The sequence below is a fragment of the Ustilago hordei genome, assembly GCF_900519145.1.
Source record: "Ustilago hordei strain Uho2 genome assembly, contig: UHO2_contig_04, whole genome shotgun sequence".
Classification (NCBI taxonomy): Eukaryota; Fungi; Basidiomycota; class Ustilaginomycetes; order Ustilaginales; family Ustilaginaceae; genus Ustilago; species Ustilago hordei.
The window spans coordinates 1175537-1242986 of NW_024545261.1; the positions used below are offsets into that span (position 1 = coordinate 1175537).

The window sequence follows — 67450 nt, forward strand, 5'->3', positions numbered from 1 at the left end:
AGTTGCTTCGTTCTTCCTTAGTACCAGCATCCATCCACTGTCTGTACATACCGTTCATCGTCATCACACGTAATAACCACGTCCTACCATTCAAGTCTGTGTCCCAAGTGACAAGCGACCACACTATTTGCTTCGGACATTACTTTTGTCTGCAGGTTATCCTACTAATGTGTGAGGATCAAAGAATCTAACAAACTTCCAACACGTTGAAGGTGGTGAAGCAAGTTCTGCCGACGAAGTTGAGTCTGTTAGATCCTGCTTTCTTTATTGAAAAGTTTTTTTAAAAGCAAAAACGTCAGAAGATTGACGTGTGGAGAAAAGGCTCTACGCCAACGCCAGACGCGGTTCGCGTCAAGAAGGGTGATTTCGGTGTCTCTCTCTCTCTCTCACCAAAAGACGGAGCTTGTCCAGAAGTGCGCGTTCAAGGCTACGTTTCGCTTAGAGTAGAATGCGGTTGAAGTAAAAACTGCAAGAAGGGCAAGGGCGTCGTGTTGGGCTTTCTCGCGACTGACTGGAAGCGCAGTCTGTGACACGAGCGAAGCAGGCGCTTGACCCTGTCTGAGTCTGTGGTTAGCTTCCTTCTGGTTTGCTACCTTCTTCACCACTATAGACGCCTCAAGATCTCGACCATCCTCGTCTCTATCCTGTACAGCTTAGATATCAGCTTGAGCCTCTCGTACAGGAGCAGGACCGGACTGCACGCCATCTCTCCTCTTAGGATTCGGAAGGACCAACTCATCAAGCGTGACACGCGTTGACTATCCAGCTTTTCACCGCAGCAACAGCCATACAGCCACAATGATGCACGATCTTCCCACGCCAGCTCCATCGTCGGATCCTCTGATGCCTGGCTCCTCGCCTGTCAAAGGTGCAAAGGATGACAAGACTCTCTTCGCAGGCAAAACGGCCGCTGTGTCGCGTCCATTTGCTCCTCTCGACCTTAATGTCGTCGGTAATAGAGTGAAATCATTCCAGGATGCCAGAGAAAAGGCTGGTGCCACTCCTCCTCCTTCCTCGCCTCCCGCCTCTTCTGTGTTCCAATCGTCCCCTATCGCGCCTTGCCAACAGCAGCAGGCACTCGGATTTTCGCCGGTCAAGCAACAGCGCACCTCGCCAGCTTCCAACACCTCTATTCGCAGCATTGTGCTAGAGCAGAATGACACGCCTCTGTCCAGCATCGATCGGCAGCACCGCTCTATCAGTCAACCTCTCGGACTCGTCGCGAACCCAGATGGCGGCCATGTGCCTAACCTCCTCTTTGGGAGCAAGAGCGTCAGTCTGGTCATCGGCCGATCTAAGCCTTCCGGTCAGCCTCACAGTTCCTGCGATCACAATGAATATAGCGCAACAGCCACTGCCGACATTCCTGCGTCGATGCACGGTCTAGGCGCCAGTAAGATCCTTCGTGTCAACCTTGCCAATGATGCTCGTCACGTCTCGCGTGTTCACGCCATTGTCGAATGGATTCCCTTTGTTGCGCGTCCAGCTGCTTCCAAGAAGCAAGGCGTCTCGAGCTTTACCGCTAAAGGCTCTCCCATTGCAGCTCGGATCGCATCTCAGAATGGAGTCAATGGAACCTTCATCGTGCGCATCGTCGGTCAGAATGGTCTCATTGTCGACGGAAAGCGTCGCCGGGAAGGCCAGGTCTTGCGACTTACATCAGGCAAGTCTCTGATCGACTTCTTTGGCGTCAAGTGTCGTTTTGAACATGTTCCTTCCAGCACCGACCTTCCACCTTCGCCTGTCAAGTCTACGCAAGCTCGCGTTCAGGATTGGACGCAAAGAGTCACGTCGCCAGTCAAGAGGGCTACACCAAAGTCTGTTGATCGCTCTGAGATCACACAGGAGGTTGCTGCTAGTTCACCACCTGTCAGCTCGCCTCTTTCCATGCCGAGCTTGATGTCACCGAGCAAGCGTGGCGTTGCATCGCAGAGGAGAATGACCTCAGAGGCCGAAGAGGAAGACCGTGTCACCAGTTCTCCGACACCAGTCAACCGTTGGAGTGGCGGCCTTGTCGCCGGTCCCCTCAACATTCAACAGGTTCGAGCTGGAGACAGCGATCAAGAGATGGGAGGCAAAGGATCGGGTGCCATGGACGATGACGAAGAGGATCAAGATGACGAGAGTGACGACGAAGACTACGTGCCTGTAGACTTTGATACAGCGCGAAAGAGTGTGTTGGTCACTCGCAAGCCAGTCGCTACTCAAACAGCAACTGAGGGTGACTATGACGACAATGACAGCAGCTCGCTCTCTGATCTCGACTCTGGTCTTGTCGATCAGCAGATCGGAGACTCGGCTTTGGCCACACAGCCAATTGCTTCACCTGTTCCAGCACAGCGAAAGCGAACAGTGTTGGCAGGCAGCACCCCTCGCAGCCGCGAATCGTCAGCCAAGCCTGCTCTCGCTGACGCCCTCACCGAGTCGCAAACCAGAATGCCACCTCCCGCAGCCGCCATCGCTAATGTACGCAGCGCAGCTCGGAGATCCGCTAGCAACAGTCCCGCGCCCTCCTCCCCCCTCCCCGGCTCTTCCGTACAAGAGCTTCAATCTCTCGCTCGCAACTGCATCCGCCAACTAGCCCCCACCTACGACCTTCCCGGTCTCCTCGCAGGAGCAGTCGTCTTCCACCGTACCGCTACCATCTCCGCCTCTGAAGCAGTCCGCTCCGTTCTCAGCACCACCCCCGGGCTCATGAAAGGCGAAGCAGGCGAGCATTCCGTCGCATTCTCCCCCTCCAAGCGCAAACTGCCTGGCTCAACCACCCTCCAACACGGCTGCATTGTCGAAGGCTGGCCCACAACCCCTGAAACCAACGAACGATGGACCTCGATCGCACGAAAAGCTTGGCGAGAACATCTCGAAGTAGTCCTCCAATCCTCTCCGATGTTCGGTGTCATTCAGCGCGCAGGAAAGGATGCTTCTGGAAACCCTCTCGAATGCTGGTACTACTACGATAAGGAGAATGACCCTGATAAAGAGAGGGCGGAGAATCTGGGTGTGTTTGCTAAACCAATGAGGAAGGCGCTCAAGGGTCAAAAGCCGATCTTTTGGAAGCAGAGTGGATATGCTTCCCGTCAGACAGACGAGGTTGTGGAGACGAAGAGTTATACACAGACAGTACAGGCTGCAGCGAGTTCAAAGGGGAGGATGGATCAGGAATCGATGGACATTGCTACCGCCTCCATTCCCTCAAGTTGCGTTGGGAATGGGAGGAAGAGAAAGGCGCAGGCTCATGAGGAGACACAAACTGGAGTCAAGGATGAAACTAGTGCAGAGACGCTGGACGAAGAGAGACGGAGGGAGAAGCTGAGGGCAAAGATCGCAAAGAGCGGATTGTGGGACGAGACTCAGCCAGAAGAAAAGGAGGAGCCCACGTGGGATAGGAAGGGTGATCAGGACTATAGGAAGGGTCGCAAGTGAGTCGAGGCCCATCTCACGCTCCATACCGTATTCTGCTACAGATATGAGTGATTCATTCTATGGAAGTGCTCATTCTATGTTCGGTCGCGTTTTGATCTTGAATGCATGCTCTTTTCGAAAGTATATGGTGGGTCAAGATGAAAAGTATACCCTGAGAGCATGTGGCTGACCCTGCGGCTCCGTCTGAAGCCCGAGCAGCCGACCGATGAAGGCACATGCTCAAGTTACTTTAACGTCTTGTGCGTAGTTGTGAAATAAGAGTAGTGGTGGTCCAAAGACGATTTTTCACCAAACAACACATATTTGGCATGGTCGCTTCAACCATCAACACTGATCTTCGGCATCTTCGTGCTCAAGCAATGTCAGACAGCGCAGGCAACATGAACAGGAGCAGACCTTTCGGGATCGGTTCGGACTTCTGCGTGTTGTTCATAGCTGTGAATTGGGTTCGACACGATAACCAACTTACAGCCTCGGCGTTTGGTTGTCCGATTTTGCACGTTTGCGGCGAAAGACCCTTGAAGCCGATTCGGTCAACGGTCGCTTTTGTTTTCTCGCAACTCTGCTGAGCGGAGTCAAGATCGATGGGTATGCCGACATCATGCTCGCCCTCGCCCGACCTTGCCGATTCCGTACCACGGTTGTACCACTTCCCTATCCGCTTTTCTTGCTAGCGGCTGAATAATCCTACGATTCCCATGTCGGTCATACGGCGAGCCATCCCTGCGTGTTATTCGGTATCGTGGACTCCAGGGAAGTGGGCTTTGCGGATCGGCGAATGGTTGCAGTGAAGGTTCAACCAACCATGCTTCGCTGATCCTCCAGACCTCCATGAAGAAAGCACTTGCAGGCGCAAAAAGGGGGTCAAACAAAACCCCAACCATGCGCGATTCCGATTCCGATTCCGATTCCGATCTCGAACAACACCGCGGGGTTCCCAAAAAAAAAAAAAAAGCTTACAGTGGATAAGTTAACCGAATCCTTGTTTCTCACCTTCTCTCTGTTATTGTTCTTGTCTCACCATCCATCACTTCGTTCGGGATGCCAGACTTTCCGCATCTCTGAAGAAAGCCCTCCTTCCGAATCTGTCGGCGAGTCAGCTGCTCTCACCCACCACCCACCATCCTTCTTGCAATTCCTGAGCGCCAAACGCGGTACGAAGGGTATAAAAAGTGACGAAGCCACAACCCCTACTTCGTCTTCCGGTAATTGTTACCTTCTATACTACACCCTGCTTTTCGGACGGATCTTGGACTTTGGGATGGACAAAGAGTAGGTGGCGCCCAAACGACGAGACGCCTATATCTTCCCTCTCTGCCCATACATCTAAACCTACACGTGGAATCATACCTCAAAGGAAAGGTAGGACAAGATGAGCTCGGTCGATCCTGGATCAGTGCCGCCATTGGGCGCTGTCCAACCTCAAGCATCCAGCAGTACAGCCAACACATCACGTAGCTCGCACGATGCGGGGTCCATCACCGTCGGATCTTCTTCCCAAAACGTCTCTAACAACGGACTCACCAATCGCAAATCCAACAGCAAAACATCACACATCAACGACGAAAAGAACTACTCATCTACCGAGACAACTCCCACCATTGCTACATCCTCAAAGGAAACAAAGAGATGTGGCAGTCCAGCAATGTACCCCCTCTTCGACGGCGACCTGCCGTGGTCTCAACGCTCTTGGGCATACCAACTCGTCCCCTTCCGTGGAATGTGGTATGATCTCCGTCGTCGCCAACCCTATCTCGCCTCGGATTGGACCGACGGCTTCGAACCACGCAACTGGTGGACCGTCTTCAACTCTGTCATCCGGATGTACTTTATCAACCTCATGCCTGCCCTCGCTTATATTCTGGATATGAACTACCGCACGGACGGTTCGTACGGGGTGAACGAAGTCATCCTAGCTTCGGCCCTAGCTGCGATCGTGTTCTCCATCTTTTCCGTCCAACCGCTCACTTTTGTAGGCGTGACGGGTTTGATCAATTTGGTCAACTATACGCAGTACAACATCTTCGTTGGATACTATGGGTTCGATAGGATGGAGTACTTGAGGATACAGGCTTGGTCGTTGATCTGGGCGGCAGGATTCCACTTCGTGGTGGCAATCTTTAATGTATGCGATTTCACCCGGTTTATTACTGATATGACTAGCGAGACGTTCGGCTTCTACGTAGGCGTCATCTACATCCAGAAGGGAATCGAACTCTTGATCGAAGAATTCAATCCATTGCCATTGGACAACACAACAGGCTGGCTCTCAGTAACGATCGCAATCCTCTTCACCGTTTCCGTCTACCTCGTTGCCAAAGTGGGAAACTCAACATACCTCCCCTTCCGCATTCGAAACCTGGTAGCGGGGTACGCATTCGCAGCTGGGTGTATATTTTGGACCGGCTTCAGCCATTTCCCGAAAAACTCCTTGGAGAGGGTACCGATAGAAAGATTGCCTATCACAAAAGCGTTTTTCCCATCTTTGGACAGATCATGGTTTATCGACTTTTGGAACATCGAACTGAAGTACGTCTTTGTTGGTGCACCGTTGGGATTTTTGATCATGTTGCTGTTCTACTTTGATCACAACGTTAGCAGTGTCATGTCTCAAGCGAGGAATTATCCTGTGAAGAAACCTGCTGGGTTTCATTGGGATTTCTTTCTGCTCGGAATCACGACGCTCGTTTCTGGGTTTCTTGGTTTGCCGGCGCCGAATGGGTTGGTTCCCCAGGCTCCGGTTCATACCGAGACGCTTTCGGTTTATGCTCAGGTGGAGAAAGACGATCATACAAAACGCATCGCTAACGAGACCTCCTCCAAGAACAAACGCAAGATGAAGACTGTCAAGCAACACCATATAGTAAACGTTCGAGTGGTGGAAAACCGCCTTTCGCACTTCATCATTGGTCTTTTAACACTTGGAACTATGACTCGCCCTCTCTTGGTCGTACTCGGTACAATGCCCCGCGCCGTATTCGCCGGAATCTTCATCCTGGTCGGGTGGGCCTCCATCGAACGCAACAACATAACCATGCGAACTCTTGCCATCTTCCGCGATCGTCATCTCTCTCCCGCCGACGAACCATTGAACTCTATCCGCCGCAGTAAAATCGCCCTCTTCGTCGGAATCCAATGGCTGTTCGCAGCAATGACAATCGCCATCTCCGCTACAATCGCAGGAATCGGGTTCCCAGTGATCATCACACTCTTGATTCCACTCAGATATTGGGTGGTTCCGAAGTGGTTTAGCCCGTTAGAGTTGAAGGTGTTGGATGCGGCAACGGCGGATGCGGATGGTGTTTTGGCGAGTTTGGGTCATGAACCGGAGAGAGTTACGGGGAGGGGAGTGGAGATTGCGTTGGATACGGGGATTGCTGGTGAGCTGTACCCGAGGAAAGGGCTGGATGAGGAGGAGGAGGGGAGGGGGGATAAGTTTGCTTCGGAGGTGAGGGATGAGTATGCGAAGAGGAGTAGAAGGGTGGGTGGGAACGATGAAGAGGCGAACATTGGTGGTGGCGGGGGTGCGGTTCGGAGTGTTGCTGGGGTTGGTGGGCGTGAGACGGCTGATCCGGAGAGGCATGTTGCTGCTGCGTCGGGTGAGGGGATTATTGCTGGGGGGTTGGGGTCCGGTGCTGCAGCTGCTGCTGAGGATGATCGCAAAGAGGAGGCTGAAGAGATCGCTGAGGAGCAAGATGAAGAGCAAGAGGAAGAGGCCGATAAGGGTAAGAGTATCGAGCGAGAAGAGACGCCAGCTGACCCCGCACCTGCTGTTATCGCTGCCCCTGCCCAACCACGAGCATCTTCCAGCTCGCGGTCCGTCGACCAGGTCGGCCAAGCTACACCAACCGGACAGCCAAAGTCGCCAAGGAAACCTCGCTTCGTCTCAATCGAGAACCCACGTAGAGGCGCTGGTTCGCCTCCACCGCCTGTGCAGTGGCGCGATTCTGATGCCTAGTTCTGGACCTCCAGCACATTCGATCTCTGTGTAGTAGCACGCACTCTCGCTTGGATGTACCTGAAGATCAATCATTTACTTGCACACTTTGTGGAATGGCTGAGGACAGTTGAAGCATGCGGTGTCTCGGCTATTGAAGCATGCAAATGCAGCCTTTGCCAAGCCCACACATCCAATCACCAACTTCACTCACTTGGACTTAGTGCATTGTCCAGGCTGACTGCCAAACCTCAAGATGCTGGTCATCAGACAGCCAGTGTTTTCCTCCTTGACCTCTTAGTTACTCCCTTACACTCCTGCCCTATCAGCTCTTAGTACCACACATGCATACAAAGAGGATTGAGGCATATATAAACACTTGATTCACCATGTACTTAGAAATGAATCACTATTGCAATTGATACTTGTGATCACTGACTTTGATGCACCTTCAATTGATCTTGACAATGCTCTTCAACTGATTAAGAGTCTGACTGCTCTTGCCACACAATCCTCAACACCATGCCTTCGCAACCCAACAACCTGCATCCCACCAATGACCCCTCACTTAAGGACTCCTCTGATGACCAGGCTGAAACAATTCCAGCACCTGCAGACCATCAAAGAACTGCCAAACACAATACCAACTCCTCTGACAATTCTGATAGCAATGACAGTGAACCAAACAAACCTCTGCTTGATCTTAATGACATCAACAAAATGAATATCAACACCCTCCAGAACATCATCACACAATCCACCCTGCACAAATGCGCCAAGACCTCCTCATATAAGCTACCCTCCAAGCACTGTGGTTTCCTCCATGAAGTGACCCAACTCAATGATGCACTAAAGGACACCCCCAAACTAACCATGAAGAACTGGCACACCTGGAACCCTTGTTTCCAGGACATATTGGCCTTGTGGTCCCCAGCCCTTAAGCACCTCAACAGCACCACCAAATTAGGTGATAAAAAGTACTGCCAGAAACTGGGTGCAAAACTCCACACAATCATCCAGAGCAACACCAAGCTCATCAGCCAGGATAACATAAACTACTTGTTCATGTGACCTGCAAATACTGAATCATGGAGGACCAACAAATTATATGCCTGACTCAAGAAAGACCTCACCAAGATGGAGCACATTGCTGAATCAACCCTCTGTCAGGGGTCTCGCGCCTGAAACCCAGGTCGGTCTGTCGAGATACTCGGTGACTATCAAACTGTGCAACAGCTATTGTCTCAGTATTGGTCTCAATGAGCTACGTCACTTGGCAACTATCAAGTTGCATGATGATGGTGGGTGGCATTTGTTGTATATACAATTGTAGGTTTCAGCTGACCTCTGTGGACACTCCATTCAGGGGTAGCTCAGCACAATCAATATCAATATGTAGGTTATGATGACACCAAGGTCTGGTGTGAGTGTTGATGATGATGAGGTTGATGGTGTTGGTGATAAGGTTGGTGGCATCAACAAGAGTGTCCAGTGTGTTGACTGATGCTTGGAGTGATCCCCAGACCACAGTGGACTACTGCCTTCAGTTCTATCTTAATCTGGACTGCTGGTTTGCTATGAACTGCCTTCAGATGTCAGGTAGTGGTGATACAACACACACACTACAAGGAGGAGCAACCTTGATAGATTGCTACTATGCTGACTGGAACTAATATATACTTATGCTGAAGTGATAACTAGTTATGGTGTGTGTAGAGTGGATGAGGATCCACTCGACCTTTGATGATGAGAAAGTATGGTTATATACCTCTTCACAGCATCACCAGCAACACTGCTCCTGCTCTCTCTCTCCAGAGAGTACCTTCTTCATTGAGTACTGTACAGGGGGCCCCTCTAGCACCACTCCTGTCCTCCTTGAGCTATCCTGCTTGCTTGGCACCCCTGTGCCTCTTAAGCTGTGTCGACTCCTTCGACACTGCTCCTCCTCCTTGCTATCCTGCTTGTTTGGCACCCCTGTGCCTCCTGAGTGGTGTCGACTCCTTCGACACTGCTCCTCCTCCTCAGGACCTGCTTGCTGGTTTCCTATACACTGCTCCTTCTCCTTTGACTGGTGACGGTTCCTTTGACTCTTGTCTCTCGAGCCCCTGAGTGGTAACTGTCTGCATGCTCCTTGAGCTTGGTCCTCTTTGTGGCTGTGCCTGCTCCTTGAGCTTGGTCCTCTTCTGCATGTGAGTCCATAGGAGTCCATGGTCTCCATGGAGACTGCACTACGACCATGCTCTCTACTGGTATCAACTAGATCTCCGATACCTGTGCTCCTTCCATATGAACCAGTGACCCTCCTGCTTCTTGAGCATTCAGGCCCATGACATATACCATGTGGAAAGGTTTACAAGTTAGTGAAGAGCCTCTATGGTCTCAAACAGTCTGGACAGGAATGGTACAAGGAAATGGACTCACATCTGTGCCACCTAGGGTTCTTCTTGGTACAAGAAACCCCATGCATATACTCCAAAGGGGCAGGTGAAGAGCAGGTAATCATCATAGTATATGTTGACAATATGCTCATTACTGCCCCTCACAGACATCAGATCAACACAGTGAAACAATCAATCATTGACAAATGGAAAATTGAAGACAACAGGCCAGTGAAGGAGTTCCTCAAGATAAAAATCACATGCAATTGAAAAAAATGGACAATTGACTTGGATCAATGGGCATATATCAAAGACATCATCAGTGAATGGATAGGCCCAGACAACAAAACTTGGGTCCCTATGACTACAACACCAGCCAAAGTGGAGGCAGATATCAAAACCCACAATGACCTCAAGTGTGATTACCCAAAGCTAGTAGGAAAACTCCTTTGGGTATCAACCACTGTACACCCCAACATCTGTTATACAGTAAATATGCTTGCAAGACACATGTCAAAACCTACAGAGGAGGTGATGTGAGCAGTGCTATGTGTCATCAAGTATCTAAATCAGACCCAGGATGATGTCCTGTAAATTGGTGGTAACAACCCCAACAATAATGTCATCAAAGCCTACATGGATGTGAATTGGGCTTCTGATCCCAATACCAATTGGAAGAGTACATTGGGCTCAGTCATCAAGATTTTTGGCAGTGTTGTGACCTGGAATTCACATGTCCAAAAATGTGTTGCCAGTTTGGCTGTAGAAGCCAAATACATTGCTGGTTTGGGAGCCACAAGAGAAGCACTCTTCCACAAGCATCTACTCTGCAGCCTTGGATTTGGAGATCACATGCCTATTGTATTCACTGACAACACCAGATGCATTCAGGTAGTGAATGACCCTGCCTTACATTCAAAACTCAAGCATGTTGATACAAAATATCACCTCATCCATGATCATGTACAAGAAGGGGACATCTCCATAAGGTACAATAACACTGATAGCAACATTGCAGATTTCCTCACCAAACCAGTCTCCAAGACCCTCTTGGCACATACACAAAAACAATTGGGAATGATTAATGTTGGATCATAACATAGCTCAGTCAGTGAGGGGGGGGGGGGAGTTGAAGCATGCAGTGTCTTGGCTATTGAAGCATGCAAATGCAGCCTTTGCCAAGCCCACACATCCAATCACCAACTTCACTCACTTGGACTTAGTGCATTGTCCAGGCTGACTGCCAAACCTCAAGATGCTGGTCATCAGACAGCCAGTGTTTTCCTCCTTGACCTCTTAGTTACTCCCTTACACTCCTGCCCTATCAGCTCTTAGTACCACACATGCATACAAAGAGAATCAAGGCATATATAAACACTTGATTCACCATGTACTTAGAAATGAATCACTATCACAATCAATACTTGTGATCACCGACTTTGACGCACCTTCGATTGATCTCGACAACGCTCTTCAACTAGGACTGACACCTGTTCCCGTGTGACAGCTCTGCGTAGAGGATGAGAGAAACGCGGAAGTCGGATTAGAATTTTTGGTGTGGTTCAGAAGAAATACGCACGATGCTTCAGTCCGTTTCAGCTGTTACCTAACGTTTCCTGTACGATACCAAGCACAGCTTCCTTCGCCGCTGCATCTAGAGTAGCTCCCCATCGACAGCAGGAATGAGTCTTGCAAAACTATGTTGCTCGAGCAAGCTACCAGGCTTGGCCGCAAGTCGAGTGGTCAGCCTTGCGCCTCGTACGACCTTGCTCGCCGGTCGAACAACCCCGACCTCCTTCTCCCGCTCAACGTCACATCTACGTCTTACCTCCTCGCATCTCATCCGCAACTTCACCTCGTCGCCCATATTCCTAGCCGCGGAAAGAGCTGCAGCACCACAAGCAGAAGCTCACCCGATCTCTCTCCTCCGCAACATCTCCATAATCGCACACATCGATGCAGGCAAAACAACCCTAACCGAACGCCTCCTCCATCTTACCAACGCCGTCTCCAGCTCCGGTGCTATTCCAGGCGACGTCGACTCCGGATCTACCGTAACTGATTTCCTCGAACAAGAACGACAGAGGGGGATTACAATCCAGAGTGCTGCTGTTGGGCCTGTTTGGTGGCCTTCCCCCTCCCCCACCCCCTCTTCTGCAGGGAAGAAGAAGAGGGATACGGTTGGGATCACATTGGTAGATACACCAGGACATATCGATTTTGGGATTGAAGTCGAGCGAGCACTACGCGTAGTCGATGGAGCAGTAGTAGTGTTGGATGGTGTAGAAGGGGTTGAATCTCAGACGGAGAATGTGTGGGGGCAGGCTGCGAGGTATGATGTGAAATCGAGCATTCTTTTTGTCAATAAGTTGGATAGGATGGGCAGCTCGGTCGCGCAAAGTTTGAGGAGTGTGATTAGGTCTGGTTTGCATCAGAGGCCATTGTTGTTGCAGTTGCCAGTGCCGGTGGAGGGGAGGAATGAACCGGGGATAAGTGGGGTGGTTGATTTGGTTGAGATGCAAGCCCTAACCTTCTCGGGGAAAGCGGGGGAGGTGGCGAATAGGAGAGAGCTGAAGGTGGGGGAAGAGATGTATGAAGAGGCGAAGGAAGCTAGGCATGCACTGGTGGAATGTCTCGCGTCACTGGATGATGTGTTGTTGGAGGAGTTGTTTGGATTGCCGACGGGGAGTGGGGAAGAACCGCACGGTAAGATGCCTGCTAGCTCGCTGAAGCAGGCAATTAGAAGGCAGACGTTAGCGGGCACGATTTTGCCGGTATTGTGCGGGTCAGCAGCAAAGAATATCGGTGTTCAGCCGCTGTTGGATGCTATTGCTGACTACCTCCCTAGTCCTGCCGACAAAAGCGAAGTTGTCGGCACCGTTACTGGTTCCTCCTCAATCATTTCGAAAGACTCCGCAAAAGGGGAGGAAGCAGGCAGCGCCGGAAAAGAAATTTCAGTCTCGCTCAACGACAAACGAACAACAGCCCTAGCCTTCAAAGTCGTACATGACAAACGTCGAGGACCCACCACTTTCATCCGTGTCTATTCCGGCACCCTCCATCGTTCTTCCGTCTTGTTCAACACAACCACCGGTGCTAGAGAACGCCTCTCCCGTGTCCTCTTCCCCTTTGCAGACCAGTATGTCGAAACAGCTACCATACGCGCAGGTCAAATAGGTGTAATCCTCGGCCTAAGAGACACTCGTACTGGCGATACACTCGTTGATATTTCCTCCACCCCCAACTCGCCCTCCAACTCCAAATCCACCACCAGCAAGCCCCTCGATGCGAACGAATCAAAATCTCTCCGACTTAAAAAAGTTCACATACCACCACCAGTTTTCTCCATGTCACTCGAACCCGCATCCAAATCTGACGTCGATTCTGTATCGGAAGCGCTACACCTCCTTATTCGCACAGACCCCTCGTTGCGGCTGGATGAAGCAGGAGCAAGCGCGGGAACAGGTACGGGTCAGACGGTGCTGAGTGGTATGGGAGAATTGCATTTGGAGATCGCAAAGGATAGGTTGGCGAATGAGTTTGGTGTGAATGCTAGGATGGGGGCTGTTAGGGTAAGTTATAGGGAGACACTGGGTGAGGAGGTCGGTGTTTTGGAGGTGAGGGAGACGGTGGAGAGGGAGTTGGCTGGCAAGAAGATTAAGATTGGGGCAGAGATGAGGGTGAGAGCGTTGGGTGAGGAGTTGGGGAGGGTGAACGATGCTGATGCGATTAGTTTTGGTGGGAATGTGATTAATATTTCGTTCGATTCTGGATCCAACCATGACGGTAACAAGGCAGGTAAGGAGGGTAAGGAGGAGAATGATATAGAGGCATACTTAGCCGACAGCCCACGACAGAGCAAGTCCAAATCTTCCAAAGATTCTTCAACCACCTCTTTGGACAGTAGTAGGCCCGGTATGGACCCAACCACTCTAGCCACAATGTTCAAAACCGGCATGGTCGCTGCTCTCTCCCGTGGCCCTCTAACCTCGAACCCCCTCATGGGTCTCGAAATCTCCATCTCCAACATCGACTTGTACGGCCCAGAACTTTCTTCTTCAGCAGCAATCTCCTACCTCCTCTCCCGCCTTCTCCGTACACTTCTCCGAACCAAACCAAAGCTCAACCCCGATACCGGTCTCCCCTCAGGTCCGGCTGCGGCGAGGACGACGTTAATGGAACCGATGATGTCCACTCGCATCATGGTGCCGGAAGTGCACCTTGGGAAGGTGATCAATGATATCACCTCTGAACAGGGGGGATTGGTGCAGGATGTAATTCACGCTGCTTCAAGTTCGGAGGTTAGTAGAGGAGAGACAGGAGGGAAAGAGGAGGTCTATATCCCGAAATCGAGCAACAGGTTCGAATTGCAATCTTCGGCGGCGAGTTCTGGGGCAAAGGGTAAAAGTGATGGGGGCGAGGGAGGAGGAAAGGCGGAGATCCACGCTGTGGTACCATTGGCGAATCTAGTAAGGTATTCGTCAAAGCTAAGAGCACTCGCGGCGGGAAATGCTCAGTTTAGTATGCAGTTACAGGGATTTGCCAAAGTCTCACCTTCTAGGCAGAGTGAAATTCTTCAAGACTTGGGTCGATAGTTGTTGCATTCGCACCCATGGAAATCTTATGAACCATCCTTCTTTCTGCCCGTCAAACCGCATTCTGCGTGCGCAAGAGTGCGCAAGAGTGAAGAATTGAACGGTTGAAGTCTAAGTTATCATGACGATGCGCTGTTTGCTGAGGACGGGGCAATGTCAACACCATTCACCCTAATCCTATCGCCGTTCTCCATCTTCCCAGCATCCCTCTTGTACCCCTCCAACAGGCCCTTGTTGACTTTACTACCTCCGCAGACTTCCACTACGATGTTCAACTTCCTCTCCTTCTTCCCTTTTAGCCCTTTCGATCTCTCCACCAATTGTTTCAGAATCCAAGGATGAAAAACGGGTGTAAGAGCAGAAGCGCAAGACAATTCGACCATTCTTCCATTTGCATCTTGACTCTCGCTAAACTGCCAACAAGCGCTTGCACTGAGTTCATCTGCCACCGTAAGCGTCGTTACTCCTCCCGCGCCAGCATTGCTGTTGTAGTGGATCGCATCGTGTACGGTGGCAAGAGAGCATTTCTTAGTGCCCATACTTGTACACTTACTCGCAATCCTCTCTAGCGCCACTACATCTTTAGGTAGTTCCGCCCCAGGTTCCGAGGGGGATGCATCGAGGGAAAGATTGAAGCTGTTTACTCCAAAGTTCTGCACCGCAACCAAAGTAGGTTTTGTCCCTTTCTGCCTATTGACGCCCTTGATGATCCCACGGAGCAAACCTCCCCCGCCGGTCGAACAGATAATCGCATCAACTTCCCCCTCCCAACCTTGCTCTGCGAACTGATCGTAAATCTCATCCACCAATCCACTATGACCTTCGACCAGCTCGTTTCCGATAAAAGGATGAACATAAACTCCACCTTTCCCTTTCAACTTCTCCGCTAGCCCTCTAGCTCCATTGTCAGCTTGATCCCATGAATCCCCGCCCACAACAACCTCTGCTCCCATCCCTCTCAATTTCTCCACTACATCTGGTTCAGTACTACTCGGAACAAAGATAGTACTTTGTACCCCAGCACGAGAAGCAGCGTATGCGACGGCTAACCCAGCATTGCCCCCGGAAGAAGTTACAAGGCGAGTATTGGATGTACCGTATTGAGCAACGGCAGATTGGCAGATTTTTCCAATTCCACGGATCTTGAATGAGCCCGAGGGTTGGTCGCAATCAAGTTTTAGGTAGATGTTGTGGTCGGTGAGGGAAGAGAGGAAGGAGGAGTGGATAAGGGCAGTCTTGGCGTGGAGTGGAGTGGTAGTGGGTGAAGAAGCCGTTGGGATGTCGCCTGTGGGAGGGAAGACTGTTCCTGGTTCGAATGAGATGGTCATTATTGCTGTATCTATCTATGGAGCCTGGTCTAAGGAGTGAGATGTTGCACGAAGCAGTCAGTAGTAAAGGATTGAGGGAGAGATGGAAGCCGGGCTTGACCTTATATGGTGTTGAGGAAAGCAGCTCAGAAGGAATGGGAGGGGGGGGTGGACGACCACATGCACTTCTGACTACAGGGTGGCTCCCAGGCTAGTCAACTGTTCGGCGAATTTTCTCCAGTCTTCCTCCTTGGCCCCCCGCGTTTTCGTTCAGGGTCTGACCGACCGGCTGTCCACGGTGACGTTTCTTCCCGCGGATACACCAATCATCCGGCTATACACACTCACACCCGAGTCACAATACAATAGCATCACAAAGAACAACATAGAATTGCTATTGCGGGGTCAGAACCTTCTCATCATTCCTAACCTCCTTTTCCCTCCCCTGCTGCTATTGCCGTTCCTCCCGCCGTCATTGGTCAAGTGAGACTCGTCCAGTACGATAGGTGAACCTCGCCACCCCCCACCACTACCCTCGCCTGAGGCGGGCAGAATCCCAAGGATCGAATTGATACTTTGCGAATGAGCTTGTTGGAAACTATTCAGGTCAGCGCGCGGACGGGGAGCTGTTCCATCTTCGCGTGCGAGGGCGACTGAGTCTTCAGGCCGAGCACGGAGACGTACTGCGTCTGTGAAAGAGGGTGGAGCTGGTGGTTGTTGTCGGGAGGGGGGGATTAGAGGTTGTTTCTGTCGTCCACCTAGGGTTGAGGGGCGGTTTGAGGATGCACCGAATCCTTGGCCTGGCCTAGTGGTGCCCTTTCCACCACCACCTGCGCTGCTGCTGAGGGAAGAAGCTCGCTGAAACCCTGAAAAAGCAGGTGGCGGGGAAGCATCCTCGTCAACAGCAGAAGAAAAGCTGCCCAAAGTCGGAGGAACAAGTCCCAGCACCCGCTTAACCTCTTCTGTACTTTGCTGGTTCCCACCACCTGAGCCACGAGCAAACGCATTGACAGGCCGCAAAGCATCATCGCTATACAACCCAAAACCCATCGACGAATTCCATTCCCCCGTCGCGCCACTATGAACCCCAACAGCGGTGTATCCTCCTTGACCACCATAGCTCGCATACGTACCGAAGCCTGTGATCCGAGCCGAATTCATCTGATCTACATCCTTCACTTCTCTCGCTGCTGTCTTTTCCCATTCCGTCACCGCTTTCTTAATCTGATCCTCACTCGGTAATTGCTTTCCTGTAACCTTCGCCAACGTACCAACCGCATTGGCATCGAGCTCGGGCCGAGTGGCACAGAACTTGATCGCCTTTTTCGCATCACAATTCCCTCCATTCTGCTTAGATGCCACGCTAGCAACAAAGTTGCTAAGAATCTTGTCTTGCGTTTCACCACCCATCATACGCGCGGTGGCGTGGGTGAGGTAGAGCAGGCTTTCGGCTCGAGTCATTGCGACGTAGAGGAGTCGACGTTCTTCTGCGATCTCGTCGGGTTTTTGGCATCGGAAGGAAGGGAAACAGCCTTCTTCGATGGCAGGGATGAAGACGACGGGCCATTCGAGGCCTTTGGCTGCGTGACAGGTGGAGAGGGTGACTTTGGGACGTTTCTTCTCGGATTCAGGGTCCTTGTCGGCGTCCATGTCGGTGGCTAGGATCGAGGCTTCGAGGAAGACGCGGAGGGGTGTTTTACGTTCGTCGTCTTCGGCTTTGTCGTCGTTAGAGCCATTGTCGCTGTTCTTGGCAATAGAGTCTGGCTCCTCCAATACTTGGTCGAGCTTTTCGAGTAGAGATGGCTTCTGTACGTTTTCCTTGTTGTCCGACTGATCTGCAATGGGAGAGTCTGGCTCCTCTTTGGCTGTACGGGCTTTCTTGCATGGACTCGTCTTGACTTGAGGTTCGAGCCCCTGACTCTCATCTGAGTCGCACAAATCAATCACCTCCCGTTTTGCAGGTGCGCTCTTTTGCACCGCAGACTTGCCCGAACCCCGCCTGTTGAAAAAAGGATGTGTTGAAGGCGTAGAAGAGCTTCGGCGAGCCTCCTTCTTGGCAGGTGCCGGCTTGATATCCACCTCTTCAAAGTCATCGTCGTCGTCCTCCCCCTCCTCCTCCTCCTCCTCCTCATCATCATCATCATCACTCTCTCCTTGTTTACTCTTGACTTCAGCTGCTCCCTCCTGATTTGACAGCGTATGCGATAGGATCTCCTCGATCGGAACTTTTGGGGCGTTTTCGTCCGGATGCGGTACGTTTTGCGCAACGATAGTCGAGAATGAGATCAGCTCCTGCACGTTGCCCCACCTCGCTTCATGGTCCTGCAGGGATTGCGCTTTTAGATAGTTCTCGTAGTCGATCTTCTCAATCAGCAGCTCGATTAACTTCGAAACGGGTGTGTCTTCCTTTGCTGCCTCCCGAACGGCTTCAACAGCATCGACGAATTCTGTAAGTCCTTTCTTGATGGCCGGTTTGATCCCTGGGTTCTTGCCACCTCTTACAACTCGCTCGACCAGCTCCATCGGCTTGCATCCCTCCGTTTTGGCCATGTTGAGCATGTCATTAACGCTCTTCTCTCCGATACCTCGCTTGGGTACGTTCACCACACGTACGAAAGCAGGCGTGAAACCAGGATTGTCTGCTAAAGCTAGGTAAGCCAGCAAATCTTTGACTTCCATTCGGTCAAAGAACTTGTGTCCGCCCATCATTCTCGACTCGATACCCCTGGCCTGTAGCTCGGCTTCAATGGCTCGAGAAAGATAGTTGAATCGTAGCAGAATGACAACGTCGTTGTAGTTGAGCATGTTGCCCGAATGAGCAATGACGCGCTTGATCTCGGAAGCGATGTATGCAGCTTCGAGTTGTGCTGATCCATGGCATTTGAGCACAACGGGCAGCCCTCGAGGATGCGAAGTGTACAGACCCTTGTCCACACGCGAAACATCTTGCTGAACGACTTTGAGTGCAAGTTCAAGGATTGCGCCTGTACTGCGGTAGTTCTCTTCCAAGCGAGCTTGCTGCGTACCTTTGAACTCTTTGGTCATCTTATCCAGGTTGCCGATCTCTGCACTGCGCCAGCCATAGATACTCTGATCTGGATCGCCGACGATACTGACAGCTTGCGACGATGCTGCGACCAATCGCATGAGCTCGTACTGTGTAATGTTGGTATCTTGAAACTCGTCGACGAGGACATGCCGAATGTTGCGCACGACCTGATTCTGGCGCCGGAAGAGCTGGACTCCGTACACAAGCAGATCATCGAAGTCTAATGCATTCGCCTCGACCAGCTGCGACTGATACATGGTATATATTGTCGCCATGATCTGCTTGAAAGGGGCTGAGCCGGTCAACTGTCTGCCAATAGCAGTCTTGCTAGCTTTGCCCTTTGCCGCTTCGGCATCAGCAAGCTCCTTGTACCTGGCAGGATCGATCTCCTTGGCTTTGGCTTTCGAGATCTCGGATGTGCATTGTTCAGGCTTGATCTGCATATGTTCCTTATCGAGTTCGGGCTTGAGCTCTTTGAGAATAGCTTTGAACATTCGCTTGGCGTCGTCCGAGTCGATGATGGTGAAGTTGTTCGGCAAAGAGATGAGGCGGCCGTACTTGCGCAAGTACCTAGCACAGACCGAGTGGAAGGTGCCAATGACGAGGTTATCGACTCGTTCCTTGCCGATGAGGCAGATGAGTCGCTGTTTCATCTCGTTGGCTGCTTTGTTGGTGAAGGTAACAACGACAATGTCTTCTGGTTTGAGCTGGTTGGTAGGGTCGAGAACGAGCCAGGCAACCCTGGAGGTGAGCACGCGCGTCTTGCCCGAGCCAGGACCTGCTAGGATTTGCAGACATGATGACTGTGGATGTGTTGCGGCGACTAGCTGTGATTTGGAGAGTGCGCCAAGGTAAGCTGGTAGTTTGCTCGCTTCAGTTGATACGGAGCCGGAAGCATGATTGCTGCTGTTGCTCGATTGAGATGGTGTTCTCTTTGTCGAAGAGGCTGAGTCGGTAGCGCTAGGAACCATGGTGGCAAGCTCAGCAATCGTCGACAATCCTCGCAGTCGAAGGGCGACCTCCTCGGGAGATCCGATGAAGCTGAGTCGGCGGTGTTCCGTTTCGAGGACGAGTGTCGTCTCTTTGAGAGATCACCTAGGTGGCGGGACTTGCTGTGACCGCATTGGGCGTGCCTTTATGTTAAGAGCTGTTCGAAAAAGGCGAGGGCCCTTGGACGAGATTGTCGCTTGTAGAAACGTTGTTGATGATGATGATGATGATGATGATGATGAATACCATGTCACAGTCCAATCCTCGAGCAAAGTTGTTTGTATGTGTGCACTTTCACGCCATCCCAGCTTGACTCGCACGGCCGCGCAAGTGAGGATCAGTCGGACGATACAGAAACCGATACAGAAGTGATGTTAGATTGCGGGTCAGCGAGGTGGCTCGCTGGCTCAAAGGCTTCCCGGCCGATCGAGCGCAGAGACGAGCGGGTCATACAGGCGGAACGTAAGGGCGGGAATCGGGCGGGAAAAGAAAGATTGGCAAGGTCGATGTTGAAGCAACACTTGCCGAAATGAGAAGATGATGGTGGGACGGGAAAGGAGTAAGGAGCAAACAATGCCGATTGAGCGGGTTGCGACGCGTGTAATCCAGCTCAGGTGCGCACGCCAAGTCACATGCAACACTTCCCCCACGCGTAACGCCAAGGAGACGTCAGCGCGCAAAGTGTCACTTGAGTGAAATCACATGACCGCGTACTCATGCTCTAACACGACCGCAAACCTCACTCAGCATCGCCACCCGTCAGCACCCACCAACGCCCCTATCTCATCCGACAACGGCACACCCTCATACGTGTCACCTCATCCACATACACCCACATCGACTGACAGTAGAGGCATATATATACTCCTGATATTGCTTTGTACTTAGTTCTCTCCTAATGCTAACGAGTTTCGCCACTTGCTTGACCGCCCCTGATTGTGCTTTTGTGACGCCTGGGTACTCTCTCGCGCGAATACTAGCCGCACGAGAATACTCAATCGGTTTCCACTCGCGCGAATACTCGTCGCGCAGGAAAGTTCGATACCTTGCTGAAAGTTCGATACCTATCTTGCAAATCTTTGCTCAGACGACCTTATACGACCTTGCTTGTACTAATCTAGATCTCCTCTCTCTGCAATCCATCTAGTTACACCATTACACCGCACATACAGCTTGCGCACGTAATAACGTAACAGCTTTCCTCAACAACTTGGTCCCTTTCGCAAGCAGGAGCTTTCAGAGTCAGGCTCATCAAACGACTGCAAGCTCTGATTGTGGCAACGCCTGTCGACATCTTGGCTGAAACTCTCTCGCATGGTGCAATCAAGCTCGAGATATGCTCTTTTAGGGGCAACGAAAGGTGGGTCTTGTGGGTTATTGAAGCTCATTTGCGTGGAAACATGGCGCCACGCGCCAACCCTCATGACTATCCATGGCACGGCCCGAGCTTGGCGGGAGACGACCTCAGACATCCTTGGTCTCCAGCTCGTCGAACCCATGCAGTGCTGAGCATGTGTGAGCATCTCTATCACTGTTGGTGGGCAGATCTCATATTTTCCACCGACCCACTGAAAAGCTGTGCTTTGATCCGCAGAGCGACTTTGATTGATGAGCACGAGCGATGCTCGTTTCTTCCATGACGCTGAAAGCATTTCGATGTCACGGTAGACATATAAGGGAGAGCGCAGTTCCTCCAGTCGGAGCCTGTTGGTCATCTCTTCTCACGCAACGACGGACAGTCTCCTTCAAACAACTCCTCGGACAAGATGGCAAACTTCTTCCTTCTCCTCCCCCTCGTGGCATCAGCCATCTCCCTTTCCTCCGCCAACCCGATCCAACCCTGGGCTTTCTGGAAGCAGACCAAGGACAGCCCCTCTCACCACTCTGGCGGTCTGGGTTCTTCCGTTAAAGGCCACTTCCCCGCCATGTCCTCTCACCAGATCGGCCTGGGATGTGGTGTTAACTGGGGAAAAGGTAAACTGCACGCCGGTTTCGATGGCGGTGACAAATTTTCCGGCGTTGGTGGTGGGTTCAACTGGGGGCCTAACTCCCTCTCCGGCGTCATTGGTCTTAATTATAATGGTGAGAAGGTCAACCTTAACCTTACCATTACGGACACCAAACAGGTGTTGTTCAATGTGAACGGTAAAGATTTGGACTGGAGAAAAGTGTCCGAGGCGGAGTTAAAGCCAGAGGGCAAATATGCTAAGACGGTTGAGCGTCATATGTACCATGTGAATTAAGCTGCTGTATCTTTCTCTCTTCGTCGCGATCATTCGTTCTACAGCTCTCTTCACATTTTATTTTTTTTCCGTCAATTCAGTCTTTCACTCTTTTCTTTTGCTTCTTCGTCCGCCTGTTTGAGTTCGATTACGTTGCTGTGTTCGGATTTGGGAAAAGAATGATATCGATGGCAAAGAAAAGAAACCAACACGTAGCGACAGCTACAAGAACGAAAAAATCAGATACTCTTACTCAACGCATCACCTCCACTCGAACCATCGCTGAGACGAGGCGACCTAGTCTCATCCATCACACTAGCAGAAGCACTTTCATCTGTCCCGACACTCTTTTCACCCCCTCCTCCTGCACCGACCCCAGCACCACTCCCTCCAACTCCAGTTCCACTACTTCCAGCAACACCCCCAGCATCCCCGGCACCAACCCCTTGCCTCTCCGGTTTCGGCGGAGCATCTACCACCTTTCCACCAATCACTGGCGGTTTCGCCCCCTGTCTAAGATTTCCCTCTGCGTCATAAATCATTCCAGGCCAAGTTTGTCCCGCTTTTGCAAACTTTTTCTCCTGGTCCTGGATCAACTTTGTCGCATGGGCACGTAGCATTTCTCGAGATTGTTTGTAGTATTCAGCTTGGATTTGAGAGTTATAGTAGGACTTCTGTAAGTTGTAATTGGTTTGGATTCCAAGGTAGGATATCAGGGTGGGGATAGCGAGGAGGGAACCGAAAAAGCCCATGTATTCGATGTCGCCTGGTCTTCCTGCTAATCCTCGCTTTGCCACTGTTTTAGGATGCGAAGAGGCGGGTGGTCTATGGATGTGATTGGACCGCATGGGATCGGGTGTGTTTGATGCAGCGTGGGCAAAAGTCGCAACTGCGAGTGTGAAGAGTAAAAAACGAGCGAGAGACAAAAATACGATCATGTTGGCTGAGAAGGGGTCAACCACTGGCTGAACCAACAGGAGCAAGAAAAGGGGACGTGGAGTGAAGAATATGGTGGTTAAAGTGCGAACAGAGCACAACAGGTGTTGGTACCGCTGTCTCACTTTCATCCAAGCAGCTCGCTTCAGGATCCGTACCAGCCCACTTCCACCAGTTGCCACACAGGATGACAATCGTTGGATTGCATGGGCTGGCTTTGTCTACCACACTCACTTCATTTGAGATCAGGACAGCATCTGTTCTCGGAAATCCGGATCGCATTCCTCAGAGTCAACTCTATACACCGATCCTCTCAACCTTTGAAGGTCCAGCATTCGCGGACTGCAGCTAGCCTCCGTGAACCTTACCTTCCTTCTCATTATTGAGATCGGACAGGACGGCCAACACAGACAGACCACAGGAAGCAAGAATATAAGTATGATATGATGACGCCAGCGTTTGTGTGCATCTTGAGTTTGATAGAACTCTTTGCGTATGTATTGAAAGCTAAGAGTGACGCCAACAGAGGTGGGCTTTTTCCCCTTCTGGGCTTACTATGCGGAGTGTGTCTTTGTGTGAGTAAGGTACAACAATGACATGCGGACGCATTATGGTGGGTGTCGTGGATGTTTTGGATGGTTTGGGCGATATTGATCGCTCAAACGGGCTGTGCAAACGCTTGAGGAGGGATAGCATTGCTCGCCTCCAAACTTTGAAAGTTCGTAAAGGCCAGATTGTAGTCCCAACCATTCTCTTGAAGACATTGTACTGCGAAAGGATAGATAAGACCGGTTTGAGTAGCTAATTGCAACGACATGGCGTGTTGTTGTTCGTTGATCCCTGCTGCTGGAGCTTGGTTTTGCAGGTGAGGAGGTAGAGCTGCGCCGTTGGCGCCGACAGGAGCAGCAGCAACAGGTGCTGCGGCTGAAATACCGGGCTGTGGTTGAACTGCTCCTCCTGGCTGCTGCTGTTGTTGTGCTGCTTGCAAAGCCTGCGTCTGTTCGGCTGTGACCTCGCCTGTAGGCAAGCTGTCGGGTGCCCACGCGGAAGGGCTCGAGTAGTGGCGTACAACAAGCTGATCTGAAAGGATGACACAAGGCCAGCCAGCTGCAGCAGCAGGACTGTCAGGTGGTGTAGGTGCTACTGTGAATAATCGGTCAAACGAACGAATGCCCTGGCTTGGAGCTTCAGCGTATTCGCCATGGACGTTGATGAACAACAACGCCTCCGGCCGCTCCTCTCCCTTCAGCCTAGCCCCGATCGCATTGTTAGGCAAGACCCAGGCATCGACAATGAACTTGGACGCATCATTAAGTGGATGTGAAGTCTTGGGCAGTCGCTTCAGACAAGCAAGAATGGAGCCAGCTCCATGGTGCAATGACTGATGGCGCACTTTGGGCGTACGGATGCGCATCAAGTTGCGGTTGCCGTTGTCCTGGTAGCGATCGAAATTGAGCTCCTTTTGATGAGGCATAGTATGAAGGAAGCCAGCAGCACGAGCCCGGGGAGGTGGAACGACGTTGAGACAGAATGAGAACTGTGCCAGTGGTGCATATGCCTCGGTAAGCTGACTTCGATCCGTGTCGTAAAGCATGAAGAACTTGGAGAGGAAGCTGGGCATGATGGCACCTGCGTCGGCGTCGACAAAGCCCGGCTTGTTTGGGACGGGGAAGTTTCGCAATGGCACTTGTGCTGCATCGGCATCCATCTTCTTGGACTTGCCCGTTGTTGGCAAATTTGCGAAGGCCGATTCGGTTGGTGTAACAGGTTTCTGGTCGAGCATGGTCAGTGTGCGGAATTTGGAGAGCACCTCCTGACGGTAGCCTTCTTCGTTGCCCGCTGCAATGGCACTTGCATGAACAGGGTTGCCAGTCAGCAAGAGCTCTTTGAGGTTGGTCAACTTGCTCTTTCTTGCTGCGAATGTATCGAGATCTTTGGTCCATCTAAGCTCATTGCCTTCGAGCGAGAGGTTCTGAAGGTTGGGAAAGTATGCGGGCAATGAGCTGACAGGACCCAAGCTGCGAAGATCGTTGTTGGCCAGAGAGATGGTTACTACGTCGGGATAGGTCTCTGAGCAGAGTTTCCAGATGACGTTGCCGAGTTCCTTTGGAGAGCCTGTGACGCCTGGTGGCTTAATGCCTTCAGCTTGAAGGATTGGGTCTGCGCGCATGTTCTGTTGGGAGAAGAGGGTTTAGGTGAAGCACATTTGGTCAGAATCAAGGTCAGATGTCTGTGCTGAGGCGGATGAGAGAGTGAGTCGGGTTTGTGGTACCTACTTCGAGATTCAAGAACTTGGCTTGAGGATTCCAGCGTGATTGGAGGAAGCGCTTGATGAGTGAAACGACGTTCTGAGTTTTAGGCATATCATTGCCGGCATAGATGATGCCTCCTCCGCCGGGTATACGGCCACCTCCTTGCGCCTTTGATGATGAGATGCTTTTGAGAACGGATGCGGCGTTACCGGCTCGGAGACCATCGTTGACATTGATAGCAGCCTTCTTGCCTTTTGTTGGTGGACGGTTGCCCATTGGATTTACACGCTGTCGTGCGATTCGACCTTGGAGTGAATTGCCATTCTATCGTTGAGGGGAAGCAAAAAGAGAACGAGAAAAGGTAGGGTCGGTGAGATGGAAGACGAGTGGTGCGAGGCGCGAATCGGTCAAAGACGGGCGATCAGTTTCGAGTTCGATATGTATGTAGTGGAATCTGGTGTGTCGTTCGCGGGCAAGTGGCCAGCGGTTCGAGTCGGTGACTTCCGCCAGGACGCGTTCGAGCTGATGCGAGCTAGTGGCAGCTCTGCGCTGGATGAGTTTCCGAGGCTATGAGCGTCGAATGACTTACGATATCGGATGGATCTGCTCCGGTGTTTCTTCCGCCTCTTCTTCCAGCGGCACCTCCGGCTCGACTCCTACTTGGGCCTGCAGCGCCACGCATACCAACATCGCCATCTACCACGAGACCTGCATTGCGCAGCGCAGCACCGGCGATGGTGTGACCACCATGGCCTCCTCCTCGAGGCATTTCGTGTTGTAATCTAAGTGGAGAGAAGCTGTTGTGTGCAACGAGGAGAAGCGATACTTGCAGTGTACTAGGCGAGCGCGTTGGTATCGGTCGTGGAAAGTATGACGAGGGATGCGGACGTGGCGGATGGCTGAGTCGAAGAGGTTTCGTGAGCAAGTGAAAGCTGCAGTCTTTGAATTTACTGCAATGATCAAGGCTGAAAATGGAAGCGAGATGGAGCGGAAGAAGCCTGTGTGAAGCGGAAAGAGACGTTCGGATCCTGGTATGACGATGCTGAGAGATTTTTGCGGAAAAGAAGAGGTGATAGAGGTTGTGGATGAAGGATGAGATGGTGTTGGTCGAGAAGCAAAACGGACTTGGAACTCGATCCGATTGATCAATTGCTCAGTTCAACTTTTTCCGACCCTGGGAGGCACAACAGCCAATCTAACATTCTTCACACAAAGGTGCAGCTTAGATTTCTCTGTCTTTTTTCGGCAAGCAATTCTTTTTTTTTTTTTTTTTTTTTTTTTTTTGTTTTTAACTCTTACCTGACTGCAGCTCACAGAGTTCTTCCAAGCCGCTCTTTCGAGGCACTGTTTCCTGCAGATGCTCACCAAGTAAACAACCACACAGGCAGACTCTAGCTGAACAGGAAAGCTTGATAGCCGATGGATATATGAATGGCGACTAGAATACAATGGTTGGAAAATGCAAAGACATTGAGGTTGGAGAGAGAGCAGGGACTTCACTTGGTAAAGATGCTAACCACATCGTCGGCTGCGACAACGTGATTGAGACCCACTTTCTGTGAAGTCGGGAACTTGCTGCTCTTGCCGTAAACGAGCGCATATTTGAACTTTTCTGCAAGCGCTCTGTGTACCTGGTGACAGACGTGCTCGATGGTGGCACCTCTGCGCACACACAGGGGGTCCGAAAGGTCGGGCCTCTCTCCTCGCTTCTTGGTGTAGATACGGTTGATGCCGAGCTTGTCCCAGATGACATCCTTCAGGTAGTCGATGTTGAGGTCCTTTTCGACCGAGATGACGACCGAGCTGGGCTGTCTTGCGAGCTTGTCCATCTGCTCCATGCTGATCGAGTCGATCTTGTTGTACACGTAAAGACATGGGATGTAGTTGCGGTTGCCGAGAACGACATCGATGAACTCGTCCACAGTGATATCCTCCCTGAGCATTACGTCGACGTTGTGCATTTTGTAGCCCTGCAAGATGGATCGAATCATCTTTTCATCGATCTTGGTCAATGTGAGACCCATTGCTTTGGTGATGACGATACCGCCGGTGTTCTTCTTGCGCAGGACAACGTCAGGCTTTGTCTTGTTGAGACGAATGCCGACCGCCTCGAGTTCCTTTTCGAGAAGAGCGCGATGCGTCTCTGGCTTGGTTGCGTCGAGCATGATGATGACCATGTCCGCTGTCTTGGCCACGGCAACGACTTGTCGACCACGACCCTTGCCCTCGGAAGCTCCCTCGATGATACCTGGCAAATCAAGGATCTGGATCTTGGCACCTTCGTACTCGAGCACACCTGGTTGACACGTGAGGGTTGTGAATTCATACGCAGCAGCTTCGGACTTGGTATCAGTGACTTTGGAGAGGAAACTTGACTTTCCCACCGAGGGGAAACCGATGAGAGCGACACGAGCATCGCCGGATTTCATGACGTCGAAACCCTCACCGGGCTTGCCTGACTTCTTTTGAGGTTCGAGCAGCTCATGGCGAAGCTTGGCGATCTTTGCTCGGAGCTGTCCCAAGTGGTATCTGGCCAGATGAGATCAGGGAGAGAAAGAATGTCAAGTCAGCAAGGGATGCACCTTGGATGCGTGCCGCTGACAAGGTCGACGGAGATGATACTTACTCTGTCGCCTTGTTCTTCTGGGTCCTGGCGACCTCATCTTCGAGCTCCTTGATCTTTTCGACGGCACCCATGGTTGCGTTGCGAGTGTTGTGTGTGTGTGTGTGTGTGTGTGTGTGTGTGTGTGTGTGTGTGTGTTCGGCTATCAGTGTAGTAGGGCGTTGGAGATGTTGTCAGAAGCCGAGAGGATAAAATGTGGCTGGAGCGCATCTCAAGAAAGTTCTCAAGACCCAAATTTGAGTAAATGTTAGAGGCGATTTTGGAAGGGGTCACTGTTAGGCCGACACAAACATTGCTTTTCCTTTGACACGTGACCGCTTCAGTCAGCTTGAGCCAGGCTGAAGAACAACACACCACCGCGAGACTGCCGCTCAAACCTCTTTGGGATCTTGTCCGGGATAGCTTGGTTGCATGTAGGACATCCTGTCGAGCCCGCAAAGCAGCAACAAGGCGATCAAGGGGTGGCAGTTGAGCAGAGGCGGAAGCTGAAAAGGGCGACTCTTGTGTTGGTTGATTCTCAGGCGGGAAAAATAAAATGAAAAATACACACACGCAACTCAGCTGGGCAGCTATTGGTCGACACAACACAGACACACTCTCGCACACTCTCGCACTCGAACCATACACAGAATAACGCTCATCGCAACACCGTCACAGTTTGTTTCTCTTCTCCCACCATATCTCGCCGTGGATGTCGCGCATCCCGCTTCCCGTCCGTGAGGAAAGATCTCCTAGCCCCTTGCAACCTTCTAGCAACTTACCACGATCCACATTCATGTCCCAGATGAGCAGCACCAGCAGCTTCCGCGATGCTACCGATACGCGCAAGCGTCAGTCCAAGCGCGACGAAGCTATCCGCAAGAAGATCGAAGGCGAGTTGCAACGCAAATCCGGCAAACCTTCTACTCCTATCTCGTCTCGGCGTACCAACAAGCACACCGCTAGGCCTCCCGCTGCCGCTGCCGGTACCGTCTCCGCTCTTCGACCTTTGCCTGCCCTGACTGTTCCTCAATCCATTAGTGTTGCTGATGCCAGTCAACTTTGTGCTGCCAAGCGCACCGACTGTGTGCTTGTCGTCGATGAAGACGAGCATCTCGCTGGTATCTTCACCGCAAAGGATCTTGCTTTCCGTGTTGTCTCGGCTGGACTCGATGCAAGGAACACCCCCGTATCTGCTATAATGACTCGCTCGCCCATGGTCACTCGCGACACCACCTCGGCCACTGAAGCTCTCAACACGATGGTCACCCGTGGTTTCCGTCACTTGCCCGTCTGCAACGAAGACGGTGACGTCGTTGGTCTCCTCGATATCGCCAAGGTCTTCTACGAAGCTCTCGAAAAGCTCGAGCGCGCCCACGGCTCTTCACAGAAACTCTACAACGCCCTTGAAGGTGTTCAGAGCGAATGGGGTGGCTCTGCTGGTCCTCAGCAGGCTATGCTTCAGTACATCGAGGCTCTGCGTCAGAAGATGAGCATCCCTGATCTTTCTTCCATTCTCGACTCGCGTACACTTCCTTGCTGCATCGGTGTCCGCACCACTGTCCGCGAAGCAGCTCGTCTCATGAAGGAGCACCACACCACCGCTGTTTGCGTCATGGAGTCCACCGGCACAGGCCCTGGAACCGGCCAGATTGGTGGCGGCGGTGCCGTTTCAGGCAAGATCGCCGGTATCTTCACTTCCAAAGATGTCGTTCTGCGTGTCATTGCTGCCGGTCTCGACCCAAAGACCTGTTCTGTGGTTCGCGTTATGACTCCTCATCCCGACACAGCCCTTCCTTCGCTCACCATCCAAGAAGCTCTCCGAAAGATGCACGATGGTCGATACCTCAACCTTCCCGTCGTTGACGTTGACAGCCGTCTTGTTGGTATTGTCGATGTGCTGAAACTTACCTACGCTACACTGGAACAGATCAACAGCATGAACGACGAACAAGGTGGAGCTGACGGTGGTGCAGCTGGTGGTCCCATGTGGAACCGATTCTGGAACTCGTTCGGTCAGTCCAATTCTATCGCTGGTGATGACGAATCTGCTGTCTCAGGAAGCATGCGTCATTCCGAGAGCCAGTTCGAACCTCCTCCCACGCCAAGCAAGGTTGGTGCTGGAATTGCCGACATTTCTTCGGATCTGCACCCTAACGACTCCGCCAGTGCTGTTGGTCAGCCAGTCAACGGAGACGATGGTGCCAGTGCTATCGGTCTTCCTTCTTCAGCGGCTGCTGTCGAGGCCGATGATGGAACCTACTTGTTCAAGTTTGTCACACCTTCCGGAAGGACTCATCGATTCCAAGCGCGTTACGACAGCTACGAGACCATCCGTGAGATTGTCTGCATCAAACTTGGCGGGGATCCCTTCTTCGAGCCTGCCCCTGCATCTTGCACCGTCGCTGCACCTGCTGCTACAGGGAAGGGAGAAGCAAATGGCGATGCCCACCCGCACCAGGTCCCCTCCAATGCTGCCGCAGAGCTTCCAGATCCTAACGACTTCCAACTAGCTTACACGGATGACGAAGACGATGTAGTCCTCATCACAGCAGATGGCGATGTTCAAGACGCAGTCAAAGTTGCGCGTAAACAAGGCCGAGACCGAGTCGTGCTTCTTCTACAAGGCGGAAGAGGATGGGAAGAAGCTTCTGCCGCCCGTGCTAGCTCTTCTGCTGTTGCTCAATCCAACTCCGCACAAGCCGGCTCAGCGGCGGCGAGAAAGAGGAGGGAAGCAGTCGAAGCTCAACTGCAAAGCGTCGCTGAAGAAGAAGATCAGGAACCAACCAAGACTGATAATGAGGAGGAGAAGAAATCTACTCCTGCACGCAAGAGGAAACCCAAGGCAGGCGAGGAGGAGTTGCTTTTTGGAGTGTTGCCAAAAGATCTTGCGCTCCCAGCAGCGATCGGGTTCTTGGGTGTCGCAGTGCTGGCTGCTGTTGCAATTACTAAGAGCGGCGGGGGTAATGCTCGCTAATTATTTGCTGTTGTACAGCGTTGCGATCACTAATCACCACCACTTATCAAGTTCTCGGGTATAGTCAAGAGGTCCGATGCGTTTTGGGTGAGATCCTCCCGTTCGCTCCCTCTCAAACTATTGTTTATGTACGCCATTCATTGGTGAAGTGACATTCTCTCGCTCGTTTCTTGTTCTCGAAACGATCTGTGGTCCTGGTAGTAGCCTGTGACCTCAAAAACTTTTACAGAATCATTCTTGAAGGCCGGTTTGTGAGACTCATGTCAGTCGAAGACAGCCAGAAGAAACGATTCGTGCATCATAGAATTACAATAAAGATACAAGCAAAGCAAGAACGAGCACTAAGATCGTCTAGCTAGAATTGAAAGCGTTAGTGACAATGTGAGGTTTATCGTCTGTTGGAAGGATACAAGTGTCTAGCTCTCCTATCGATCACCGCTTCTACGTTTGCCGTAAACCTCCCATGCGCCTCCTCTGCGCCACTAGATGCTGCTGGAAACGGAGAGGACACAGAAACTTCCCTTCCCCCTCCCCCTCCTCCTTTCCCTCCCACCACCGCCGCAGGAGGACCTTCAGTAGGAGGTTCAACAGTCCCCAGCAAGGCAGCTTGACTGAAAACCCAATCCCATAAGCTGTTCTGCCCCGCAGCTGCACCCTGTGGTTGCGAGTCGGGGGGAGACGGTTCAGCCCAAGGTCTCAAGGAATGCTGATATGGCCTTGTCCTCCTATCTTGCATATATGGCTCTCCTGGGTATACTCCATTCGTCGAAAAGTCCAGCGGTGAGTTGAAACTCGAAATGATCCCAGTAGGATCTATAGGATCGCTCCAAGTGATGCCCCAAGAAGAAGCAAAACTCGGAACCACACTCTCGTCGGGTGTCTTATCCCAGAGAGTGCTGGCGGAGATGCCGTTTGCACTTGGATCGGAGAGAGGAGTGGCAACGTCTCCGAGCTCAGAGCTGTGAGCAAGAATTCTACGAGTCAACGAGGCCAGATCAAGTGGCCGCCTTTGTGCTTTTTCTCCCCAACGATGCTGTTCGGCATCCCACTGCTTTTGCTCCTCGGCAAGCAAAATCTCGATGGTCCTACTGCCACGATCCGACCCCGGCGTCTCACGCATTGTCGTCAAGGCCAGATTGACTTTATCACGCCTTCTCTCCCTCGTTTCCGCATCCACGCCCTCATGCAACAACAATGAAATGGTCAACGTCAACGTCGCACCAAATAGATGCAAAAAGTTAACCCAGAACCCGTCAATGACAGGACAAACACTCCTTAACAACTTCTGCGTGGAAACTATCTGCTCTGCTAACAAGGTACACGTCGCTCCCTCGCTGTATGACGACAGACTCTTCCGATTGAGCTTGAGCAGAATATCAAACGCCTGTTGATGCAATAAACACCTCTGAACAACAAGCACGTCTGGCCGCATCTCGCTGCTATCCAGCCTGTAAAAGGGAGGTAGATCGCTGAGGAAGGACTCGAGCTTGACGTGCAAAAGCTTCTTATTGTTGGGCGAGATGAGATCGTATGCGCCGCCGAGGGTGCTTTGTTCGTTGCGCAGGTCGATGCTTTCGCGGATGATATTGGCGAGTTGGATCTGGCGCAGGGTGTAGCTAGTCTCGCAGTATTCATCGTGTGAAACCTCGTCAGTGCGACCTCGCGAGAGACGTGCGTCTGTGGTATGAAGTGGTCGACGAGTGGTCATCTGCGAGGGATGGATGGTGTACGCACCTTGGCGCTGTGCCGAGCACCAATCTTTGACCACGAGATACCACCAGATACGAACACCTGTCTCGAGACGCACAATATCCTCGTCCGGATTCTTAAGCGTCGGCATCGCATCTCCAAGTCGATGCAACCGCGTGTCGAGCGCAGTCTGAATGGAAATGCGCAACAGCATCCTCAGATAGCTTGGAGAATCGCGTCCATCCAAGATCATGAGCAAGGCCGTCTGAATAGCTGTCAGCGAGCCAAGACTGAAAGTACGATGAGCAGCCAAAGTGCGCTTGGCAAGATTCAACCACTGCAGCGAAATATCATCGCCTCGGTTCTTGAGCGCATTGACTGTAATGAACTCGGGTGAAGTGTCGTCGATAAACATGCCAGCCTTCCACGGATAGAAGCGCATGCCAAGACGAAGCACCATAAGGTACCGGGAAAGATCGTACATGTCGAGTGGCGAGGTCAACAGCTCTTCAATGGTGGCGTCATTGAAATAGTCAATGTCTCTGCGGAATGAAATCATGTGTATGATCCTTCCGACCAGATTGTGACATCGAAGGTTGAATATGTGGATGAGCGCATCTACGATGTCCTTGTCCGGAACCAGCTTTTTTGCAAGCACGAGGATCTCGATGCGTTCGTGCAAGAGAGCTGGCTGGGGATAGTAGGTGTTCAGGCTATGGTGTGCAATCTGGCTCGGCAGAAGGTTGTTGATCTGCTTGCTGTCGGCTTTACCGCGACCTGGTTCACTGACACAAGGATGGGAAGCAGCAAGCTTTTCGAGCGTGACGAGCGAGTTCTCGGTTTCGCCTGGTTGCTCGTCGTTGGATTCGGTGGAAGGGCCAGGAGGACTGTAAGCGTCTCTTGATGCGCTGCCACCGACTTCGGAGGGGCCCGTATTGTGTGAGCCGCGCGACCTTGTGCCAAGCTTGCGTGACGAATTCAATGGCTTGTCAGAAGGAAAAAAACCGGCTGAAGGCGAAGGGGGCTGTGAATGCGAGCTTTGTCGACCTTTGCGAGCGATGATATCCTCAAGCTCTTTGACTCGCTTGCGAAGAGATGCGATCTCATCTTCGGGCTTGTCGGAAGAGTCTGATGCTAGTTTAGGTCGCTTTCTGCCACGAGGTATCCTAGGGTCTTTGCGGCATTCATCATGTATGCCTTTGGCGATGCACTGATTGCATGGGAGGTTGGTATCACATTTGAGCTTCTTCTGACGACAACGCGAGCAGGAGGGAGTAAAGCGATGAATGTTGGCCATCTGAAGCTGTTGTTCGGGCACGAGCTGATGCATGGGTCGCTGTACAGACGGCGGTAGATTGCTAGTCCCAGGCTGTGATGCGTAGACAGTATTGTCTGGAGAAACAAGAGCGGATGTCGACGGCATAAAGCTGTTTTGTTCGTAAGACGGCTGTGGATTGGTGTGAGCGGCATGGTGATGGTGCTGAGGCAGAGGATGGGCGGGGTGTGTGGGATGAGGATCGTAGTGGGTATCATGGTAGGAACGACGCAGCGACGAAGGTGACGGGCCCGGCATAAAATGCGACGATGAAGAGGGGCCCAGCTGGCGATGAGGCATGCCTGGAGATGGCATGGTTGTCAGCTGGATGAGTGCATGAGTGGCGGGTGCTGTGTTGAGGCTGTCAGCTTGAGGAGGTCCTATCAACACATTGCGTTACAATAGTGAGATATGGCTGATGAGAGATGGAGCACGGGTAAGGGGGTCGAGGACAATGTTGTCGAAGATGGCCAAGACAAGCAAAAGAGGGCCAGGAACGAACAACTGGAGGAGGCGCTGTTCAAGGTTCAGGAAAGGCTAGGTTGCAGATGTGCCGGCGTAAAACTCGATTGCGGAGATACGCAAGCTGCAGTAGCCGAATTAATTCCGTCCTGTCAACTGCTCTTGAGCAGCATCATCAGCTTGGCTAGCCTCCAAGACTTGGTTTGGATTGCTCTATAGAATTTCCTTTTGGCATGGCAGAACTTGTACGCCAGGATGAAAAAGGTTGCAAGGTCGAATCAATTCCAATGTTGTTGATGTTGATGATGAGGAGGAAGAGGAGGAGGAGGAGGAGGAGGAGGAGGAGGAGGAGGAGGAGGAGGAGGAGAAAGGGGTGGGTGGCGTTGCAGCGATTCTCAGGGTTCAGGCAGGGAGGCAGAAACAAGAGGCGGATGAGCAGGTTCAGGGTGGCAATCGAGAGCCGAGCAGGTAGAGGATCGGGGGTTGCGTTTGGCGTTGGAGCTCCTCTTGGCCATGCATCATAGCGCTTGTTCGGAAGATGGCCGCCGAAGATTAATCACAACAACGGAACAGCCGAAACTTGGACAGCGTCCCTTGGGCAGAAAACACGACGCCAACCAAGAGCGACATGCTTTTGCCTCCCTATGTGCTGCTTTGCGGTTCAGCATCTTGACGTGGCCCATTCAGGCGATCAATAGTATGCCAACCCTATCCGAACCTCGGGGCTTCTTCGAAAGAAAAGCTGCCGAGGCCGACTGCAGCGTGGAGAATTTTTACTCATCACGATTCGTCAGCTTGGTGGACCCTTTGTTCTCTTCCAGTGATATTGCGTGACATCATCATCACGGTGGAAGCTGCGGCTTGACATTCTTGTGGTCGTGCTGACTGAGGCTCAGTATGGCTGAGTCAGTGGACCCTCTCTCGTTCTTGGCAGGGATGAGAGGGAATGAGATATATATCTACAGTACAGTAGCAGACCAGCAGCTCTCATGCATATCTAGCCTCGACGCAGCAGCACCATCTTGCAACAATGGTGAACAGATTTGCACCAGTCGACAAGATCCATCAGGCGCTTCACGCCTACCACGTAGTAGCTGACGAGCGAGGAGAGATTGTCCCCTCGGTGCACTACTGTTCCTGCAACTCTTCTGGTGACCATTTCCAATGCCTCATCTACGAATCTGACGAACCGGATGCCAAGCTTATCGGCGTCGAATACATGGTTTCCGAAGACGTCTTTCTGCAGTTGCCGGAGGATGAGAAGAAATATTGGCATTCTCACGTGCACGAAGTGATGGGTGGCTCACTCGTCCTCATCGGTCTGAGGGCAGGAATGGTGGCTGAAGCAGCAGCAGCAGCAGCCAAGAGCGCCGAAGATGCGGTCAAGGCGGTAGCAGGTGCGGGCGCGACAGGTGGTGCTGTACCTGATGCTGCTGAACTTGCTGCGTTGGCAAGAATCAAGAAGCTTTACGGCAAGGCCATGTGAGTATCTACTTTCAAGTCAAGCACTTATTTCAACTTTGTTTTCCTCAAGCTAATCCGAACCTCTCTTGAATACATATGCAGCCACCTCTGGCATCCTACCTCGTCGGCTGTTCCTATGGGCCCACCTAAGCTCATGATGCCCATCGACGAGAAATACGACGGCGTTCCCGACAAGATGATCAAGCAACGAGACGAGCGATATGCAATCGATACAGAGCGCAAGAAAGCAGAGCGTCAGGACAAGCTGACTGAATCGGCTCTGCCGAACAACGCTGCTGATCAGTATCTCCGCTCAGGCAAGACGTTTCAGTTCACTGCTGAGGAGAGCCATGTTCGCCCTGCTTCTTAGCTCCACCTGACACTTTGATGCGCTTCTCACGCTCGGATGTAAAGCTTTTCAACAGCTCCTTAGATACATTTCGCCATAGACTGTTGATTAGGCTGAGACTGTAAAGCTTCACTGTCCTATCGGAGCTGCCGATGCGGTTGACCAGGCTCTCATCCATTGCGATTGCTCCGTGATTATGTGTGACTAGCAACACCTCCAATTTCCCTGTCAACGAGTCTCTCCTGCAAATCTCGAATCCCACCCGTGCTTGCGCCAGCCAATAATCCCAACTGGAAAACTCTCATCGCTGAAGCCTTGGGCAATCTGTACAAAGCAGTGGCAGCTCCTGCAGTGACTACTCCCGCCAATGCACCGTCTGTCCAGTGACCCAGCACCTTCCATCCTTCCCTACCGCCGCTGAATTGCTTCTGCACACTGGCTCTTGTCACTTTGGCAAATTGTTCAGCAAGGCAGAATGCAGTAGTCCAGATACCCAGTCTCACGCCTTGTTTCAGTCCGCCCTTTGCTGCGCCGAGCATCACCTTATAGTTCTTGGTCTTCGAGTAGAAGTACCACCCTTGCACTGTGTCTGGCAGACGGTGCGCGTTTTCCGCCATAAATACTAATCCCGCTCTTTTGCCCGCAGTAAGCACTCCCGATACTAGGCCAAGGCCAAATGCGGTGGCAGGGAGTACAGGCGAGATGGCGAGGACCGAACGGAAGAACGACATCGACTGGCCTCTGTTTCTTTCCGAATCGCCCAACTCTAGCGGCGAGTTTATTGCGTAGGATCGAGACGAGGTCGGAGAGATGGAGTCATTCCAGGCAGATACGCCAGCAAATCGTCGTTGCACTTCGTAATCTCGCTCCGTGTCGAGTTGGCTTTTGAGCGTAGAAACCCATTCTTCGAAGCTTGAGGCCTTGCTGAGATCTGTCAGTGCTTGATCTACTGATTTTGGTGCTGCTACTCCCTCTCTGGCTGAGCATCCGGGTATGTAGTCCTCGCGATCACATACACGCATGTGAGGAGCTGCACCTTCTAGACTTGCTTCTCCGCTACGTCTGCTTGGGATGACCTTTGTCATGGCCACAACAAATTCGTCCATTGTCTTGACGTCCAAAGCCCATTTCGCCGCTTCTACTGTTGCAAGTGTGGACATGGCGACGATGGATGTGGCAATGAAGAAGGCCTTCAGCGACAATCCTACGGGGGATTGGAAGAAGCTGCTTGGGCCATGCTCGGCACTCGCTTCTTCTTCGAGGGCTTTGAGCCTTTGTTGCTCATCCAAGGGGACAGGTGTGGAAAGACCGAGAAAGTCGAGTGTCGAATCCATTTCACTGTAGTCGATCTTGCTTTCGTTGGGATTGGGTAGCCTTGCGGTTGAACTGCCAGCATCGTTGCTAGAAGACCGGGAGCAAGACGCAAGAATCGGAGCCGGTGCTGATTGATGTGAGCTTGATGCTGAGGACGGGACAGCAGGACCTGCTTTCCGTCTTCGCAATACACTCGGCAGCGCATCTGTCTCGTCGTCGAACACTGAAGTTGGTGCTCTTGAGCTTGAGTCGCTCGAAACTGATGGTGCTCGCTTCGATGGGCTAAAAATGTCAGTGTTCATCTGCTTGAACAGTGCAAAAGCGCTTCTGGAGCCATGTGCGTCGCCTTCCACGGCTTCGCTTGCCGCAGGCGACCAACGGTTTGCTGTTGCTGCAGAGGCCCTTGCCGCAGAGCGAGCTCGCAGCACTGACGGTACAACGGCACTTGCCCTTGACGATGCGAGAGAAGAAGATGATGCTTGCTGTGTGGAGACAATAGAAGCCTGTGCAAGCTCTTGTGCTTCCTTCAGAGCTTGTAAGCGAGCCTTTCGTAGGCCATAGATGGTAGCACATGTCAATCCAACGACGAATGCGCCTCCGGATAGTGTTGCAATGAACGTCTTTTTGTCCGGGAGCTGGGTTTTGTAGCTGGTCGAGGCTTCGGCTGAACTGGATGCGCCATACCGCAAATATCTGTCGTTGATACTCAACGATGTCATCTTCCGCAGCGTCGAGAGAATTGGAAGGTAGAGAGGTGTCTGTGTAGAGGTGGTATGGCTGGCAAGACAGGAATGCCTTGCTCAGGTTTGCAATGCTGCAGCTTCCCTTTTTTGGCTCCTGTTTCTCGGGACGCGGAAAAAGCTAACTTCTTCGCACCTTGTTGCTCATTTGGTATACCGCTCTCACTCTACACAGTGCAGCCATGTGAAGCAATGGAGATCACAACCGCTTAGGATGTTCTGAGACAGTGTACATAGATGATTGTGATGCAAGATACAAGTACAATGACCGGCCAAGTGCAAAAGATGCTGGCTGGCATGATTCCAGGTGGAGTTGGGACAGTGAAACGAGATTCGGTAGCCTTCTTGGCATAATGCTCTAACAAGCACCGCTCATTCCAGCTGGCTCAGCTGCATTTCTAGCTTTCGCTTCTTGTTCCGCAAAACATCAATCTCGCTTTGTGTTGTGATATTGGCAACTTCCAACTGCAATCCTCGCGAGATGAGCTCCGTCCACCTCTTCTCCAGTGTCGCCAACTTCGATCCGGCTTCCGTCTGATCCTTCTGTCTTAGCCTGTTGATCTCATTCGTCTCGCCTTTGATTGCGTCCACCTGTTCTGACAGCAACCGAATGTCCTGTTCCTGCTGAAAGTTTGACAACCTCCATGCATTGCTGCCGTACTTTTTCATCAACTCGACGTTCTTGAGTCGGACATCCATGTGACCTAGTTGTGCATGAGCGCTGTCGACTGCTGTTTGCCATGCATCTAGTGGCGCACCGTCGCCGCCTTCAGGTGCTGGTAGAGTGTATCTTTGGCTATCAAGGGTGTGTGACGATGGCTGGCCAGAAGCGACGCGTTCGAGCTCTGCGCGGAGATCGGGTCGCGAGCCGAAAAGCTCGTATGCTGGTGGAAGACGTGATGATGTTGTTGGGTCGATTGGCGCCATGCTCGCTTGTTCTTCTGCTACCAATGCGTCGACTCTAGACCTGAGACCGGGTTGCAGTTCAAGGTCGCGGTCAAAGTAAGGTAGGGCATCTGTCGGGGCGAGCTCGACTGCATGGTACGAAAATGGATCTCTAAAGGGGCCTGATATGGATGCACCTGCATTAGACGCGCCGTTTCCATTGGCCACTGCCTCCGTCGCAGATGTCGATGTCGCTGGGTCAGGCACCTCGGAAGCGGTGGAACCGTTCGAAGCGCGTCCTCGCCCTCGTGCCATCACGTCTTGATCGTGGAGAGGTGTCGGAATGGGAAAGAACCTCGGTTGCACTAGCAAGAGCACCTCGGATACGGCGTTGACAGGTGAAAGCAAGAGTGCTGTTCCTTGTATCTGGGGATCAAGTGAGGGCCTATTGGCGAGAGGATATGCTTCTTCTCCACCATCAACGCTGACCAAGTATAACTTCGAGCATTGACCGTTGTCCGACTTTTTGGCGAAAACGTGGAAAGTGTTAGACTTCGTGTGTGTCGGCCGTTTGCAATTTTCTGAACCAATCAGAAAACTCTCGGAGCCGATCTGGTACGCCAAGGTCACGGTTGCGATCGTCTTTGAGGCAGCAGAGCACTGTACCGTTTGCCTCCAATTTGTCATCCGAACGTCCAAAGCCGCCGCCTTTGAGGTCGATCTTCTTCTCCACCTCGTCGATGCTCACCATCCCCATCTTCACCTAGTTCTCGATCGGCATCCTTTGCGACTCAATACCTCGGTGACTTTCGCCATCATGTCGGCCCGTTCGCTTCCATCCAGCACACTTTTCCGCGCCCTTTCGGCCAGGAACGCCACATCCAGCAGCTTGAGGGCTTCCGCAGCTTCTCTCAACATTCGCGCATTCTCTTCATCTGTCGCCAAGTCCACAGGCCGTCCCGATATCCAGGGAGATGGTAAGGGTGACCGCGTCAATCCTGTCAGTCCTTTCTCCGAACCCGCCGGAATCAACCCAGTAGACAAGTACAAGGACATTGCCGGTCCCTTGCACGACTTTGGCAGCTATATCACTTCTTGTACGTTGACACGACAGACCTCCTACCGTGTTGCGCTTTGATAGCCTTACTAAATCCACTTCTCGCTCTTCTTCTTTCTTTTGAAAACTTCCCCCCCCCCCCCCCACATTACATTAACAATGATCCCCAATCGGACATTCACCATTCGCTCGCCCAACAGGCCTTCCCAAATTCATTCAGCAGTTCAGCGTCGTCAAGGATGAGCTCACACTCTACGTTGCGCCAGACGCCATCATCCCTACATTGACCTTCCTTCGCGACCACACTCAGACTCAGTTCCGCGCATGCATGGACATCAGCGGTGCCGACTACCCTACCCGCTCGCAACGTTTCGAGGTCGTCTACCACCTTCTCTCTGTTCAGTACAACGCACGTATCCGTGTCAAAACCTACGCCGATGAGGTCCACCCCGTTCCTTCCGCCACCTCCGTCTTCCGATCTGCCGATTGGTACGAGCGTGAGATCTGGGACATGTACGGTGTCTTCTTCATCGGTCACCCTGACTTGCGACGTATCTTGACCGATTACGGTTTCGAAGGCCACCCTCTCCGAAAGGATTTCCCTCTCACAGGTTACACAGAGGTTCGATACGACGAGGAGAAGAAGCGTGTTGTTTCGGAGCCATTGCAGCTTACACAGGTATTTAGGAACTTTGAAGCTAACAGCCCATGGGAGCAGGTTGGTGAGGGTGAGAGCTACAAGCCCAACGCGTTCAAGCTCACTCCACCTAAGCCAAAAGAGGACCCCAAGGACAAGAAGTAAGAAGGCATCTCGAAATTCGTCTTATATTATCGCATTCTCGAATATGTTTTGGTTGCAGAACACTCAACTCAACGTCCGACTGACAGGATAATGTCGGAAGAAGCTCACTTCTCGTCTTTGGCAATCCCAGGCTGAACAGGAATAGTGTTCGCAGAGGTGAATGAAAATCAGCATTGCGTAGAATCAGATCGACCTGAGATCAATTCCCAACTTGTTCAGCGCCGACTTTGCCCGCTCCCTGACATCCAATTCAGGATCATTCTGAGCCAAGTCTCGCATCTTCACATCCAGTTCAAACCTTGCCATCCTGGCCTTTGCCTCCGTATGCAGATCCAGATATCCTCCACTTCCAACACCACCATCTGCAGTATCAGCCATAGCCAACGTGCTTGTCGCGCCCGCGCCCTTTGACCTTGCTAGCAGATTGCCGACACATCTAGCCGCGGCAACACGAATGACCTTCCATGGATGGTTGCAGAAGAACACGATCGCATCCATAATGTTCGGCGTCCTCAACAAGGTTCTCCGATGTTCATCTGTGCCTGTTGCTACGTTGACCAACACAAACGCGGCCTGTTCGATGACTGCTGCCCCAGGCTCGCCTGCTTCGCGACCGTCCCAGATACATTTCTCGAGAAGCTGCATGAGTCGAACACCTCCACCCATACCGTCGACCATGAACGTAACGTCGCACTCTTTGGAGGCTGCAGCGTTGCGAAGGATGTTGAGCGCTTGTTCCTTGAACACCATGTCGTAGGTTGGCGAGTCCAAAAGGGTGGTGATGAAGGAGAAGTTGAGCTTGGACATGACGTCACTTTTGAGTGCTGTGTCGGAGTGTGAGAGGAGATTCTTGAGAGCCCACAGAGCATGTAGACGAAGCTGTTGTGAGCCAGAGAGGCTGATGCGTGAAGGACGGCTGGACCGATCCTTGAGATTGCCTGAGGTACCGATGCTGGCGCTGCTGTTGCTAGGCATAGTTGCGGTCGTTGACAGCATGTAGTATCGTTCTTCTTCAGTACTGCGTGAGGTTGGCGGCGCAGCGCCGCCATTGTGGGCAAGCTGAACGAGACTGTCGACACCGCCAAGCTCCTGGATGAGCTTCTTCATTGGGCTGAAGTCCAGGACTAGATTGCAGATCGCAGCAGTGGCCTCGACTTTGACCACCTCTTCTTCATCTGGATCTTGCAACAGCGCCACAAGCTTCGGTGCCACACCTACATCGACGATTGATGTCCTCAGAATCGACAGACTCCGCGAAAGCGCTCGCGTGAGACGACAGGCGGCGACCCTGACTCCCAAAGCTGGGAAGCCGATACTCGACACAACCATAGGCAGCACAGCCGGCTGTACCGAATCGATCAGCTTCCGTCTAGGCTCGTCATGCTGGAACGTCAAAGCTGCGAGCGCTGTCAGACACGCTTCTCTCAGCCTGATAGCCGACTCGTCCACCGTTGGCGGCACGAGACCCACCGTGGCATCTGTTCGCGGCGTCTTGACTGCGATGTTGGCCAAGAAAGTTGTTGCAGCACTGGCTCGGTCTGTCTTCGCACCACCCGGAGGCTGGGTGCATCGCATGCATGCTCGATCCAGAAGCTGCGCTAGCTTCGACAAAGCATTGTAGCTTTCAGTCGCCAGGTTCTGCAATGTGACGTTGTCAGCGACAAGCCGTGCAATGGCGAACGCCGCTTGAATCTGTATCTCGACCTGACTAGTCGTCTGAAGCTGGGATGCGGGAGCGGCTGCGCTATGTTGTATGAGTCCGGAGGGGATATGATCGAGCAGCTCCATGAGCACTTCGAGTACGCACTGGTTGGTCTTTGCGGTGAAAGGGTAGACTTTGATGATGTTGGCAAGGCAGCAGAATGCAGCAAGTCTAACGTTGGCGCTACTCGTTTGTCGGAGATTGAGCAGTACCGAAGTTGGAATCACACCGGACGCAGACGTACATCGGAACAGCCGTAATGACGCCTCTGGCTGATCTCGCGTGATCTCTGCAAGGCAATACAGCGCTGCTTCTTGAGTTTTGGCAAATCCGCATTCTGCAGTTGCGACCAGCACGCTGAGGATAGAGGCCGGGTCAGAGACGGTGAGATCGTATTCTTCACGCAGATTCTCGCTGCCGTCTTCGTCCCATGGCGGAAGAGGAGATGCGTCGAAGATTCCAGCATTGTCGGCGTCCTTCATGCGCGAACGTGAACGTGAGCCTTTGCGAATAATTTCAGCTTGCACCTGCGAAGATGCGCGGCGGCGTGATACTGCCTCGCTGCGACCTCGTGATGCCAACTCACCAACCAATCCGGGTGCGAAAGGACTATCAGCGACATTGAAAGCCAAGATCCGTTGACGTCGTTCGGAAATCTGCTCTGATAGTGATTCAGAGATTCCAGTGTCTGGATTTGTGCTGTATCCGGGAATGAACATGGTACTGGACAGAATGGCGCAGATCATCTCGATCACGCTGAGGATCTTGGTCTTGACAGTCATTGGTAGCGCCTCGACATCGATAGCTGCCTGTGTTGATGAGGCTGCTGCGGCAGACGTTTGACTTGAAGGCCGGCCGTGCGTCGCTGCTTCAGGCTTTCGAGCTGTAGCAGATGTCTTGGACGGATGAGCAGAGGTCGAGCGTGCCGTGGAACCTTGCTGTTGGGGTATTGAGCACATGAACAGAGGCCCAAGCAGGAGCGGCAGACTCGATGGATCGTACACCTGAGCGAGGAAGACTCTTGACAGACGTCGAAGTTCTCTCTGCTGCTGCACCTCGGACTCGAGCTCCTCCTGCTTGACCTTGGCTCGCAGATTGTCGTGGCTGGCGCTGCTCATGAGGATGTCCTGGATGGGTAATGTTCGACCTGAGAAAGAGTCGCGGCTGCTCTTGCCGAATATCTTGGAAGCAGCAGCATTCGAACCAAGACGAGCGATGGAGATTCCGGAGCTGGCTGCTTTTGTGCCCCAACTGGAACCAATGCCCCATCGAGGGCTTGCTGAAAGTTGGTCTGCGACAGACAGAAGAATGGATCGCAATCCTCTCAGCACCGACTCTAGCAGCCTGAGCGCGTCGAAGGAATCCGGTCGTTGATCGAGGACGTGTCGCTTCGTTCGGATCAGCTCTTGGCTCAGATTGCGCAGGCAGCAGAGGAGAGCATCATGGGTGCCGGAGCGCATCAGCTGAAGCAAAGTGGACTGCGCTGGGGTATTGGCGAGTGAAGCAACGATGGTAGCAGAAAGGCTGACTAGATCAGAGGCGTAGACTGTCGAGTCGAGATCGATCTGTAAAAGCTGGACGAGCTGTTCGATGACACCGGTATGAACAAGATTCGACTTTTTGGTTCTGGAGCCGATAACCGAGTTGCGGATGGCTTTGAGCTGAGAAATGGTCTGCTCTGGATCATCGAGATTCAAGAGAGCCGATGTAGTTCGTGAGAGGGCAGCACCTCCCAGCATGGAAGGCAGAGCCATCGTCATGGCTGCAAGTCGCTGTGAGTGTCGATTGACCGCGAAGCGAATGTGAGTATCGACGAGATGGTGTCCCTGATCCGCCGTAAGCCTTGACTTGATGCACGAGGAGCCACACTTTGCATGGGTCGCAGGCTAGAGGTACTGAAGCTGGACGGTTGATTGGATGTAGAAGGGAACATACAGTCAAGGTCGCGAGCTCTGTGAGATTATGGGCGGGGCTCGAGTGTTCAATGCTTTCCGCCTGTCAAGGTCCCCGCATCCTCTCTCTTCTGTCTTTCCTCGCCTCTGATGGACGCGATCCCGCACTTTAGCAGTGAGACTTGCACTGGACTCAGAAGTGCGATTTCAACTGCCGATCTGCGCAGCTTTTGTGTGTCTCGCTGCTTAATTCCAATGTGGAGCAAAAGCAAGCCAACACGGCAAACGCTTTCGACGCGTTCCGCTGTGTTCCTCCCACATGACTTGGAAGCAAAGAAAGAAGCCTTGTTCTCGCATCCTCCCCATCAAGGGTGGTGTTTATTGTTACAAGCGACCATCATCTATGTCACCACGTCCTGTACAGCGTCACTATTTTCGCTGCGTGGTTCAAGCATGCAAAAGAGTCGTTTGGAACATCGTTTGATTGTAGAGCCAAGGCACCGAGAGACTAGAGTACAGCGTGAAGAAAACATGAGACCACAAAGCAGATCTGAGGAAGCCGGTAATAGAGAAACACGAGGAATGCGAGGGATAATCAAAGAGGAGAGCAAAGGTGACAACGAGATAGCTGACGCCGAGCGTCGAGGGTATAGGTTAGGATTGCATCAGAGCTTGAAGACCATGTCCTCGCTGAACATGATACTGTTCTCCCTGTGCATCTGCTCGAGAACCTGGCGCGCCTCGTTGCTGTCGAACAGCTCTTCGGTGCGACGGCCTTCATTCATGACGGGAAGCAGGTCGTCCAGTGGGATGGCATCCATCTCTGCCAAGCGACCATCAGACGAGAAGAGCAGGTCTGAAAGGGCCTCCTTGAACGCCTCCGTCCTACGTGCCGAGACACCAATCAATGATGAGCTCGAAGGTTGAACAGGCTGCGAGGGGATGACCGCCTCGACATCCATCGAGCGCATTGCCTCGAGAGCGTCCTCATCGTCAAAGTCCTCTTCGTCCATGCCACCAGGACCAACCATGGCAGGCTTAGGCTTGGGATGCGTCGAGGCAGCAGCCCTTGTGGCGTAGGCGCCGTTGGATCGAGCCGAGCGTTGCGTAGAGACTTGCGCGGCATCATTGTCATCGTCGCTGCTGTGATCGTCCTCGCCGTAGCGCTGACCACCACGACGACCGCCTCGAGCACCGCTGCGCCCACTTCGTCCGCTGCGGTAAGCCGCTTTGGCATCACTGGTGCGGGCAGCCTCATCTCCACTGTCGTCACCATCGTCGTCCTGGTCCTCAGCGTCATCGTCGCTCATGGGGCTGTTGCCCGTTCGGCGTCGCTTGTTGACACCTTTGCGTCCACCGAGTACCTCCTTGAAAAGAGCAAAGCGGAGGATCTCCTCTGCAGCCTCAGCATCGCGTTCCTCGACTTTGCTGCTCAATCGACTCTTGGCGTGCGCAGTAGCGAGACGGATAAGGGTCTCGAGGGTACGCGCGGTGAGAGGCGAAGTACGCTTCTGGTTGCCAGAAAGCTCGTCATTACGAAGGTTTGAGTAGACATTGACGATCCACTCAGCAGCGCCCTTGGTCAAGACAGGATGGATACGCGACTTGGCGTACTGGATATACTTCTTGATAAAAGCAATCGAAAGCACCTCCTTCTTGTCGGTGCTACGGCCGGAGCCCGTGACGCCAGAGTGGAGGAGAGGGTTGTATTTTTCAAAGGGAGAGGTGTCGCCGAGCATAGCAGCACCATCAGCATCGGTCCCCTCGGGGGCACCAACATCGAGAGCCTGATCGAGGTTGTCGACAGCTGGAGTGCCCTCCTCGAGGCCAGGTTGCAGGTAACGGTGCATGCGCAGAACATGCTCCGAAATCATTCGGTCACGCTGCTCGTCAACGTCGTCGGTGACCACAAAGAGCAAATCGAAACGAGAAAGGAGCGAGTCGGGAAGTGCAATGTTCTTGTGAGGGTCCTTGTGAACGTCGTACTGGCCGTAGATGGGGTTGGCGGCTGCGACGACCGAACAACGGGCGTTGAGACTGGTGTGGATACCGGCCTTGGCAATGGTCACCGTCTGCTGTTCCATGACTTCGTGAATGGCGACTCGGTCGACATCGCTCATCTTATCGAACTCGTCAATGCAGATGACACCACGATCAGCCAAGACCATGGCACCTGCCTCGAGACGACGCTCTCCAGTCTCCTTGTCTGTTGTGACAGCAGCAGTGAGACCGACACCACTCGAACCTCGACCGGTAGTAGCAATGGCAAGTGGGGCCGTGTTGAGAACGAATCGAAGCATCTGCGACTTGGCAGTGGAAGGGTCACCAACCATGAGGATGTTGATGTCACCACGAATGTGAGTGCCGTTAGGCAAGTTCTTCTCTTCACCACTGAGTAAAAGTAGGAGCACGGCCTTCTTGATGTACTCGTGACCGTAGATGGAGGGTGCTAGGGACTGCGAGAGCAAGTTAAAGACATTCTTGCGTTTGGCGATCTTGTTAATGTTTCGGATGTCAGTGTCGGTGATGTGCGCCTGAGCAATGCCTCCGCCGGCTTTTGAGGAGAGAAGGTTGAGGTTGTTACCAATCATGAGTGTGCGGAAAGTAGAAGAAGAGCTCTGGCCGGTGCGATTGCCGAGCGAGCGGTACATGCCGACAAGCTGGATGCGGTCGCCTGGCTTGCAGCGGTCAACCATGTCGTCGTCCATAACAACGTCGATGCTTCTTGGCAATTGACCTGGAGGTGCGCGCTCGGGCATTTCTTGGATAGAGATCATCTGGTGGTCACGGAAGAGACTGTGGCCGTACTCGGTGGTGAGACGGTTGCCGTTCTCGTCCTCAGTAGGATATACCGTAGATGATGGGGGTAGCGTTCCGTACATGGTGGCATCACGGTACTCGCGCTGGTGAAACTTTGTTGTCGTTTCACAGTAGTGAACGGACTTGAGGATCTTGGGACGAACGAGGGAACAGCGTGTGACGATCCCTTCCAAACTCATCATCTTGCCGAGGTGGACACTGCGAAGTGTACGTGGGTTGACATGGTGGTCTCCGAAACTTCCGCGCAGACCAATGTAGTACTGCTTGTTCTTGGTGTCATCTTTGAGAGGATTGGCTGCCAGCTCGACCGACATGTGCAAGGCAGCATCAAAGGCGGGAAGATACTCGTTGGGCTCGTTTAGTAGGCCCGTAGCGAACTCTCGGTTGTAGGACCGCAAATCATCTATGTTGATGATGAGTCTACGAGCATCCATCCTCAGCATGCGACGAACGGCATCTTGGTATTCGTCCTTGGAGAGGAACTCGGAGAAGACTCGCTGCCTGTCACGGAGGAGGTCGTCCTGAAAGATGGGGACGTCGAGATTGTTGTTGTTGTCGTCGTATGCCTGGCTCATCTTGCTTTCTTCAGATGGGTGGAGTGGAGGGTATCAAGGAAGAGTGGCACTTGGGGCCAGGTTAACGTCGCTCTACTGCGGCAATGGTTCGTGAGAGTGGGCCGTGTTTCGGGTCTAATGGCGAGCGGAGAGAAGCAGCATGTAGATGGTGATGGCGAGTAGAGACAAAGTACGTTGGTAGAAGCTCGCAAGGAATCTGCAGGCTGCGTAGTCTGGGATGAAGCCGAGCACAATCTTCCACACAAGAGGCACAGAAGGACTCCCCGCGCTGACGCTCAGCTTCTCCTCTGCCGCAACACCTCTTTTGGGTCGATTGTTGAACGAGCAGCACAGAGAAAAACACTGAGCACCACACAGCGCGCGCGCCACCTGCCTAAAGAAGACCAAACGCAAGAAAAGCAAGAAGAGCAGCAATTTACGCGAACGCGCAAAGTCGCGTAAAAGTCATTTACGCGTTGACGCGAGGCAAGTTGCAGTTGAAGTAGGTAAAAGCCATACAAAGCGTAGAGTTGGTGAAGGTAGTGCTTACGGCCGAGTAAAAGGCTTGAGCATCTGAGCACAGACCACATGTGTCACAACCTACTCAAGACAAATGCTTTGTTATGCTCCGCAGTCGATGCGGCTCTCTGCCACTCTTCTTTTGTATATAAAGACTCCTTCTCTCTTTCCTCGCTCTCTCTCTCTTACTATCATCATCATAAATCACATGAAACTTCAACTGGCTCCCAATGTGGGGCTCGAACCCACAACATTCATCACATCAAGAGTTCGATGCTCAGCATAATGCCGCCGGCGACAAGAGCAGGGCAAACCAGAAGGGATGAGAGAGATGATGATCAAGTGGCCACAGCTGCAGGCAATGGTCGAGAGGAGGGTTGGCTCACACAGGTAGTTAGAATTCTACAGTTAGCAAACCCAGCACTGACGGTGGAGGAGGCAATAGTACAGGCGATGGGTCTTGTCACCATTAGCAATCAAACCCCACAAGGAGAGATGGAAAAGATCCCCAAGGATGTTTCGAGCTCAATTGCCCATATTAAGAAACTTAGTGATAGCAACTGGCACACCTGGGAGCCTACTTTCATTGACTGTTTGCAATGAGTACACAATGCGAAGGAAATCCTGTACAGCAAGATAGCACTGGGAAGTGAGGGGTATGACAAGGACTTGGACAAGGCTCTTGTAGGTCTTATCCATGCCTCCTGTGACCACAGTCTGGAGAGCCGCATCGATACATACACTGTTAGGGGTGCAGATGAACATGTCCAACTTGGTAGTACACTATACACTAAGCTCAAAAAGGCGCTAACATTGGATGACGCAGTAAAATGAGCGGGCCTGCAGGACTGCATCCACACTGTATGACTGTACAATCGTGATGTTGTCAGGCTGGGCAAGGAACTGGATTCTATCTGGAATGATGCTGTGCAACTTGGGAAACGACTCGACGAGGACCTCAAGAAAGCCACCCTATACTGCTGCACAGCACAAGATTGGTTCTACACCAACTCTGTCGATGCCCTCAAGACAGCCAAACCAGATTGTAAGTACGACGAAGCCTACCACGCGTTAGCAAAGAAGCAACAGGATGGTGAGGTCACTGGCCATATTAGAGGAGCAGCAAGGGTTGCCACAAGCACAGACCAGGCGGAACAAGGACCCAGGGGCAGGTGCGACCCTCGCAACCCCTCAGCCCCTCCTAAGTGCTATGCTTGTGGAGGGCCTAATCACATTGCTCGCAACTGCACAAACACCAACAACAATGCCGCACCGAGTATGGGCAGACCCACCACCAATCCAGCACAGGAAGCAAGTCGGTAGGAACTCAGGTGCACCCTCCTAGCGATCAGTGGAGATAAGCAACCAACATCGGATACCTGGATTGTTGATTTGGGTGCAACACACCACATGGTGAACGATGAAAGAATGCTACTCACCTCGACAAGCAAGGATGGTCAGATCTGTATGGCTGGAAATGAAAGGCTTCAAGTGAAGGCCATAGGAGATGCCTCCCTTTGGGTTGGCGATGTAACCATTCAACTATTGGATGTGCTCTATGTGCTGAAACTTAATTCTAATTTATTATCAGTACAAGGTTTGATCGAGAACGGTGCACAGGTAACTTTCGATGGGTTTGGGACCATCATTAAGCAAAATGACAGCACACAAATACAGTACAAGAGGAACAGAAGAAAAGGGCAGTTCAAAATGCAGGGAAAAGCACTAGCCCTGGAGTTGGAAGAGACACTCGACAATGTCCCAGAGGACAACCAGAACACAGGAAGACACAATGACGTCCCAGAGGACAATAAGAACACAGGAAACCGAGACAACAACTTGAAGGAAGACAAAGATAGCTATCTCTGGCATGAAAGGTTTGGACACCCAGGATGAGATAAGACAAGACAAATCCAGGTGCACTACCTCGGCACTGATGAGAGATTGGATCATGAATCAAAGCACTGCAATGCATGCAGTCAAGGGAAACAGACCCGGGCACGGATGAGCCAATCGGAGTCGAAGAGAGTGGAGGCGCCACTAGAGTTGGTACATGTAGATTTGATGACAGATCTTAAGGGCCATGCCAACTACCACTACGCACTAGTTGCTGTGGACAACTTCTCCTCCCTGATCTATGTGGAACCACTCTGCACTAAGAGTGCTGTACTCCCAGCACTGAGAAGGTGGATCACCAGGATGGAATGAGCAACAGACAGGAAACTCAAAACGCTCCACAGTGACAATGGAGGAGAATGGTGTAGCTCAGGAGCTGAAGACTGGCAAACTCAAGAGGGTTTCAAGTGGCAAAAGAGCATCCCAGGGATCAGTGTCCGGAATGGACGGGCAGAGAGAGCGATCAGATCGGTCCAAGAAAAGATGTGCTCAATGCTCATTGGTCGAGCTTGTCCCAGAGAGCTGTGGCCATATGCAATCACAGCAGCTGCACATGTGGTGAATCTCACCCCATCAGCCACCAAGACCATCCCCCACAAGGCCTTTTATGGAACCACTGCACACAAGCTGGCCCAGCAGCTGTGAGTCTTCGGATGCTTGGCATGGGTCCATGTTCAACGGAAGGACCAGCAGGGCAAGTACAGGGCTAGAGCAAAGCCAGCCATCATGATTGGATATGACGATGAGCACAAAGCATGGAAGTTTTGCAACCTGGACCAGCCTGCATCAATTCAATGGAGCAACTCAGCAACGTTCCATGAGGACAAAGGATGGAGTGATCGCCAACAGGAGGTAGTCCGGCCCATGATGACTGCAGAGGTCGAGGAGGAGGGTGTCATGCCAGCTGCAGTGGAGGATCTCCTACCAGCTATAGACGACACAGTAGGTGCCACCAATACAGCAGTACTGAACCTGGACCCAACGCTTGGGGAAGCAATGAATGGTGAGGATGCCCAACTCTGGAAGGAGGCCATACCAAAAGAACTGGAAGGACTTGAGGCAATGGGGACTTGGGAGGTGGTGAATCACCCACCAGGAGCACCACTTGTGGACTCTAAGGTCATGCTACAACTAAAGCTTGATGCTGATGGTGTGCCCATAAAGCACAAGGCATGACTGGTGGCTAGGGGCTTCACACAGAGAGAGGGAATCGACTACCAGGAAACCTTCTCCACAGTAGCACCCCTTGGAGCAATCAGAGCTATCCTAGCACTAGCAGTACAGAACGACTGGGAGGTGCATGCACTGGATATCACAATGGCTTACCTAAACTCTAGACTAAAAGAAGCAATCTATATGAAACCACCAGAGGGATCAGGAGTAGCACCCAGACAGGTATACAAAGTGGTCAAGGGCCTGTATGGCCTAAAGCAGTCTGGGCGAGAATGGAACCAGGAGTTTGACAGGTCTTTAAGACGTATGGGGTTCTTCCAGGTGGAGTGTGCTCCCTGCATCTACACCAAGGGACAGGGTGAAGATATGGCCATTGTGGTCATCTACGTCGATGATACATTAGTCATAGCACCACAGCTGGAAACAGTCCTAAAGGTTAAAAAGCAGATCGGTCAGAGATGGAAGATGGAAGATAGTGGCGAGGTCTCTCACTTCCTCAGCATCAAAATCAGTCAAAACTGTACAATGTGCACCATGACGATTGGTCAGTCAGGGTACATTGACCAAGTGCTAGCTAAGCACCTGGACAAATGCACCAAGCCAACTATGGTTCCAATGCAGAGTATACCAGAGGGAACCCTTGTCACAAGTGCAGCACAACAGAAGGAGTATCCGGTGATTGTTGGCAAGCTGCTCTGGGTTGCCAACAGCACCCAGCCCAACCTTAGCCTCACTGTAAGTGTCCTCGCTAGACACATGTGTGAACCATCTCAAGAACATTATCAGGCAGCACAATGGGTCTTATGCTACCTCGAAGGCACAAAGAATGTTGGATTAGTTTATAGGGGAAATATGTCACAAGAGCCGCTGATTGTGCATAGCGATGCAAACTGGGCAAGCAATGCCACCATTCAGAGAAGGAGTACATCGGGGTCAGTGGCATTAGTGTATGGGAACCCAGTAGCCTGGAAGTCAGCAACACAGAAATGCATATCACTGTCTGCCATCGAGGTGAAGTTCATTGCAGCCATGGAAGCAACACGTGAGGTGCTCTTCCTCAAGCAGCTGCTATGCTCAATTGGCATTGCCACAGGCACCAAAACAGTCTACTCAGACAACACTGGTTGCATACAGGTTAGTAAAGACCCAGCACAGCACTGGAAGCTCAAGCACATCGACACCAAGTATCACTTTGTCCATAACAACATTCAAGAGGGAAGGGTGCAAATCAAGTATGTGGACACCACAAGGAATTTGGCAGATGTACTCACCAAGCCAATCGGGAGACAAGCAATGCAGCAAGCAAGATCTGGGCTGCACCTGCAAACACCGGCAGCGGCATATGAAATGGAGTCCCCGAGCTATGCGATGATGTTAAAGAATGGAGGATATACCTTGAAACAACAGCATAATGAACAGGGTACACATGCTGTTGAGGGGGGGAGTTGAAGTAGGTAAAAGCCATACAAAGCATAGAGATGGTGAAGGTAGTGCTTACAGCCAAGTAAAAGGCTTGAGCATCTGAGCACAGACCACATGTGTCACAACCTACTCAAGACAAATGCTTTGTTATGCTCCGCAGTCGATGCGGCTCTCTGCCGCTCTTCTTTTGTATATAAAGACTCCTTCTCTCTTTCCTCGCTCTCTCTCTCTCTTACTATCATCATCATAAATCACACGAAACTTCAACTGTTGCAACCTTTCGAAGACGCGATTCAACTTAGAATTGCTGCTAGAGACACGCAATGTAACACCTTGCAAAAATTGCAACTTTTTCTTTCATCAAAAGGCGAGAGCCGCTGATGGAGATGAGACTTGGATCGCTTCAGCCTGCATTGGCTCACATCAACATGGGTCTGTTGAGTTTAGGTCCCGATACTGGCGATCGGGAAGAGTCTAAGTACGATGTCACTGCTGCGAAAAGACAGAAACATATATACTCAATTGACTGAAGGAATGTGGCGAGAGCCTAGTGCTCTCTGTGAGGTATATATACATGTGAGCGGCACATGCCGGATCTGGGAGTTGCCATATCTAATGATCCAGCCTGACAACGAGTGGGGACTTGGTTGTTCCCGATTTCCAGTGAAATCGGTTTGTCCTCGATCTTCGATCAGATCGGTCCTCTGACCGGATCGGCTCTCCCTGATCTCCGATTGGATCGGCTCAGCGTCACTCTTTAACATCTCACTGGATCGTAATCTTCAACAGGGTCATGTCGAGGCCATCTCAGCGGTCCCAAGGTAGCGTGTATCTTTTGAAGGCCAAGGCGGTGTTCCTTGACAAGCGTGTGCAAAAGACCATCGTTACTTGAGCTGAGGATGGAAGCTCGGGAGCGCCACTAATCTGTTCCAAAGATGTTGGATGGCTAGGGGTGTCGAGCTGGTGACAGATACACAGCGGCTCCTGTTGGCCGACCAAGAGTTTGTGACGTGCAATGTTAGACGCCTCGGGTAACGGATGCGAGCACGACATTCCGAGAGCCTCGGAAGGGAAGAAGACCCACCAAGAGCGATGTATGGTTGAGTCCCGGTGTCGATATCAAAGTCGTGAGTCCTCGATGTACCTGACGGTCTACAGATGAAGTGTCTGAACTAGTCTCACCTTGATCAGTAAGCGAGGTCAAACCTCCTTGTATCCGCCCCGGGTTCCGGTCTCTTTCAGCTTCTTCCCGCTAGGCATGTCTCTGAGCTTGCGATGAGTTGAGACGCATTGTGTACTCTAGCTTCTATCTCTGAGAATCTAGCCGAAGACACTAAGTAAAGTCGGTGATGTTGCGATCGAGACGATGCGGAGGGAAGGTTCAATTGACCTCGTTGTCCGAGCATGTTAGTTTCCTTTGTTTGCTTGTCTCCTTCTGCACGCGGGAAGAAGAGAAGAAACGTGTGGGCGCTTCTTGCAGGTTCGAAACGCTTGCGGAGATTGCCAACCTTGCATTATTGCAAATGCAGTCGAGCCTCTTTGTTCGAGAGCAGCTTCGGCCATTTTCATGTTCAAGACGCCGATATGAGGGTCCTGCAGACTTGCGTCCACCGCATCGGCAGTGACAGTGTTGCTCAACCAGCCGGGGATTACGACGTCTCTCAAGTCGTGCGAAGAAGCAGTACACTTCCTCCTTGCTGGGTGTTACTGCAATCATGGCCACAAAGCGAATAGCAAAACCTACGTCGTGAGTTCTAGCGGCAGTGCAAACATTAATTCGCAGCGACTTTTGCACAAGATAGCGATCTACCTGATGCTGCACACCCGACCGGATCGGAGTTGCGATTCCCTCTTCAGAAAGCGAACTGCACCTGTGTTGCTCGCACCCTGATGCTCACTTCCAGTTGCACGGTGTCTTCAGCTTTTATTTCTTTGCGAGCCCACCTTCTGAGTTGTTGCGTTGTGGTGACACAGAGGAACACACGATCTTGCTTTTTTTTTTTTGGGGGTTCTCTGGACTAAGAAGAAATTTATCACCATCTTTATCTCCCAGTAAAGGGGCTTTCAGTGATCCACGCAGTTTTGAAAATATGTTTGGGTCCAATTTTTGATGCCCCAAGAAACTGCACAGGCCTGTGACACTTGCATCTTGGAGTTGTTACAGGGTCTGCGTAGAAGACCGAGGACACTGGACATGCATTGAATGCGCAGTGCGCACGAAATGCGAAATCGGTCGAGTCGCAGGCTTCTGACAGGTATCGCAAGGCGCGCCGCGAAAGGAGGCCATCGATGCATTGAGACTCATGCGTCCTCATAGGATTGAAGGGACAGCTGTAGGAGGCTCGTCGCCCTCGCTGATGGCGAGCAGAGACCTACGAGAAGAGGTATCCAGATGAGGGTCCCGCCACTCGGGATGAAGTGGGTGATACCCCTCTGCAACAATGAGGTCGCAGACAGAGCCGGTGGACTTGGTAAAGGTAGAGGCTCGCGTTCATGAAGGGGGCCAAGAGAAGCAGGAGGAGCATGAGCAGTGTCGAGGAGGTTCCCACACCGATCAAGAGGAAGAGGAGTAGTGTCGAGGAGATCATCCACTCTTAACTTATCTATACTTTATGTTTTAATGTTGTACGTATTCTGGCCTTAGGTGCATTAATCACAGTCTCTTCAAGTATCGTCCACAGCTGCAGTGCAAGGTATTGCAGTTACATCGTGAGTGTGTTGTATCATCGCATCTAGATGACGTCGACACCTCAATCGACGCTACCGAACCTCAACTGTAGGCAGCACCTCCACTGCGGTCCTGGCACCTCAACCAGTACTATCACACGACTGTCTGCAAATTAGAACACTCGTGCAAAGGCAGTCGTCGTCAGACTATACATTAGGTATAGTCACCTCCTCAATCAAACTAAGTACTCGAGAACGCCGAACATGCCAGGCTACCTCTGAACGTAGTCGAAATCCATCGGAAAACAGCCACTCGACCTATTTCGCCGAAATCGGTCGAAACGAGCTGACTCGACATATCTCACTGAAATCAGACGGATCAAGCTCACTCATCAGATTTCGGGTTTCAGGCGCGCGACCGCTGACACCCTTGTCATCATCGTATGAAACGTTACATTGAGCGCATTGTGTCAAGAGGAAAGGCAAGATACAAGCAAGCAATGGGTGATAGCGAGGAGAGCAGGACAAGTAACATATGTTTACTGTTAGGTTACCTCTCTTATCGGCCGTATGACTTGAACGCGTTTTTGCAAACCTGCGTCTCCTTGGGGGCCGTTCAAATTTCCTCCCAAAAGGCGCCCTTCGAAAAACCGGCGTTTTTAAAAACGCAAAAAGTTTGATACCGCCTCAAGTCCCTTTGGCTCGCTTCTGTCAACTGACAGCTCGCTCCGCCAAACCTGCATCCTTCCAATTTCCCATGCTTACCACCTTTAGTCTGCTTGTATCATCGAGCTATCATGGAGCTAGCAGCCATGGTACGGATCCAGTTCATCTTCTGCTCCTGGTCCCGGCGGATATTATGGGTAAAGGGCAGCCACTCGAGAGGACAGGTGTGAAAAGAGGTGACGCGGGCTTAATGGGCGTCTGATGGCTTGATCTCGAGGTGTGACTGTCAGGATCGGAGTTGGAAGAAAGATTAGTTTTGAGTTTGGTGTTGGTCTTCTCCTATCTTTGTGTGTGTGTTTGCTTCTCTTATATGCTGACCTGGGGTCGGTCATTTGAACCTTGCGTCCATTTCTTGTACGATCTTGTTCTTTGGTTTCCATGCCGCTCATGCTGTCTTTTTGTTGCTGAGCTGCATCATGTGTCCCTCTTGCTTGGCACGGAAAGGTCTGCGATGCCAGTCCTTGACTGAGCGCAGCTCGTAAACTCCTCTACATAGTGATGCCCCCCCCCTTCGTCTTTACCCGCCATCTTCTCAACCAACAACACCATCTTGACACATTCTCAGCATCCTCTGCTACTCTTGTCAGCCCGGATCTCATCCGTCGCTGTCGCCTCCGCTTCGTTGGCGCTCGGTGTCGCTCATCTCTTTCGGCTCATTCCTCCAGCGGGCTCAGCCCTGGCCTTCATTTCGACTCCTGAATCTCCAGGCACATCGATCCGTCACTGTGCATTACTTATTGCATCAGTCTCACAGCTGTAGAACAAAACCCGTCAGCTCCTCAGCATCAGAAGTTCCCGGCCCATCCATAACTCTGCAGCACGGCGTCACCCAGCCCACTTTGTCGCCAACAACGTGGTGTTGGCTTGAGCACGAACAAAAACAGCCTTCGCGAGGTGAGAGTCTCTGCAGGAAGCTGCGGTCATGCTTGAACAACATGCACCTCACGTCTTCACCCTCTCCACCTCTCCCCACCGCCAACGCAAGCCCCCCACGCAACAGCTTCCACGCAGCATCCTCAAAAAAACATCCCCAGCATCTTGTCCACCATCTTGCTCAACACTTTCATCGCCTTCGAGCATAACTTCGCCAATGACGTCGCCACGATCCAGTGACTTTGCAATCCCGGCCTATCACTCGAACCAATGGACTGTTGTCGGGATCGCAAAAGCACAGCAGCGGCGACAGTCCAACCCAGTTGCGTTACCAATCCTATCACAGAACACGAGCCTGACAGTGACATTGCTCTACATGCCAACAGAGACGCTGTATGCCTGGCCCTTCAACTTGTCTTCGCCCGACGCCAAAGGAGTCTGCTACGAGACGTACGCTGCTGGCAAACATGACGGACACACTCGCAGGCCTCCAGAAGGGATGATGAGCATCAGTCTACGTGTGCTGGCAGATGTTATTCGATGCTGGATGAAGATCCGTCGAACACGAGCTGCTCTGGCGAAGCGCGGAGGACCCGAAAGCAGCTCAATCTCCAGCAGGCTCAACTCGTCTCCCTCCTCTGTGGACGACGTTGTGGACAATGATGAGGTTATTGACGAGATCGTCGAAGCGTTAGACCTTCATCCGCTAGCCCCGCTAGAAAGATCAATCCATCTTCTACGCCAGGTTCTACCAGAGCAGCCCGGATCTCCTACCCGATCAGACAACGAAGGGTGTCTTCGGCAACGCGAAAGTATTCTGACGTCCAGCGGCTCGGACAGCGACCTGGACTCGCGTCATCGCAGCGAACCCTCGGTGTCTAGTCGCGCCAGCACCGTCGAGCCAAGTCTCGAAGACCTGCCCTCCAAAAAGACTTCTTCGCCTAAGCTTCCCAAGATCAACACTACCTTACCTTCGCTCTCCCAGCAGAATACCCCTTCAGTGCCGCAGATCTGCTTGGTGGAAGCAACACCGCAGGAAGCAGAGTATGAGGAACGTGATCGAGCATTGGAGAAGGCTCGTCCGATCAGCAGTCGCAACAGTAGCTTCAACAGTCGCAGTATGGACACTGTACACGAGAATGATTCCGAAGACGACGACAACAACACTTGCGACTCGACGCTCAGAGAAGCAACGCCCACGCATGATAGTGGCGAAGTCACATTCATCAAGATCCACCCTTGCGACCGTCGGCCGCTCGAACAACATTCCGCAAGCCCAAAGACGGCAACACCTGCTGCGCTGAACCCAAAGGAACCTATCGCTGCGAACAGCGAGCGCACTCATAGCTCATCACCTAGCAAAGTTTCCTTCCCAGACCCTTTCAAAAGCTTGCAGCGCTCCACCTCCAAGCCTGACATCCGCGTCGAGACCATCGAGTATGGCAGTCCTGACTCGCTGCTGGTCTCGTCAAACAAAGATAGTGTTGACAAAAGCAGCAAGACTGAATCCTCGAGGAGGCCGTCATTTGAAGGTTTAAGGGCAATGTTTGGCAGCATTAGAAGCAAGTCTCAGTATTCCTCCAGTCTCTCATCCTATTAGTATCTGTGTTAAAAGCGTCCCAGACATTCCACCTTCACGTCACTACCGGCTCTCTCGAATTAAATCCCGTTCCGTCACCAATCTGTACTCTAGACTCTCAAGCTCCAGCACTCCGATCCTAATGTCACCGTACCACAACACATCTGAGCTCCGGAAGACTTCGATATGGGGTCCTTCTCATGTTCTTGTGACTGTCAAATGTTCTTGAGCGAGGAGAGCCTGTCCGCGAGAGCCAAGCTGTTGGGTTGGTTTGGATTGGAGTGGCGTTGCACTTTTTCCAGCTTTATTCGAGTTTTTCCCAATCGCTGACAGCTGACTCACAGTTGCTTCTCCTCCAGGCTAGAGCAAAGCTGTATGACGTAGCCGTGCTTCGGTTGTGCAAGCAGCACACTCGCGTCTTATCAATAGGACTTTGACTGCTCCACACACATGCTCATTCGAGTCGAGGAGCAACCCTACAGGCTCGAGAGGATGCAAGCCGAATGAGTGCAACGTTGGGTAACTGCAGCAACTTGTGTACCGAGCTCTGCGTTCAAGTACATCTCATTGCACGCCGGGTTGTCTTTCGACGATCATCAGCTACCGAAGATCAGCTCAAAAGTTCTGTACCGCTACCATGTCGTTCAACAACACCGAGCTAAACAACAGCAGCAGTGAGTAGCAAGGTAGCTTACACGACGGCCGGCATAAAGCTGAGACTGATGTTGACCTATTTGACGCCTTCGATCTTTGTACATGGTCACTGTGAATGCCTCCGACGAACAGACACCGCTGGCACCCAGCCTCTTTCCGTAGGCGATGACCGCCTGGCTTCGGACAACAACTTCACCGACCAGTCCTCGGCTCACCCAAACCCTTCGAACCCAGACCACCAGCAGAACGAAGGGGGCGAGACAATCGATCAGGGCGGCTACGGGCTTTCTGCTTCCGGTGGTGATCAGTTCGCTAAAAAGAACCAGACAGGTCAGGGCTTCTCGTCCACTCAGGGCACATCAGGACAGTTCCAGCCCAGCATTCAGGACTCGATCGGCAACACCAATTACCGTGCCGATGCACCTTCGGATACCGACAACGTCACTCATCGCAACCCTGATATGTAATGGTCGCAAGACATAAGTAGTGGTGGAAGCAATTGATTAAGGTCTGTGCGCCTTCACTGCTGCCAATTTCGAGGTGCGTGTTGCAGTTCAGGAGCTAACAAACAGCTGGAGAGAAAAAAATCGATTGCCTGGCTTGGATTTCCGTTTGACTTTTTAGCTCCAGTCTGCAGCGTGTCAGGGGTCGCGCGCCTGAAACCTGATATCTGTAGTAGAAATGCATCTATTACAGATCCTATTGAGATCTGTGGTAAATAGCAACCTATTATTATTCTTGTCAAGATATGTTGTAGAGAGGCCTCTATGACTTTCCTTGCTCAGACCTGTGAGAGATTGATTGCTATTGCAGGTTTTGACTGACCACTGTGGACACTCTGTCCAGAGGTAGCTCAGCATGATCAAAAACTATAGGAACTATTGGATGACACCAAGGTCTGGTGTGAGTATGCTTGTTGGTGTTGGCACAAGTGTCCAGTGTGTTGACTGAGTGCTTGAAGTGATCCCTGGACCACAGTGGACAACTGCCTTTGGTTCTATGATCATGAGCTGGACCATGTCATGGGCCTGGGTGTGCAGTATGAGGAAAGACCGAAGTTCATATGAAGGTAGCGCAGGAATTGTGGAATTGGGTAGATCGTAGGAGCTGCGACAGAGTTCACCGAGATCAGCAGTAGAATCAGCTCTATGGCAGATCACAGTGGAATCAGCACAAGCATCGTTGATATCACGAATCCCACCGGAATCTGCAACAAGTGAGACCTTGTGGCAGATTCCATGGAGATCGGTAGCAAGGTTGTCCATATGATGATTCACACGCAAGAGGGACCGAGCTCAGTGACACGTGGTCGGTTACCACTCAGGGGCCACAGAACAGGAGTAGAAGAGAACCATTGCCAGTCAAAGGAAGGAGATCTGTGTATAGGACACTGGCAAAAGGGACATGAAGAAGAGGAGCAGTGTCAATGAAGTTGACACAGCTCAGGAAAGACAGGAGGGACAAGGTGTCATGGGCCTGGATGCTCAAGAAGCAGGAGGGTCATGGGTTCATATGGAAGGAGCACAGGTATCGAAGACCTAGTCGACACCAGTAGAGAGCATGGTCGTAGTGCAGTCTCCATGGAGACCATGGACTCCTATGGACTCACATGCAAAGGAGGGCCAAGCACAGCCACGAGGAGGACCAAGCTCAAGGAGCAGGCACAGCCACGAGGAGGACCAAGCTCAAGGAGCAGGCACAGCCACGAAGAGGACCAAGCTCAAGGAGCATGCAGATGGTTACCACTCAGGGGCTCGAGAGACAAGAGCCAAAGGAACTGTCACTGATCAAAGGAGGAGGAGCAGTGTCGAAGGAGTCGACACCAGGTCATGAGGAGGAGGAGCAGTGTCGAAGGAGTCGACACAGCTCAAGAGGCACAGGGGTGCCAAGCAGGAGAGGCCCCTGAGCAGTACTCGATGAAGAAGGTACTCTCTGGAGAGAGAGCAGGAGCAGCATCGCTGGCGATACTGAGAAGAGGTATATAACCATGCTTTCTCATCAATAGGTCGAGTGGATCCTCATCCACTCTACTCACCATACAACTAGTCAATACTTTAGAAACACAAGTACTCATTAGTTACAGTCAGCATAGCAGCAATCTATCAAGGTTGCTCCTCATCGTAGTGTGTGTGTTGTATCACCACTACCTGACGTCCGAAGGCGCCCATAGCAGGTTAGCGGTCCGGATATAGATAGAACCGAAGGCAGTAGTCCACTGCGGTCCGGGGATCACTTCAAAGCATCAAGTCAACACACTGGACACTCGTGTTGACGCCACCAACCTTATCACCAACACCATCAACCTCATTATCATTGACATCACCAATCTTATCATCAACACCATCAACCTCATTATCATCGACATCACCAATCTCATCACCAACACCATCAACCTCATCATCATCAACACCCACACCAGACCTTGGTGTCATCATAACATTGATATTGATCGTGCCGAGCTACCCCTGAACGGAGTGTCCACAGAGGTCAGCCGAAACCTACGATAGTATATACAACGAACGCCACCTGCTGTCACTGCACAACTTGATAGTCACCGATACCGAGACAATAGCTGTCACACAGTTTAATAGTCACCGAGTATCTTGACAGACCGACCTGGGTTTCAGGCGCGAGACCCCTGACATTAGAGTGGATCGTTCAAGCAGCTCCTCACGATCACCATGACGGACCCAGACCTCAACAATAAGCTCGATAGACTACTCACTCTATTGGAAGCCCAGCTAGAGCTTACTAGGCAGGGTCATCGAGAGGAACGATTACAACGAGCTCAACTGAGCAGGGAGGAGACAATGGACCTCTCTCACTCAGAAGACCAAGCAGGAGGAGGAGATGAGTCTATGATAGGAGACCCACATACTCCTACTCCAGCTCCACGACCAAGACGATCAGTCTCATTCAACCTGGATGAGCAGGAGGACATCAACTACGAGAAGTATGCTTCACCTACTGGGCCAAGATATGTCAAGACTAAGCTGGACCCCTACAGCAGGACTAGGACGGACCCTTACCCCCTGGACCACGAGGAGGATACCAGCATCGTGGCAGAGCTTAACCGGTCAAAGCCCATTGCCACCCCCTTTCCAAAGTTCAATCCCCGAGACATGGAGATCTTCATTCTAGAAGCCGAAGCATGGTTTAAGTTCAACCAGGTGTATGAGCAGTCTAGGATGATCAATCACATGGGTGCTCAACTGGAAGGGACAGCAAGAGAGTGGTGGACCTCCAAGCTCCGTATTGATAGAGCTAGAGAAGGAAGGTTGTTCAATGATTGGCACTACTTCACAGAGCGACTGTCAGAGCAGTTCAACCCACGCAATGCTAGGATGGAGGCATACAACAAGCTGTTGGCTCTCAGACTCACAAGTGATACTCCTGGTGCCGCCACACGTCATGTAGAGCGGTTCAGAGACTTGGAAGGACAGGTCAACCTAGATGACAACGAGCTAGTGATTGATCTCTTCAGAGGTAGTCTCACTCGCAGCATACAGGAGAAGTTCGAGAGGAATCCACCTGGGAAGAGATGGGAGTGGTATCGAGAGGTTGAGGAGATCGATCGACAGAGGATGCTACTACAGCAGTCCTCGGCTAGACACTCACTCCCAAATGCCACATCACCTCCACTAAGAACTGGGTCTCGGCCAAATCAAAGTTCGATCCCCATCCGACAACCCACTCAAACTTATCCAGCTCGATCACCATCACAAGCAACTACACAAGCAACTATACAAAACCTAAACCGACCCCTTCCTCATCATCCCACCCAACCCTCGAAGCAAGGAAGCCCTGCTCCATCAGGTATCAACACCTGTCATGTATGCAAAGGTATTGGCCATTGGGCCAGAGACTGCCCCAGCAGGAGGGTAGACCCTCTTAGCTCTTGACCCATGGGACCAAAGGTTATGGTCACCACAGCAGACCCCTTCGAGGAGGCCACCGACTCAGGAGATGGCCACACAGGCAGCACTGAGACGGGTGACCCCGAGGCCATGGACCTCAGCTCATACCAGCAACCCATGGACCCCGATCACGAGGAGGAGCACAATGATGATGACGACGAGGGAAACGTCAGTGGGGTGATGCACTGATGGCATGCATTGCTCTACAAACCTCCTCGCCATCACTCTGTATATATCAAGATTGTCAAGTATGTTTCTCTACCAGTGGAGGCAAAGCAGTACTGGAGCTCTCTGGAATGGTTCAAGACCATCCTGCTCGGATACTAGCTGATACCGGTGCTGGTTTGTCCATAGTCTCAGATTCTTTCATTAGTAAGTACCAAATACCCACAAAACCCATAAAAACAAGATCGATCCATGGTGTCACCGGGCACCAACTCTCCATCAATAGTTCTGCGAGCATGCAGGTATCTATTGGTACACACAATCTGGGTGTGGTCGAAGCTTCAGTGGCCGACACTGCGGACTATGACCTCATCCTGGGGTTCACTGAGCTACGGAGGCTCAAACCCACCATACAATGGGATACGGGCCAGCTGGAGTTCAAGACTCAGGAGCAGGACCGACCCCCTAGGAGACCCCCTGAAGCAGCAAGAGCAGGGGACCTAACCATGAGGAGACCAACCCTTCATGGTAACGAGTTTGTCTCAGCAGAGCGCATACTACGAGCAGCTCTGGAAGATGGACCCATAGGGTTCATGCTGTTAGAGGAGCCACCATCATCACTCCCAGCCTTTGGTTTTGTACCTACAGGCGCAGACAAAGGAGTCGAGATGGAGGTGGAGGTAGATAAGGTGGTGACGGCTGCAGACATACCAAAGCCATACCAACACCTGCGAGATGTGTTTGATGAGGTGGAAGCAGACAAGCTGCCCCATCATACCGAGCATGATCTCCACCTCGAGTTGATAGAAGGAGGTAAGCCACCTCAAGGGCCCCTATACCTTAAGGGACCCAAGGAGATGTCTGAGTTGAGGAGATACTTGGATGAGAACCTCGAGAAGGGGTTCATAAGACCATCGAAGAGCCCGGCACGATCACCAGTGCTCTTCGTACCAAAGAAGGATGGAGGTCTCAGACTCTGTGTGGACTACAGAGGTCTCAACGAGATCACTGTCAAGAACAGGGCACCATTGCCCCTCATCGAGGAGCAGCTGTTCTTACTCAGGAAGGCAAGGATCTATACCAAGCTAGACCTTAGAGCAGCATACAACCTCATCCGGATTGCTAAAGGAGATGAATGGAAGACAGCTTTTGGCACTCAGTTGGGACTCTATGAGTACCTAGTGATGCCCTTTGGCCTAGCCAATGCTCCGGCTCACTTCCAGTCATTCATCAATGACATCTTCCGAGACATCATTGGGATATATGTGGTAGTATACCTAGATGACTTCCTGATCTTCAGTGACACTGAAGAAGCACATGTGAAGCATGTCACTGAGGTCCTCACTCGCTTAAGGAGCAACAGGCTCTTTGCTAAGCTGTCAAAGTGTGAGTTCCACACCAAGACAGTTGAGTTCCTGGGGTACATCATCAAGCCAACAGGCATAGAGATGGACCCAGAAAAGGTGCGCACTGTCAAGGAGTGGCCAATGCCGGAGTCAATCCATGACATCCAGAGGTTCCTGGGTTTTGCCAACTTCTATCGAAGGTTCATAGCCCACTTTGCTCGCATAGCCAAGCCCTTGACAGCACTGGTAAAGCCTATAGAACGGTTCAAGAAGTTCGAGCTACCAGAGGAGGCCCAACAGGCCTTCCACAAGCTCATCCAGGCCTTCACATCAGCAGGAGTGCTTCAGCACTTCGACTACCACCTTCCAACAAGGTTGGAGACTGATGCAAGTGACTTTGCTATAGCAGGAGTACTCAAGCAGGAGCATGAAGGACGATGGCATCCAGTGGCCTTCTACTCTAGGAAGATGTCTTCTGCCGAGAAGAACTATGAGATCCATGATAAGGAGCTCCTAGCTGTGGTCGCCTGCCTCACTCAGTGGCGACACATGCTAGCTGGACTACCGAACCAACTGGTCATCCTCACTGACCATGAAGCCCTCAAGTACTTCAAGTCACAGAGACGCATCACAGGCCGACAAGCTCGATGGGCAATACTACTAGCAGACTTCGACTTCATATTGCAGTATCGACCAGGAGACAAAGGTGGTGAACCCGATGCTCTCACCAGAAGGACAGACATGCAACCAGCCGGTGAAGAGCAGGATCACAATGTGAGGCAACTACTGCCTCCTCGAGTGTTCAAGGAGACAGCAGACCATGACTCGCTCCTAGTGGCCCCCATGATCTCGATGGAGTCCATAGCATCAAAAGGTCTCAAAGACCTGGTCAAGATCTTCCAGCCTTTAGACCAAGAGCTACAGGGGATACATAGGAAGAAGCCTTTCGAACTCAAGGATGACCTATGGTACAGTGGAGGAAGGTTGGTTATCCCCAAGGTGATCATGCCAGGGAGGACCAACAACCGACACTCAAGGAGTGCCAAAGAGGTAGATGGACAGTCTCTCTCTGTAGAGCATCTGCGATTCATGGTGATGACCCAATGCCATGATGGTATCACTGCTGGACACGTAGGAAGAGATGCTACCATCAAGGCAGCTCAACGACATTACTGGTGGCCAAACATGACAGCTTGGATTGCAGACTATGTAGCAAGTTGTCCTGTATGTGCTAGGTACAAAGCTCCTCGTCATCGTCCATATGGTTTGCTACAGCCACTAGCAACCCCAGACAGGCCCTGGGGCTCCATATCCCTCGACTTCATTGAAGGACTACCACCATCAAAGAAGTATGACTCCAAGACCTATGACTCTATCCTAGTCATCGTCGACAGGTTAACCAAGTTTGCCATACTAGCTCCAACCCATAAGACAGTCACAGCCAAACAGACTGCAGTATTGCTATATGGACACATGGTTAGACTCTTCGGATATCCAGATCACATGGTCTCGGACCGAGGCAGGCAGTTCATATCAGGAGCATGGAAGGCATTTGCAGAGCAAATGGGTGTGAAGCACTCACTTAGCACGGCCTACCATCCTCAAACTGATGGTCAGACAGAGAGAGTCAATCAGGTCATAGAGCAATATCTCAGGATGTACTGCAACTATGAGCAGAATGACTGGGCCAACCTGCTGGACACTGCGGCCTTTGTATACAACAACACGGTCCACAACAGCATTGGTGTCTCACCATTCTTTGCATGCTATGGATGGAACCCCAAAGCTCATCCTGACATCCCTCAATGACTAGGAGTCAATGATCCAGGTCGCTTCGAGTACCTCATGGATGGAAAGGAGCATTGCAAGTACCTCCAGGAGCAGATCAGAGAGGCACAACGTAGATCAGTAAACCAGTATAACAGGAAGCACAAGGACATCGAGTTTAAGGTGGGTGATATGGTCTATATCAACCGACGAAACTGGAAGACAAGGAGACCCACACCCAAGTTAGACACCCGGTTTGCAGGACCCTACCCAGTTCAGGAACGGGTAGGACGCCGAGCTTATCGAATCACATTGCCAGCAAACCTTAGGGTGCATGATGTGTTCCATGTCTCCATGCTCGAGCCAGCAAGGACAAGTTCTCTTCCTCAACGTGCTGAACAGCCCACCATACCATCACTTCCAGATGAGGACCTCGACTTCGAAGTCGAAGCACTCATCGACAAGCGTTCACACAATGGGACTACGGAGTACAAGGTGTTGTGGAGAGGGTACTCAGAGGAAGCTGCTTCATGGGAACCAGTAGAGAACCTCAACTGTCCCGACCTCATCCAGGAGTATGAGGTGTCGGAGGGGGGACGAGTGAGTAGACAGAGTGGAGAGAGGAGGAGAGAACAGGAGGAGTAGAGAGAGGAAGAGGAAGGAGGATGACGTTGAGAGAAGGAGGAAGGATGATGTTGGCGATGTTGTCAAGGAGGAGGAGTCAGCATGAACCAGACCAGAGCATGCCTCGACGGAGCTCGGCTCTTAAGAGGGGGGTAGTGTCATGGGCCTGGATGCTCAAGAAGCAGGAGGGTCATGGGTTCATATGGAAGGAGCACAGGTATCGAAGACCTAGTCGACACCAGTAGAGAGCATGGTCGTAGTGCAGTCTCCATGGAGACCATGGACTCCTATGGACTCACATGCAAAGGAGGGCCAAGCACAGCCACGAGGAGGACCAAGCTCAAGGAGCAGGCACAGCCACGAGGAGGACCAAGCTCAAGGAGCAGGCACAGCCACGAAGAGGACCAAG

General features: G+C 52.0%; 21 protein-coding genes across 21 annotated transcripts; 11 read left to right on the plus strand and 10 right to left on the minus strand.

Annotated features, from left to right (window-relative positions):
* Positions 1–798: 798 nt before the first annotated feature.
* On the plus strand, positions 799–3423 carry UHO2_02737 (uncharacterized protein; the record flags this gene model as incomplete). Its single annotated transcript, XM_041555525.1, has 1 exon — positions 799–3423. The coding sequence occupies one exon, from the start codon at positions 799–801 to the stop codon at positions 3421–3423; it is 2625 nt and encodes an 874-aa protein (XP_041411459.1).
* Positions 3424–4795: 1372 nt separating this feature from the next.
* On the plus strand, positions 4796–7381 carry UHO2_02738 (uncharacterized protein; the record flags this gene model as incomplete). The annotated part of the gene is made up of 1 exon (XM_041555526.1): positions 4796–7381. One exon carries the CDS (start codon positions 4796–4798, stop codon positions 7379–7381), a length of 2586 nt encoding a protein of 861 aa, XP_041411460.1.
* A 501-nt stretch (positions 7382–7882) lies between these two features.
* On the plus strand, positions 7883–8431 carry UHO2_02739 (uncharacterized protein; the record flags this gene model as incomplete). Its single annotated transcript, XM_041555527.1, has 1 exon — positions 7883–8431. The coding sequence occupies one exon, from the start codon at positions 7883–7885 to the stop codon at positions 8429–8431; it is 549 nt and encodes a 182-aa protein (XP_041411461.1).
* A 1943-nt stretch (positions 8432–10374) lies between these two features.
* UHO2_02740 (uncharacterized protein) lies at positions 10375–10836 on the plus strand (the record flags this gene model as incomplete). Its single annotated transcript, XM_041555528.1, has 1 exon — positions 10375–10836. The coding sequence occupies one exon, from the start codon at positions 10375–10377 to the stop codon at positions 10834–10836; it is 462 nt and encodes a 153-aa protein (XP_041411462.1).
* A 584-nt stretch (positions 10837–11420) lies between these two features.
* UHO2_02741 (uncharacterized protein) lies at positions 11421–14333 on the plus strand (the record flags this gene model as incomplete). Its single annotated transcript, XM_041555529.1, has 1 exon — positions 11421–14333. One exon carries the CDS (start codon positions 11421–11423, stop codon positions 14331–14333), a length of 2913 nt encoding a protein of 970 aa, XP_041411463.1.
* Positions 14334–14452: 119 nt separating this feature from the next.
* UHO2_02742 (uncharacterized protein) lies at positions 14453–15661 on the minus strand (the record flags this gene model as incomplete). Its single annotated transcript, XM_041555530.1, has 1 exon — positions 14453–15661. One exon carries the CDS (start codon positions 15659–15661, stop codon positions 14453–14455), a length of 1209 nt encoding a protein of 402 aa, XP_041411464.1.
* A 384-nt stretch (positions 15662–16045) lies between these two features.
* Positions 16046–19660, minus strand: UHO2_02743 (uncharacterized protein; the record flags this gene model as incomplete). Its single annotated transcript, XM_041555531.1, has 1 exon — positions 16046–19660. The coding sequence occupies one exon, from the start codon at positions 19658–19660 to the stop codon at positions 16046–16048; it is 3615 nt and encodes a 1204-aa protein (XP_041411465.1).
* Positions 19661–21445: 1785 nt separating this feature from the next.
* Positions 21446–21922, plus strand: UHO2_02744 (uncharacterized protein; the record flags this gene model as incomplete). Its single annotated transcript, XM_041555532.1, has 1 exon — positions 21446–21922. The coding sequence occupies one exon, from the start codon at positions 21446–21448 to the stop codon at positions 21920–21922; it is 477 nt and encodes a 158-aa protein (XP_041411466.1).
* Positions 21923–22140: 218 nt separating this feature from the next.
* On the minus strand, positions 22141–22839 carry UHO2_02745 (uncharacterized protein; the record flags this gene model as incomplete). Its single annotated transcript, XM_041555533.1, has 1 exon — positions 22141–22839. The coding sequence occupies one exon, from the start codon at positions 22837–22839 to the stop codon at positions 22141–22143; it is 699 nt and encodes a 232-aa protein (XP_041411467.1).
* A 656-nt stretch (positions 22840–23495) lies between these two features.
* On the minus strand, positions 23496–25858 carry UHO2_02746 (uncharacterized protein; the record flags this gene model as incomplete). The annotated part of the gene is made up of 3 exons (XM_041555534.1): positions 23496–25010; positions 25114–25413; positions 25679–25858. The coding sequence occupies 3 exons, from the start codon at positions 25856–25858 to the stop codon at positions 23496–23498; spliced, it is 1995 nt and encodes a 664-aa protein (XP_041411468.1).
* Positions 25859–26585: 727 nt separating this feature from the next.
* UHO2_02747 (putative GTP-binding protein) lies at positions 26586–27786 on the minus strand (the record flags this gene model as incomplete). Its single annotated transcript, XM_041555535.1, has 2 exons — positions 26586–27618; positions 27716–27786. 2 exons carry the CDS (start codon positions 27784–27786, stop codon positions 26586–26588), a joined length of 1104 nt encoding a protein of 367 aa, XP_041411469.1.
* Positions 27787–28403: 617 nt separating this feature from the next.
* On the plus strand, positions 28404–30668 carry UHO2_02748 (uncharacterized protein; the record flags this gene model as incomplete). The annotated part of the gene is made up of 1 exon (XM_041555536.1): positions 28404–30668. One exon carries the CDS (start codon positions 28404–28406, stop codon positions 30666–30668), a length of 2265 nt encoding a protein of 754 aa, XP_041411470.1.
* A 388-nt stretch (positions 30669–31056) lies between these two features.
* On the minus strand, positions 31057–33687 carry UHO2_02749 (uncharacterized protein; the record flags this gene model as incomplete). Its single annotated transcript, XM_041555537.1, has 1 exon — positions 31057–33687. The coding sequence occupies one exon, from the start codon at positions 33685–33687 to the stop codon at positions 31057–31059; it is 2631 nt and encodes an 876-aa protein (XP_041411471.1).
* Positions 33688–35164: 1477 nt separating this feature from the next.
* UHO2_02750 (uncharacterized protein) lies at positions 35165–35968 on the plus strand (the record flags this gene model as incomplete). The annotated part of the gene is made up of 2 exons (XM_041555538.1): positions 35165–35616; positions 35701–35968. 2 exons carry the CDS (start codon positions 35165–35167, stop codon positions 35966–35968), a joined length of 720 nt encoding a protein of 239 aa, XP_041411472.1.
* A 173-nt stretch (positions 35969–36141) lies between these two features.
* UHO2_02751 (uncharacterized protein) lies at positions 36142–37980 on the minus strand (the record flags this gene model as incomplete). Its single annotated transcript, XM_041555539.1, has 1 exon — positions 36142–37980. The coding sequence occupies one exon, from the start codon at positions 37978–37980 to the stop codon at positions 36142–36144; it is 1839 nt and encodes a 612-aa protein (XP_041411473.1).
* Positions 37981–38373: 393 nt separating this feature from the next.
* On the minus strand, positions 38374–39201 carry UHO2_02752 (uncharacterized protein; the record flags this gene model as incomplete). The annotated part of the gene is made up of 1 exon (XM_041555540.1): positions 38374–39201. The coding sequence occupies one exon, from the start codon at positions 39199–39201 to the stop codon at positions 38374–38376; it is 828 nt and encodes a 275-aa protein (XP_041411474.1).
* A 502-nt stretch (positions 39202–39703) lies between these two features.
* UHO2_02753 (putative NADH-ubiquinone oxidoreductase 30.4 kDa subunit, mitochondrial precursor) lies at positions 39704–40745 on the plus strand (the record flags this gene model as incomplete). Its single annotated transcript, XM_041555541.1, has 2 exons — positions 39704–39983; positions 40144–40745. 2 exons carry the CDS (start codon positions 39704–39706, stop codon positions 40743–40745), a joined length of 882 nt encoding a protein of 293 aa, XP_041411475.1.
* A 183-nt stretch (positions 40746–40928) lies between these two features.
* Positions 40929–44207, minus strand: UHO2_02754 (uncharacterized protein; the record flags this gene model as incomplete). Its single annotated transcript, XM_041555542.1, has 1 exon — positions 40929–44207. One exon carries the CDS (start codon positions 44205–44207, stop codon positions 40929–40931), a length of 3279 nt encoding a protein of 1092 aa, XP_041411476.1.
* A 797-nt stretch (positions 44208–45004) lies between these two features.
* On the minus strand, positions 45005–47734 carry UHO2_02755 (putative MCM3 - subunit of pre-replication complex; the record flags this gene model as incomplete). Its single annotated transcript, XM_041555543.1, has 1 exon — positions 45005–47734. One exon carries the CDS (start codon positions 47732–47734, stop codon positions 45005–45007), a length of 2730 nt encoding a protein of 909 aa, XP_041411477.1.
* Positions 47735–57038: 9304 nt separating this feature from the next.
* Positions 57039–58589, plus strand: UHO2_02756 (uncharacterized protein; the record flags this gene model as incomplete). Its single annotated transcript, XM_041555544.1, has 1 exon — positions 57039–58589. One exon carries the CDS (start codon positions 57039–57041, stop codon positions 58587–58589), a length of 1551 nt encoding a protein of 516 aa, XP_041411478.1.
* A 616-nt stretch (positions 58590–59205) lies between these two features.
* On the plus strand, positions 59206–59689 carry UHO2_02757 (uncharacterized protein; the record flags this gene model as incomplete). The annotated part of the gene is made up of 2 exons (XM_041555545.1): positions 59206–59242; positions 59355–59689. The coding sequence occupies 2 exons, from the start codon at positions 59206–59208 to the stop codon at positions 59687–59689; spliced, it is 372 nt and encodes a 123-aa protein (XP_041411479.1).
* Between the last annotated feature and the right edge of the window lie 7761 nt (positions 59690–67450).